Consider the following 72,089-nt stretch of genomic DNA (forward strand, 5'->3'; position numbering starts at 1 on the left):
CACCCCTTAGCAGTGGCACAGCTGCCCTATTTTCAGGGGTAATTGTGGAAACTAGTGGAGGTTAGCTGCTTCTCTGCATCGTATGGAGAAGGATGCACCTCAGATCCTTTCATTTCTTCCCTTGTCTCTGCATTGTGCTGCAGCATATGGGACATCGTATATATGGTACCAAAGTCAATTGCTTTGCCAAGCACATAGTTTTCCAACAGAATGCGCAAGTGGACAGATGCTGTTGCTGTTTATTCTTGCTTAAGTACTGCCACAAGTTTGACTTTTATAGTGAGCTTGACTAAAGACAGTGCTCACATGGATGTGACAGTGTTGGCAGTGTGTGTGTGCTTGTGGTGTTCTGCATCCCTTGTAATTATCTGATGAGCTTCCTGAGACACAGCAAGTATATGGTTTCTAAATGGGATTGTACACATGGGGGTTCAGCTCCCACTAATACTAGACCCTCTGCATCTGCGGTGTTATTCTCTCCATGCTCCTCAGAACTGCTGCCTTTTCAGAAGCAATGCTAATTGCCATATGGACTATAATATTTGTCTTATCATCCATCTCATCATCATCATTACTGCCTGGCCTATCAGTGATGGGGGCAGCAGAGATACTGAAGGTTCAATCTCCTACCACTGTTCAAGTGCATTCATGTGTTGCTCTCATGTGAATGTGAGTAGGAAGGATCTACACACCGTCCCCTCCTGACCTTTTGATAGTGGGCACAGCTTAAAGTGAACCCATATCTGTTGGTCTCGGTGGATATTTATCATTGTGCTAATGCCATTGCATTTTCCTGCACTTGCAGACGTACTTTAAAGTGACCTGTGATGGCAGGGCGGAGCCTGAATTGAATAATACTTTCAATTAAGCATGTGCAATCCTGGCCATCCAAGTGCAAACAGCAAGTGCTGCTGCAGGAATGAAAGGACTACATCCAGCATGTTTCTCCCTTCATCTGCTTCTTTTGGGTGCAACATGTGGCAAATGCGTCCAATATTGTGTAACCCACCTCCCAAAATATCTGCTCCTCCCTCCCATCCAAATCAGGTGAGCGTGACTATCTCACAAGCTGCCCTCGGGTATTCCTGGCTCCTCTCACTCCTCCTCCCTGGTGTAACCCGATGACACGTGTCTTGTAACAGACTACCATATTTCATTGTTTTTTTATTAAGTATGATTTTCACATGATTCCTCTATGCTTTTCTGTCTTTTGTTATATTTCATTTCAGTTTGGACACACTAGTATAAAGAACATGGGACAGATTTCCAATACTTTTTTCATCGTAATTGATTAGCTGTGCTTGAGCATATCATCACTTGCACCAAAATATATTGCAGCCTATTCTCAAAGAAAATCTGAATGTTTCCACACACTATGCAGAAGTATGCAAGTGAGAGGACATTTCTGCGCATTTTAATGTGCATCCTGAATTTAGAAAGTGATGCGCTGTGAAATGCATATACATTAAAGTCGATCCCCTGCAAATGTTGGGAAAAGGTGCATAGGGATGCACAATGCATGACAGGATCATTGCCAACACTGTCATGCATTTGCTTTTAAGTGGAACATTTGAGGTAGGAACCTCTGCTTTACCACTTACATTTCTATTCCTGAAATAGGGATAGAAATGTTTTTTTCTTTTTTATGGCATTTTGGAGTGATGGGCCCTTTATGGGCCAGTTACTGTTAAATGCACTCCCAGAATCGTTATGAGGCCTTGGTTGTTAGAACCAGTGGTACATGATATCAATCACCCCCATGACAAGTGCATGCAGGGTTTACCAGCTCAAGCCTAGGCAGAGCTCAGTGCTGTTACCAGCTTGATATGTCCCCCAACAATGGGGTGATGGCTATTCGCAATCCGGGGCTACATCTGGAGTTCTAATAGTTTTGTTTTCAAAAGAGATGGACTCTGCACGCATTAGGTGAGCCCAATCTCCCATGGAAAAAATAAGAAGTATGTGGACTGATAAGAGCACACAATTATTAAACTTCAACAAATTTGATATTGTACAATCATCAACCCTGTGAGCACCAGTCAGTGATGTCACGGCAATGTGTATTCATTTGTTGCCTGGCGCATCCACAGCAAGTGGTACAGGCACATCTTCTAAAAATGTTGAATAAAAATAAAATCCCCCTTCTCCTGATTACAGCTCTGGTGTTAGCAGGGGACAACATGGAAATAGGGCAAGTTACCTACTGCAGCCAATGCACCTCCAAACCTTGGGCTGGAACGCCATTAAAATATGGCAAAATCACGAGAGAAATGTGTAAACTCTGCCTGAGCATAAACTCCTCAGTAGAGCAAAGACAGTTGGAGAAGATTCTTGGAATCTTTGGCTGTGCATTTTCACGGTGGAGTAATGGATAACCCGGAACATTCAGATGTGGGTAACAACATCGTTCCTCGTAGCTGCCCAATGCAGGCACCTTTTATAACTAATGAAGTGGTACATACTGTTTACATAATTGCTGTTTGTGCAATCATTCCTAATACCCAACACTCCAAGAGTAAAACTGAGCAATGGAGCAGGCATTCCAGCACAATATTACCCTTGTGGGTGTGGTTTAGGCTATGGGTCTTAACAGCATGTTTTTAAAGTAATTAAACATGTTTGTTAACTTCATAGAGTTGGCTGTACTGTACAATACATAGGAACATTTTGAGATGTGTGGATATAGATATAGATGTCCTGCTGTCCTTTGAAGTACTTATTCACAGTGAAAGTCATATCTTGTGTTTAAAATATAATGAATGTAAAGATTACTTATAAACATCCCAGTTATGCATTGTGTGACCTACTTTGCAGTTGGTTCTCCTGGTAGTACTGAGTGTGCAGCAGAATGTCATCAAAGACACATGATGAACCCAGGAGGGATGCCACTGAGCAGCTTCTTTAAAGGTGGCAGAATTATATCTTTACAGGACTCCTGTTCAGCTGTGAAACAGTGTGTACCTTTGGTACACATTTTATGTTTAAACCTTTACTTTTCTGAAGGTAAAACCCTCGTTTTTGGAACAAATATGCATGTCATGTATTTGAATTTAAAGGTGATTGCTTAACACAGTGTATGTGTGTATTGATTAAAAATAACTCCAAAGATAATGTGAAGTGGCACCAATAAAACCAAGGAAGTTTGGGGTGTTTGCATATTAAAGAGCATTTTGGGAAGATAAGAATGACCAAAGAGCTTTATATCTGTCATATATGTCTGTGAAAGTTGAATGACTGAATCAATAAATACCTAAAACAAGCTGGGTTTGGAACGCATTTTCATTTTTCCCCTCACTATAACACTTTGTAAATATCATGCATATATATATATTCAGTAAAACAAACTTTGTTAAAGGGTCGTTATGGTTAAGTTGTGCTACTAAAAACCTGTGAAATTCACACAAAAAAACTTTATAAATGGGACGTTATGGTTCAAAGTAAAACCGAAAACCCCCTGAAATTCACCAGTTATGGTAGGCTAAGTAACCATAACTCACCCCACCACCGTGCACTGCTAACACTAACACCCAGGACATCACAGATGACCTCACAAATGTCATTGGCCCTCATTACGACCCTGGCGGAGTGGGTTTACGCCAGCGGTATTCGCGGCGGACACTTCCGCCCTACTACGAGTTCCCGTAGCGCCATGGAGCAGTTTCCGCCTGGTTTTTCCGGGCGGAGAAATCCATGGCGCTACGGGACCTTGTTGTTAATTACGCCACCGTATTTTACGGTGGCGTAATTAACGCCTTCCCCACTCCCATTATACCCTATGGGGCAAAAATGGGAATGGGGAAGGGTAAAATGGGGAATGGGGATTTACCGCCCCGCCAAGGTCGGAATGGGGCGGTAAATCCGCCAACCCCCATGGCGGTATCGGCAGCTTTCCGCCGTGCTCCATGGTGCATATTGCACCACGATCTCCGCCAGGGTCGTAATGAGGGCCATTGATAATTAGGAAATTAATGCAGCACAGAAATAATACTTTTATGTGTTCAGTCAAATGCAATGTAATCACTTTTTCCCCTGATACTACACAATTCCCCCCGAATATGCAATATAGAGATGGAAGGAGACAAGACAGGTTTCAGGAATAAACACTCTACAAATGCAGTTTCAATCCCAATTCCCCCAGCAAGCTTAGAGAGAAACAGGAATGATTTTAAAACTGGTCAAATGCTTTTGAATGTGGCTTTAAAAGAATGGGAAAAAAGCTAAAAATGACTTTAATTCTCTAAATTGGATTCAAAACTAGTGGTAGATGTTTTAGATAGGTTCAGGTAGACACTAGCAATGATGTTTCAATAACTGCCAGATAGGAAACTGAATTCAGAGGTTGAGTGCAAAGAAATAGATATTTTAGATGTGTTGAAATTCAGCCAATGGAGAATCGCGGCAAACCTTTCCGCGCGCGTTGAGCGCGATTGTGGCAAAACTATAAGGAATGGCTTTGTTGGAAAGCTCAGGATGTTAGCTTCAATTTGACACTTAAATTTGGTTCCTAGCATGTATGGTTCAGAAGTTATGAAGGTTTTAGTAAAGATTGATTTTTCTCAAAAAGAGTCAAGATTTCAAAGGAGAGATGCGCTTTTGAAGATTACAAACAAGGATTGGCTTTACACTAAGGGGAAATTAAGATGCGAGATACCAATGTTACAGCCACCAGTCCAGAGGTGCCTCTGATCTTTGCCCGCCGCGACACTTGCCTTTCTTCAGCAACTATATTAGCGCAAAGATGATTTATCACTACAATTAGCACAGGACTATATGGATGAGAGAAGGATTCAGGAGAGACAAAAGAGATTCTACAATGCAGTTCTGGATATGATAGAATCGGTGGGATAGGATTACTTAAAGATAAGAGATTGGCTATGGACAGTTCTATGCTAAATACTCACAACTATGGTTTTAGAATAGGCCCGATCTGGTCAAGGGTTTTGGACTGGAAACTGCTAGCCACCGGACAGGTTTCAGGCACTTGGTTCTGCACTCAGCAGGGCACTCTGGTCTCTGCACGGCCTCTTGGACTGGATCTGATGGGTTGGTTCTGGGTTACAGCTATGCTCTACTGGTTTGGATCTCTGGGTTCTAGCAAGAGTTCTTGGCAAGAAGCAGAAAAACAGCACAGCCCGGCTGTTGAATTGGTTGTGCCCCTTGGAAGTTTGGGGTTAAAATCAGGTTGCAAGATTTTAAAGGCCAACTGAGAAGGGGTCAGCTTTGGGATTTGGCCTTCTGCTTTCAGAGTTCTGCAGTCTTGATCTGGGTTGTTCCTGCAGAGCGCTTTCCAGTAAATCAGTTGATGGGTGAATGTGTGTGTCTCTAGGTCCTCAACAGTCCCTAGTTATATATTTCCCAAGGGGGTGGATAGGCTGATTATAATAAGCCCACCCTATAGGAAACTGATTGGTCAAAGTATTCCCTCTCTCCTGATTTCAGAAGGAAAGCAGAGTGTCATGATGTGTCATGATGACGCTGTGTTTATGGTACAGGGAAAAACCTCCCCTTGTTTCTACACAGAAAATATATTTTTCATATAAAGCATATTTACAATATCACCAACTTGCTAATAATACATATTTAAATTACAGATTAAATAAGGCACGTATCTGTCCAAGTCCCATCTTCCTAAGAGTTTCGGTTCACAAATGACAGTTTTTCGGGCTTTTTGTTGGTTACCCAGTGTCAGATCTGTACACATTTTTCCACATACATGCGCATAACATCTGGGCATGCTCCTGTACATTTTCATATTCCTAGCATTATCACAATTGCTACAATATCAACATTTTCGTGGTCCAGTGTCTGAATATCGCACAAATTCCAGAGTAGTTTCTACTTGTGAGCCACATTTTCATTTTAACAACCTATACATTTCAGATTTTTACAAGTTTAGCACATTTTTCTATGAGTCTTTTTCTCAAAACTATATTTTCTTCAGTTCCAGATACACATTTTCAGTCTAGCCCCGCCTCCAAGGTTTGGCTGAGCCAAGAGCAACCTGAGCCTCTTCCTGCCAGCAACTGCTTTCTGCTGACACCCAAATTTGCATTTCCTTTTAGTCAAGGGAGTCTTTTGTCTCCTGTCAGAGCAACAGGCCAAAGTTCTCCTCACACCTCCGTGCCAGTTCCTCCGCAGAGAGCAGGGGGGAAGATTCCTTTGTTTGGTAGAAGCTGTGGAATGTCTTTGAAGCCCAGTGTGGCTGGCTTTAACTCACTTTTAAAACAATGTTTAAAATAGTGTTTTTCCAGAATACAATTTACATGTTTAACAAATATCGCCACAAATCTCTTAATTCCAGCCTTTTCAAACATAGAGATTGAATTGTATCCCCTATATTGCTTTTGATGGAGAGTCTCTTCTTTTCTATACTTTCATTTTAATGTACAAGTTTAAATGACAGTATAAGTAAATGCCAACTTCTGACACAGGCGAGCGGCTGTACTGCGCCGATTTCTGACATATTTTCCCATGCAGCACCTTTGAATGTGGATTTTCTTATGATGAAATGTGTTTCTGCTGACATTGTGCTTAGGTAGATTCTTTAAATAAAGTGATTTTTAACACCCAACAAGGATGTAGGATCTTTTCTGCTGTTTGAAAATCATTATTTTGCAAATTTAGCAGCCAAGGAAAAACAGATTTTTAAAGCAGTTCTGGGTTTCCCTTGCAATACAGCACTGCTTTTTCAAGTGGTTTCATTTTACTCTGTGGGTAGCCAAATGATAGGTTTTGGCAGTGGTCTCCTGTGTTACCACTGACATAGGCAAAATGGATTGGCGGCCTATTTTTCAGGTTTCCCTGAGCATTTTCTCTTGATTTTTAGTGCACAGATCTTTTTGGCGGTCATCCTGTTGTTTTTGATGAAAACAGCACGCAATTATGTTGCAGGGCATAGACTACTTGGTTAGAACATACCACAAGCCCCCCTCTTGCGATTTGGCATTGAACGTCCATCAATGGAAAGTCGCAAGACTGGGATGGTCATTCTCTTTTCTTTTGGTTCCAAAATGGCAAAGTTCATCATCTTTTCTTCCATCAGGGGTGGATCGACCAGTTCTCCTCGCCCAGTGTAACGCTCACCTGATTCTCGCAGAGGCGCCGGTCTTGACTGGGCGACTACCGTATCTTCAAAGGTGATGTGTAGCACCCGGTTGGCTCTTTGGGCTGGACCTCTGTGCACTGTATGCCTGACGTGTAGAGTAAGATGTCTGCAGATAGAAAATATGGGGTTAATGAACTGGGGTTATTGGGGTGTCCCTATCTCTTTCCTCTTCTCCTCTCCTCTAGACCCCCAAAGGTTAACGCTCTCACCTTAGGTAAGTGAATGCCGAGCTCTCCATCTGCCTCGGGGCAGGGTGCTGTAACCAGTTTCTTCACTGGATAGGTAGCGCAGGCCTCTTGACTTCAGAGGACTGCTGTCCGTCGTTTACTGCACGAATGGTAAGTTTCGAGTCTTTCAAATGTCTTTAAAGTCTTTAGTAATGATGTCTCTTGTTTTGCAGGGTTCCGGCGATGGCGGATGACGGGCTGAAGTGAGTTGAAGATGGAGCCCGTGTGATGAATAGAAGCGCCTGGAAGCACGTAAGTAAGCGCTTGTTGCCTGCTTCACTATGCGCTCTAACTGTCTTTTTATTTTGCAGGTACGAGTTCGGAGCGGCTGCAGGGTGCCGGAATACCCACTGGATTAGATATGGAAAGGAGTAATGGCACGTGAGTATTAAAGTTCCCCAATGTCTTTAAACGCACCTTGTTTTGTCTTTCAGATGCGGGATGCAGCGCCGAAGGCCTCCGGAGCGTGCGAAGAGTTGGTAAACTTTTGTCTTTCAGATTCCGGAATGCAGTGTGAAGACCTCCGGAGCGCACGAAGAGTAGGTAAGCCTTTGCCTTTCAGATGCCGGAATGCTAACCTGTTCTTTCTTGTCTTTATAGGTGTTGCTGAAGACTGGATTCAGGATCGTAAGCCTTTGCCTTTCAGATGCCGGAATGCTAACCTGTTCTTTCTTGTCTTTATAGGTGTTGCTGAAGACTGGATTCAGGATCGTAAGCCTTTTTCCTTAGGCCCAGGACCGGATGCAGAAGACACGATGAGCGTTCTGCTGCAGAGGTTGCAGAATAACGCAAAGCAAGATTCATCTACCGGGTGTGGTTTAAATAGCCTCCTGTAGTGCTTAGGTGTCTCCTTCCACAGCCACGCCTAAGTAAGAAAAGAGTTCCTGGTAAGAAAAGAGTTCCTGCCTTCCAGAAGAGTTCCAGTGTTCTGAATCTAGGGAGTGGCTCCAGCCCCACCCAACAGGAAAAGTAGTTCCAAACAGAAGAGGATCAGAGGCTCAACTGGCAGGCAAGTAAGCAGCATGGTCTGCTGAAGGTAAGTCCACCCAAGCATTATGAGCCCGGCGCTTCCAGCGCTGGGACTGGGCATATTTATGAGCCTGGTGCCACTGGCGCCAGGACTGGGTCCAAAAGGTCCCAATTGGGACTGGTTGGCACTCGGAACCTGGGTTATGGATCTGCTTCCAAGGGAGTTGGGAAAACCCTGACCTTTTGGAAGCAGAGACCATGACAGTACCCCCCCTCAAGGCCCCTCCCAAACCGGGCTTCTCCGGGGGTTTTGGCTTGTCAGGAAATGTTCGGTGAAATCTTTTGATTAGGCGAGGAGCGTGGACATATTCAGCAGGTTCCCAGGATCTCTCTTGGGGGCCGTAGCCTTTCTAGTCAATTAGGTAGAATAGTTTAGATTTGGAGATCTTGGAGTCCAGAATGCTTTTGACTTCAAACTCGCGTTCTCCATCCACTAGGATAGGTTTTGGAGATTTGGTTAGTCGGGTTTGAGGTTGCACGGGTTTTAATAGAGAGACGTGGAAGACCGGATGTATCTTCATGTGCGGGGGCAAATCCAACTTGACCGCTACTGGGTTTACTATGGTAGTGATGGAATAGGGACCAAGGTATCTTGGGTTGAATGTGCGTGGCCCTTTTAGAGATAGATATTTGGTGGATAACCAGACTTGATCCCCTACTTGATAGTGAGGGACTTCCTTCCGATGTTGATCTGCTCCTTTCTTGTATTGTTCTTTAGCCCTTTGAAGGTGAGAAACAGCTTCCTTAAAGGCTTGGGTGATTGTAGAATGCAGGTAGTCTACTGCTGGTGTTTCAAGATCTTGGAGGGGATCCAACTCCGAGGTTCGAGGGTGACTGCCGTACAAAAGAAAAAACGGGGTTTTCCCAGTTCCCGAATGGACAGAGTTATTGTAGGCATACTCGGCTATCCAAAGCATATCTTTCCAAGTTTTTTCAGTTTGTTGCAGCATGCAGCGTAAATACTGTTCCAGAGTTTGATTGGTCCTCTCGGTTTGTCCGTCGGTCTAAGGGTGGTGACTGGTCGATAGTCTCACATCAATTTGAGCCGACCGACAGCAACTTCGCCAAAAATGAGAAATAAATTGACTACCTCGATCCGAAATTAGAACCGAAGGAAAACCGTGCAGTCGGACGATGTTTTCGAGAAATTCTCGGGCCAGAGTTGCTGCTGTTGGCAAGCCTTTGAGCGGAATGAAATGCGCCATCTTGGAGAATAAGTCCACGATTACTAGAATCGTATTGTATCCGGAGCATGGAGGTAGATCGGTGATGAAGTCCATAGAAAGCGTATGCCAAGGGCGAGGTGGGATGTCAATAGGGCGTAAGAGGCCTGCTGGTCTTTCCTTTTGACTCTTGTTTTGGGCGCATACTCCACAGGACATTATAAAGTCTCTGATATCTTTTTTCCAAGACGGCCACCAGAAGTAGCGCTTGATCTTTTCTGAGGTCTTGGCTATACCGGGATGACCTTCCATTAAAGAGTCGTGATAACAAGAGATTACTTTTTTCTGTAAATCTGTGCTGGGTAGGTATAATCGTTCTTGGAAATACAATAAGTTGTCCTTTACTGCAAAGTCCTTTCCCTGCAGATGCCAATTCTGTATGTCTGCTGGAGTTACAAGTTGCCTGGCTTTATCCTTAACTTCCTCTATGGATTCTGTGGCGATTACTCCCAGAATTCTTTGTTCGGGAATGATTGGTACAGGTTTAGGGTTGACCAAGTGTTCTTCCACTCCCATCCGAGAAAGGGCATCGGCTTTACCGTTCTTTGTACCAGGTCGATAGGTAATTATGAAGTCAAACTCGGCAAAGAATAATGCCCAACGGAGTTGTCTAGAGGATTGGGCTTTTGCGGTCTTCAAATATTGCAGGTTTCGGTGATCCGTAATCACAGTAACGGTGTGTCGGGCCCCCAGCAGATAATGCCGCCAAGCCTTAAAGGCAGACTTGATAGCCAGAAGTTCCTTGTCAGTAATCGTGTAATTGATTTCAGGAGGCGAGAATTTGCGGGACCAAAATGCCACGGGATGCAACTGATTGGTTACCGGGTCCTTTTGTGATAGAACTGCCCCCATGGCAAGACTTGAAGCATCAGTTTCCACGATGTAGGGGAGTTCGGGGCGAGGGTGTTTTAAGATTGGTGCAGAGATAAATTTAGTCTTCAAATCCTGGAAAGCTTGTTCCGCCGCGGTAGACCATTCAAAACGTTTGTTTTTCTTTAACAAGGCAGTGATGGGCTGGACTATTCGAGAGAATTCGGGGATAAACCTGCGGTAAAAGTTAGCGAAGCCTAACATGCTTTGCACACCTTTTACGGAGGATGGTGATGGCCATTTGAGAACTGCATCGACCTTCTTTGAATCCATACGCACTCCGCCAGGTGATAATATGAATCCCAAGAATTCAACTTCAGTCACGTTGAAAACACATTTTTCCAACTTAGCGAAAAGTTTGTGTTGACGCAATCTTTCGAGGACCATTTTCACGTGTTTCCGATGTTCAGATTCCGATGAAGAATAAACGAGGATGTCGTCAATGTAAACAACAACACATACATCTATGAGCTCTCTGAGGACATCGTTCATAAAATATTGAAAGGCGGCCGGGGCATTGCAAAGTCCGAAGGGCATGACCTGATATTCAAATAGCCCATACTTGGTGCGGAAGGCCGTCTTCCATTCATCGCCCTCTTTTACTCGTACCAAGTGGTAAGCTCCTCTAAGATCCAGCTTTGTATATATGCATGCTTTTCTGACTTGGTCCAGGAGTTCAGGGATCAAAGGTAACGGATATCTATTCTTAACGGTGATCTGGTTCAGGGAGTGATAATCGATACAAGTTCTAAGGTCTCCTTCCTTTTTTGGAACGAAGAACAAAGCTGAAGAAGCAGGGGACTTGGAAGGATGAATAAACCCATTTGCCAGGTATTGATCCAGGTATTGTCGAAGGTGAAGGTTCTCAGGCTCGGTGAGGGCATAAATTCTACTACAAGGAGGAGTAGATCCAGGTATCAGGTCTATCTGGCAGTCATAAGACCTATGAGGAGGTAGAGAGTTAGCCTGATCCTTCCGGAAAACATCTTGGTATTCTAGGTATTCGGGAGGTAACTGGGGAGTCTCTGAAGAAATTGCGGCCAGTGCAACACCAGGTGGAGGGTGACAAGTAGAGACACATTCTGGAAACTGGACCGTTCTTGCTCGCCAATCGATCAGAGGTTTGTGTTTCTCTAACCAAGGTATTCCTAGAATAATCTGAAACTGAGGGGCCTTGATCACATCGAACACGATCTTCTCATGGTGTCCATCTTGACTTACTTGCGTCACCTCTTGAGTGGTATGCGTTACTGGCCCGGAGGCTATCTCTGTACCATCCACCGTAGTAATGACGTCCTTTACAGCCTTGGGACAAAGAGTTAGATTCATCCTCAAAACCATTTCATGATCCACATAATTGCTGATGGCACCGCTGTCGACGTAAGCTTCAATTGCATGTAATCGATCCGGATTATCAGGGCTAATGAGGACCATAGGTATCACGAAATGCGAGGTCACGGAACTGGTTTTCACGCTCGGCAAGAGGACCTCTATTCTTGTCGGGCGAGGTCGTTTCCCTGCTCAGAGTTTGTAACTTTGGTAACTGCAGCTCCTACTGCCTTCTTGGCAGGTTTCACCGGACAGTCTCGAAGAAAGTGCCCTGAGTTTCCGCAATATAGGCATAATTGCAACTGTTTTCTCCTTTCCCGCTCCCTTTGTGTTAGAGGACCTTTCAGACCCCCTATTTGCATGGGTTCCCCGGAGTCTACTCCTTTGGAAGGAGTTGGCGGTTTGGAAAATACTCGAGCATCAAACTTGGAACGATCGGCCTTCCTGTTCTGCAGCCTGTGATCCATTTGAACGACCAAGTCTATATAATCCGAAGAGTCTTGTGGGGGATTCACTACTTGGGCTAAAACGTCTTTGAGCTCTCCACGTAGACCTCTATAAAACAGCGTAATCCTTTTGTCCTCAGGCCATTGAGTTTCCACTATTAGTCTATTGAAAGATGCAATATAAGCCAAAAGGTCTTGATTACCCTGTCGCAACGAAAGAAGCTCATTGTCCAAGGCCTGCCCCTGTGAATGTCTTGCGAACAGTTTTTCCATACTAAGCTGAAAGGCTTGAAAATCATGGAGAACCGGATCATCTTGATTAACTAGAGGGATCGAACAGTCTGCCGCATTGCCACTAAGGTACGAAAGTACAAAAGCTACTTTTGCTTGATCAGTTGGAAAGGCTGCTGGCCGGCATAAGAAGTGCAACCGGCACTGATTGATAAATACTGCAAACCTCTTTGGGTCACCAGAAAATCGTTCGGGCGGAGCCAGAGGTACATTCCCAGGTAGGTTGATCTGCACTGGATTCATAGAGGATGTTGAAGGAAGATTTGCCCCTGATGCGGGTAACGGGGTCTGTCCGGCTTGTGACTGTAGCACTTGTCTAGCAAGATTGTCTGTTCTCTCCTTGGAAATAATTAGTTCCCTTCTTAGAGCATTCGTTTCCTGACGAGCTGCATGCACTTCTGCCCTTAGTTCCCCAAGTAACCGGGCTAGGGGGTCAGTATCCGAGGTTTCCATAGCGCCTGGGCGAGAGTTTTGCGGTAGGCTTTGCGTTCTGTAACGCTCACCTGATTCTCGCAGAGGCGCCGGTCTTGACTGGGCGACTACCGTATCTTCAAAGGTGATGTGTAGCACCCGGTTGGCTCTTTGGGCTGGACCTCTGTGCACTGTATGCCTGACGTGTAGAGTAAGATGTCTGCAGATAGAAAATATGGGGTTAATGAACTGGGGTTATTGGGGTGTCCCTATCTCTTTCCTCTTCTCCTCTCCTGTAGACCCCCAAAGGTTAACGCTCTCACCTTAGGTAAGTGAATGCCGAGCTCTCCATCTGCCTCGGGGCAGGGTGCTGTAACCAGTTTCTTCACTGGATAGGTAGCGCAGGCCTCTTGACTTCAGAGGACTGCTGTCCGTCGTTTACTGCACGAACGGTAAGTTTCGAGTCATTCAAATGTCTTTAAAGTCTTTAGTAATGATGTCTCTTGTTTTGCAGGGTTCCGGCGATGGCGGATGACGGGCTGAAGTGAGTTGAAGATGGAGCCCGTGTGATGAATAGAAGCGCCTGGAAGCACGTAAGTAAGCGCTTGTTGCCTGCTTCACTATGCGCTCTAACTGTCTTTTTATTTTGCAGGTACGAGTTCGGAGCGGCTGCAGGGTGCCGGAATACCCACTGGATTAGATGTGGAAAGGAGTAATGGCACGTGAGTATTAAAGTTCCCCAATGTCTTTAAACGCACCTTGTTTTGTCTTTCAGATGCGGGATGCAGCGCCGAAGGCCTCCGGAGCGTGCGAAGAGTTGGTAAACTTTTGTCTTTCAGATTCCGGAATGCAGTGTGAAGACCTCCGGAGCGCACGAAGAGTAGGTAAGCCTTTGCCTTTCAGATGCCGGAATGCTAACCTGTTCTTTCTTGTCTTTATAGGTGTTGCTGAAGACTGGATTCAGGATGGTAAGCCTTTGCCTTTCAGATGCCGGAATGCTAACCTGTTCTTTCTTGTCTTTATAGGTGTTGCTGAAGACTGGATTCAGGATCGTAAGCCTTTTTCCTTAGGCCCAGGACCGGATGCAGAAGACACGATGAGCGTTCTGCTGCAGAGGTTGCAGAATAACGCAAAGCAAGATTCATCTACCGGGTGTGGTTTAAATAGCCTCCTGTAGTGCTTAGGTGTCTCCTTCCACAGCCACGCCTAAGTAAGAAAAGAGTTCCTGGTAAGAAAAGAGTTCCTGCCTTCCAGAAGAGTTCCAGTGTTCTGAATCTAGGGAGTGGCTCCAGCCCCACCCAACAGGAAAAGTAGTTCCAAACAGAAGAGGATCAGAGGCTCAACTGGCAGGCAAGTAAGCAGCATGGTCTGCTGAAGGTAAGTCCACCCAAGCATTATGAGCCCGGCGCTTCCAGCGCTGGGACTGGGCATATTTATGAGCCTGGTGCCACTGGCGCCAGGACTGGGTCCAAAAGGTCCCAATTGGGACTGGTTGGCACTCGGAACCTGGGTTATGGATCTGCTTCCAAGGGAGTTGGGAAAACCCTGACCTTTTGGAAGCAGAGACCATGACACCCAGTCCTGATGTGAGTATTGAGCGATACTTTGGGCCCCTTGGATCTTTCTCCCGGTCCCTGGCTAATCCTCCTTGGTCTTAGTCTCCATGGTTTCCAATCAACTATGATGACAAAGCAAAAGCATATTTGTAGACATTTCCCCACCACTATTAATGTAGTGGGGCGGACACATACATTTTTATAAATCAGGACACATTTTTCTATTGTAAGTTATGGACTATATATGGAATATTTTATAGTTGGAATTCTAGGGAGCTGGAGTGACCCCCTCTGGGGTTCCAGAACACTCCTCAAGTTGCTGGAGAGTGTGCCTAGGATGGCCACACTTCAGTTGGTTAATATGAACCCACTTACCTTCCCCCTCTGCCAAACTGCCTTTGAGGATGCAGATTTTGTAGATGACTGGTGAGATTTTGTCTACAATTTCAAAAGCACCCCTCCAACTAGGCAAACATTTGCGCTGTTTGGCCTGGTTCCTTTGGAAATTGTATAAGTAGACCCGGTCTCCTACATTGTTTTCTTTTCTGGTAGTCTTTAAGTCACAGTGGGTCTTCATGCTGTCTGCAGATCTCTCTAGATTTCGCTGAGCATAGGCAAAAGCAAGTTGAAGGTGTTTTCTGAGATTTTCAACATACTCATGAGTTGTGGAGGCATTGATCAATGTCTGCTCTTGGGTTCTGTAAAGCAGATGCTGGGGAAGCACCATCCTGCGTCCAGTCATCAGCTCAAACTGTGACATTTTAGTTGCAGATGAAGGGGCAGATCCTGTGGCCATTAGGACAAGAGGTAATCGAATATCCCAACTTGGCCCAGAATCTGCCACAAACTTTTTTAATATGCTCACAATTGTTTTGTTGTATCTCTCAACTGCACCACTAGCGGCTATCCGTTAAGCAATGTGTAGCTTCTTTTGACCCCAAGTATCTCCGACATCTTTCTCATTACTTCGCTGGTGAAGTGGCTACCTCGGTCTGACTCGATCCTTTGGGGTAGTCCAAAACGTGAAAAGATGTGATTGATCATCAGGGCAGCTGCTTTTTCTGCCTTGCAATTTGGGGCCGGGAGACATTCCACCCATTTCGTAAACAAGCATGTCACGGTCAACTTGTACTTGTTTCCCCTAGAGGAGAGAATCATGGGCCCGATATAGTCGACTTGTAAATCTGACCAAGGCAGTGTCATCCCCCTCTTTTGCAGAGGCGCAAGTTGTGTGAGGGATGTTGGCTGAAATTGTGCACACATAAGACACCCCTTCAAGTATTGGTCAAGGTCCTGCCCCATGTGTGGACAGTATGCAACCTCTCTTAAGACTTGAAGTGTGGTATGAAACCCCCTATGACCGGCTGTGGCCGCATCATGGGCGTGACTTAACATCAGGCTTTGGAATGAGGTAGGGACCACCCACTGATCATGGCCAGCTAGGGATCTCTTCACCAACGAACCATCTTGGATTCTGAACATTTTTGGACATTTAACCAAACACTCTGAGGTCCTCTTTCCCTATGTAATCGGTATCTGTCAGGGGAAAGTTCTCAGGGTCCTCAATGTGTTGATAAAACTTATCAATTATTGGATCCCCTTTTTGAGCCGTAATCAAATCAGCATCTGGGGTCTTCTTACTCCATTGTGCAGTTGAGAGTTCATTGTGAGCATTTTTCTGGGACCTAGTGATAGCAGTGACCTGATCTCCCCCAACAAGGACTCAATCTCTAGTAGATCCCCTTGGATGGCTCCGGTTTTGGCCAGCTGATCAGCTAAGTCATTTCCAGTTTTGTCTGTTCCCTCTACTTTGGAACGACCCTTGATCTTTCTCCAGTAGATGGTCATCCCATTCAAGGTGACCAGATCATCAATATTTTGAATTAATTTCCCATTTTCAAGGGTTTATTATTAGCACATAGCATGCCTCTGGTTTTCCAGTTAACCAGGTGCTCCACGAACCCGTTCCGTACATAATCTGAATCTGTGATTATGACCAGTTCGTGGAGTTGATGTTGGACAGCAGTGAGGATAGCTTGATGCACAGCCATCAGCTCTGCCACTTGACTACTTCGGGGACCAATCTTGTACCCAGCGGAGGGTTCTGGGGTCTCATTCACCCATGCATTCCCTACGCCGGCCACCAGTTCTTTTTCCCTGTTGTTGTCAACATGGTAAGAGCATCCATCCACATAGACAGTGGGCATTCCCTCACACTTGTCTTCTTCAAAGACTTTGTGTGGGGAATTGAGGTATGCCTCCATGTTGTCCTTGATTTTTAGACTCTCGTCCTCGAGACAGTTTTCTCTGGCAGAATCATGCAAGTCAGACCTTGCATAAGGGGACTCTTCTTGTGTTGGCAATATCTGACCTCCACAGGAAAGCCTTGCATTGACAGAATCCAGGAAGTAATTCTGGAATTACTCACATTTCCGGCCCAGATTCGGGCACTTTGGAGATATTGCAGAGGCTGGTGTGCAGTCTCCTCTATGATGTGTTCCCCCTGGATAAACAGGCGGTAATTCGTTAATGCCCACACCGTTGCCAGGAGTGCCTTCTCACAATCGTTGAATTTTTCCACCACGGAGGATAAAGTTTTGCTTGCATAGGAGATTACTTTATTGACCTTGTCATGCTTTTGATATAATAATGCAGTCAAGCATGTATTAGAGAACCCTGTCTCCAAGAAGAACTCCTTGTTTCTGACAGGGTAAGCTAGGCAAGGCGCTTGTGAGAGGCTTCTTTTGAGTTGTCTTACTGCCTCGGCTTGTTCTGGACCCCACTCCCACTTGACCCCCCCTTCAAAAGATGAATCAGGGGTCTTCTTATCTCTGCGTAGCCCTCAATGAACTTTCTGATATAATTAGTCAGTCCAAGGAGGCTCCTTAGTTCCCACAGAGTTGTGGGGTCTTTCAATTTCTGGAGTGCTACCACTTTCTTTTCCTGGGGACAGAGACCCTAAGGAGTAATCTCATGCCCCAAGAAATTGACACGGGTTCTACACCACTGTGCCTTTTGAAAGGAAAGTTTTGCTCCGGCTGCCCTCAACTGGGTCAGAACATAACGGATCTCCAATATGTGTTCCTCCACCGTCGAGCTTTTGATGAGAACATCATCAACATAAGCCAGGTTACCCCTTTCACCCAGTTCGGGCATGGCCTTATGTAGAAAAATGTTGAATTCATTGCCGGAGTTGATGTATCCAAAAGGAGTCCGGGTCCAAGTGTACTGCTGCCCCCCGAAGGTAAAGGCCAGCTTGTATTGGTCCTCCCTACTGACAGGTACAGTGCAGTACCGCTTGGTCAGGTCGATTGCAGTGAATACCCGTGACCCCTGGATCTGGGCCAGCCCTTGGTCAATGTAGGGAAGAGGCCATCGGGAAGTACGGACCCATTTGATGAGCTCCCTAAGGTCGGCGCAGAGTCTCCACTGGCCGTTTGGCTTCAATATCCCCAGCACCGGAATATTGAAGGTGCTATGGACTGGGCGGATTATCCCACGGGACTCAAGGTTCTTAATTATTTCAGTAAGGGACTCCATTGATGCGAGAGGCAAGCGAAATTGCTTCACAAACACTGAAGTCATGCCAGAGTCCGTGGGAATTGTTGTTGTGTGGAAGTCGGTGCGACCACAGTCATATGAGTCAACCGCAAACAGATCTTGAAAATCCAAGAAAACTTGTTTCAATTTTTGCCTTTGCTGCAGAGTCTCACAGCCATCAGTTCGGTTGACTCTCTCTTCAACCATCTGCCTGAAGCCTGGAAAGACTTCTGGTTTTGCTATCTCTGCGGCCTCCTCCAGCTGGGTGAAGTCCCTGGTCAAAGTGCTGATTTGGACTGGTGGCTTCAGGTGGGGAAGGCAGCCCTCATGGACCTGGAAAATCACCTCATCCCTCCTGAAGTCACAGGTCACATCTTCCTTAACATAAGGGCAGGAAGTGTACACCAGGAAGTTGCCCCCATTCTGTGTAAAGATCCTGTCTGGTGTTGTGTTGTCATCACTGTCACTGTCAAAACAGTCCTTGGGGATTGGTCCTAACAGTTTGTTGACTAAATCTATGGAAAAATGTCGGTCATCAACCGCCATTCCAATAATGGTGCCTGCAGCTAGAGTGATACTCTTTAAGTCGCTGTTATCCACCTCTATTGGAATGGTGTCATGTTCTATGTTGACTAGTGGTGTTGGGTTTACCCTCAAACCTTGCTGTTGGAGAGAAGCATTTAGATGGATATAGGCATCAGGGATTTTCAATATCTGTCCTCTTTTAACTTTCACTTCCAGGGAGAATTGTCGGGTCCTTTCTTGGATGGTGACTTCCTCTCCAATCTGAATTTCAACTGCATAAGGCAGCAATTGAGCTGACCTAAATGCTTTCGCTGGATCATCAAAGCCCATGGGATTATTCGCTAATCGGGACCAAGCTTTTAAGTTTATCAGGTCCAAACTAATGGCAAAGCGATTGAAAATGTCACTGCCTAAGTAAAAGGTGGCAGTGACGTCTTGCACGACCCAACAATTATGGACTATGCTCTTGTTGCCTATGGAGATTTTGAGCATACACCTGCTTGGCAGGAGATGTTTGGAATTAGGTGTTTCCAGATCCATTTCCCATTTGTCTATTAGTTTAAATGTGGGAATGGCTGGATCTTTTGGGAATTGGCGGAACATGGCTTCGCTGATGAAGCTCTTACTGTTGTTCACACACACTCGGGCGAGAACAGAGTTCTTCCCCTCATTTAACTGAACAGGGATGAACAACTGCTCTCCAATTTGCTGAATATCAGCCAGGCTTTGAGCTGATTTTTCATCTTTCTGGACTATAGGAGTGGGAATGTCTGATTGTGGATTGGTCAAGAATTTCAGAGTGTTTCCTTCCAGTGTGGAAAGCCACCTTAGACTGGAAGGAAGGTTGATTTTCAGAAATGGAGAGGACCCCCCATCACCAGTTTGTTGTCCTACTACTATTACTGTCATGTCTGGGATTTGGTTGTTCTGGAAGTGAAATTCTACTTGGTCAGGTTTTTATTCAACCATGTGGCAGGTGCCGTTTAAACTAACATGGTTGACACTCTGTTTTAATTTCATGGGTCGGATAGATGGGTCCAGAGGACCTTGTTTACGCAATCTATTAGGGGTGACAACCTTCGCAGGAGGTCATTCCCTAGTAAACAAGGGGTGCCATCTGGAGTCACAACTATGACCGGATGCTTCACCTTGTTTCTTCCAATTTTAATGTCCAAATCTGCAGTCCCCTCGACAGGTATTTCCTTCCCGTCAAAATTCTGAAGTTGCCCAGGAAGAGGGGTGAGAGGAATTTGATAATTCTCCCCCCTTCCTGAATTCAGTTTATCAAAGACCTTTTTGGACAGAAGGGTAGCTTGGGATCCAGTGTCCACCAGTGCCAGAATTGTACCCTGCCCCTGCATTTGGACCGGGGCATAGAATCTTCCCTCCTTCTCCGCAAGGAGGCACAGATAATGTACATTTTGGGACAACTGGTGGGTTAGTTTTCTAGTTTTGGACACTGATAGAGAAGAGATTTGGGCAGAATTCTGTTTGGAGTCTAGGGAATCTGAAAAGAAAAGGTGGCAACTAGATATGGGTGAAGTTTTGGGTTCCCCTGGTTCCAGTTCTGGGCCGCCCCCCCCTTTTTGGAGGCAGTCACCAGCATGGGTTTGAACCAGGGGATTTTCATGTTGTTGGTTCTGGGAGTGGATGATGGGCGGCGCAAGCTCAGTACCCACATCTACCCAGTCTGGATCCGGATCCTTTGGGACCCATTTTTCTTTGGGAGGAGTTCCCCCATCTCTGAAGGAGCAGATCATTTTCCCAGGAGCCTCTGGGGATCCCTCTCCTTCAAATTGTAAGTTTTGTACCTCCTCCTCAAAATGGGTCTGTTTGGGTTCTTTGTTTCTCCTATCCCCTCTCTGCTCCATGGGTGGAAGACTTTCAGGGGCAGGAGATTCTGGTTCTGGTTCCTGGGTTTCCAGGGGCTTTTTGCAAGTGGGGACGGAAGCTTCCTCCAAGGCTTTACACCCCCCTTCCCCTTGAGCCTCCTCCCTGGGAACCGGTGGGTTGTCGGGGTTCTGCCCCGTCATTGTTCTGGAGCACCAGGTCCGGAGTTTGGGGCATTCTGCACCGGCATGCTCATCTGAGGGTTCTGTTGAGCCCTCAGCATTTGACTCAGATCCTGTGCCATGTTTTGGACCTGGCACTCTAGCTGTGACACCCGCTCAGGCTGATAAGGTGTTCTCATTTCTCCCCTGGGCTGATCCCGGGAAGGGTAGATATCCCTTCTCTGAAAATACACTGGGTTTGGATAATTTGGGTACCCTTCACCCTTGGCCTCCCCTCTCCCGGATTGGGTTGTCTGGGCTCAGGAAAGTGAGGAAAGAAGGATGAATTGTTCTGGGGTTGAAAGTTTTGTGGGTATCTGGGGAAAATTTTCTGTCCAGGATTTGGGGAATTCCTGCCCTCCTGGGGGAAGTGAGGATGGAAGTTCCCTGGGTTAGCTGGTGCTTGGTTGGATCCCCCCCTTGGGCTGGAGGAGTCCACACATAACCCAGGATGGATATGTTCCCCTTGTAGCGGGGACTTATGTAGTCAGGGGAGTGAGGGATCCCATTTGTGGGACTAACTCCTTGGCTCCCTGTCTGTGACTGGCCCGAGGGCCTTCTGGGCTTGGGATTGCTCTGATTTTGTGCAGGTGGGTTTTTAGGCCCCCCATCTCTAAATCTAAAATGGGGGCAATCTTCACCTCTGCCACCTTAGCAGCAGCATGGGTGTTGGTTGTTTTGGGGCTTTTAGGATTATTCTTGTTTTCTATGGGCTTTTGCACCTCATAAATTCGGGAGGCCTGTTCAATTACCCAGTCTAGTGATCTTTTCTCATGAAAATCTCTCACTAGCTGGGTCATGATATACTTTAGTAGAGCGTGGAAAAAGGTATTGACAAAGTCTTTGCTGTCCGTGTGCACACTCTGGTGGTCTGCGCAAAGGCACGCTTTAATTCCTGCACAAATTCTTGTGGGGCCTGATCCTCCCCACATTGCAAGTTGTAGGCTGCCTTGCGAGCCTCCTGAGGATTTCTATGTACAGAAAAATGTTTCAAGATGGCCGCCCTATAGGTGGACCATCTAGAATGATTTGGTCCTCCAGCCCCGCAAAGAAGCTGGAGTATTCTGGTGAGAAGGTCCATTTCACATACTAAATACAGTTCTGGCTGTTCTTCAAATGGAAAGTTTCCATCATCTGCTCAAAGAGCTCTACGTGTTCCCAAACAGAATACTTAGCGTTCTTATGAAAAGGCGTGATGACGCTCCTTATCGCCTTGATTTGCTTTGAGGGGTCCTTAAGCAAGGCCCTTTTTCCCTTATTGGCCTTCTTTGTTCAGGTAACCCTTGTCCATTCCTCCTCTGACTCAGAGGCACTGCTCCCAGAGGTGCCCGTCTCGTCTTCTAGGTTTTCCCGGATGCTGCGAGCCTGGGAATGGCTGGCAGAATGTGGGGACCTAGTCTCCTGTGTCCTGGGGTGCTCAGAGGAGTCTTCTGATTCCTCCTTGCTCCCAGGATTTGATGGGTACCCCCCCCCACACTGTCCCAGCTGGGCAGAGGTTTTCAGGATGCCCTTAGTGGGCCTACTCTCATGGAGTTCCACACTAAATTTCACAGTACTTGGGTACCCATACCCAGATGCCTGCCCATCCATTCCTGGGAGGTGCTGGTCTATGAGCCCCATATTTCTGATTGGATTGAAATCTAACTTCCCTGTGGCCTTGGGCTCATGTGCACCAGTGGACATGGGGGTGGCAGAGTCCAGGGATTGGGAGAGATGAAGGCCTCTGGTACTAGGGTTCCTGAGGTTCTGCTCAGGTGTTTCCCTTTCCCAGCGAACCTCATCTCTATGATATCTGCTCCCTGTTGCCATGCAAGAACCTGAGCTTTCTGGTCCTCAATCAAGGCCTTACTAGTCTCTATCAATCTCTCGTGCATGGCTACCTGTCTGTGGAGCCTGCCATTGTTCTCACAGAGAGCCTTATCTTCTCTCTGTGCTTCCTGTGTTGTTTTTGAGTACTGGGCCAGTCTTTGCTGCAGGAGGGTTACCTCCTGAGTCCTGTCCATACTGGCCTGGTCTTTCCTTGCTAAAGCATCTTCCACCCTCCGGTGTGCTCTAACAATCTTTCATGCTCTTTTTGGAGGTCACCCAGTCCCTGAAGGGCCAGGTGATTTTCTTCTACTTTCTCCTTTAAATGACAGACTTCCTGGCCTAAGGTGTCCCTTTCTTGCGCATGAGCCTGCCTCTGTGCTGCCAGGTCGCCCCTCTGTCTCTGAAACACACCAGCTTTCTGGCGCCCTTCATCAAATTCTGCCCTGGTGTCCAGGTCTTTCAGAATTAATTTGTTGCTCTCCTCTTTCTCTCTGTGTAGTTGGCTTTGCAGGGTGGCTACCTGCTCTGTGCATGCCCTGTTGAAATGTATCTGTTGCTCCAGCTTTTTCTTGCTCTGCAGTAGAGAGTCCAAACTTTCTTTTTACTCCTTCTCCAAGGCCAGAATTCTCGTATCCTGTTCTTCCTTTTCCTGCTGCAGGATACCCACGTCCTCTTTTGTTTTGACTATATACTGCCTACTTTCCTTTTCTGACTCCTGGCTCCTCTGCAGCCTCTGCTCAGAAGAGTCCAGGTCAGTTTGGGCCTTTTCTAATGCCTGCAGTTGCCTGTTTGCCAGATCCTGGCCCTCGGCATATTTATCCTGTATGGCTCCAATAGATAGATATAGATATGCTGCTATTTTGGCAATCTTGTGTTGCACATCCTTTGCCTTAGGGGCCATATATAGTTCATTCAAGGCCATGTGTAACGGACCCTGATCTTGCCATTTATTTAACCGTGTTGCAGTGATCTGCTGTGTGATTGCCTGCAACCACACATTCTGATCCTGCTCTGTACATTCACCTCTCAAAAATAACTTATGCAATAGATGTTCTCTAGCCATATTGATCTCTACCAATGTCGCCATTCTGGAAATATTGATTTCCTTCCTGACTTACAGAAGTTTATTTTATTTTTGCAAAACAGATCGTTTCCTTAGCGCGTTCCCTTTTGAGGGGTGCTTTTCACAGTGTAACACAGCATGGTATCCCAACATGATTTATGTACCCTGTCAGTTAGAACACTGTATTAAGCTGTCACAAGTGGTATACCTAATTCAGAAATCCCGGATTCAAGCCCCCAATCTGTAAATGGTTTCAACCCAGCACTCCACCTAAGTCAATGCCTGGCATGGGATGCCCAGCTGGAACCCTTAATTATATATTTTTATGTCTAAAGTTCTTTTATTTCTGAATGATGTACCCTTATATCACGGCCCTCTCTTTGAATCCCCCCCCCGGTCTCACTGAACCAAGAAGTAGGTTGTTTTGCAAAGTTAAAAGATTAAAAGATTTATTTGATGAATTGAACAATATATATATATCACACTTTTATGAATAGGAACAATATCTAAATATCACACTATTCATATTTATACAATGATCAGCAATGGGTGATATTACAATAATCAACCATCTCTTTAATCAATAGGAGTATGGGTGAGAAGAATAATGTAGCATAGAATAAACATTTGTGTGGGTTCAATGAAATGCAATGATAGGAAATTAATGCAGCACAGAAATAATACTTTTATGTGTTCAGTCAAATGCAATGTAATCACTTTTTCCCCCAGATACTACTCAACCCCCGTAATATGCAATATAGAGATGGAAGGAGACAAGACAGGTTTCAGGAATAAACACTCTACAAATGCAGTTTCAATCCCAATTCCCCCAGCAAGCTTAGAGAGAAACAGGAATGATTTTAAAACAGGTCAAATGCTTTTGAATGTGGCTTTAAACGAATGGAAAGAATGCTAAAAATGACTTTAATTGGATTCAAAACTAGTGGTAGCTGCTTTAGATAGTTTAAGGTAGACACTAGCAATGATGTTTGAATGACTGGCAGATAGGATACTGAATTCAGAGGTTGAGTGCAAAGAAATAGCTATTTTACATGTGTTGAAATTGAGCCAATGCAGAATCGCGGCAAACTTTTCCACGCACGTTGAGCGCGATTGCGGCAAAACTATAAGGAATGCGGCAGCTGAGGATGTTAGCTTCAATTTGACACTTAAATTTCGTTCTTACCATGTACGGTTCAGAAGTTATGAAGGTTTTAGTAAAGGTCGATTTTTCTCAAAAAGAGTCAAGATTTCAAATAAGAGATGCGCATTTGACGATTCCAAACAAAGATTGGCTTTACACTAAAGGGCTATGAAGATGCGAGATACCAACGGTACAGCTACCAGTCCAGAGGCGCCTCTGTCTGATCTTTGCCCGCCGCGACACTTGCCTTTCTTCAGCAACTATATTAACGCAAAGATGATTCATCACTACAATTAGCACAGGACTATATGGATGAGAAAAGGATTCAGGACAGATAAAAGAGATTCTACAATGCAGTTCTGGATATGATAGAATGGGTGGGATAGGATTACTTAAAGATAAGAGATTGGCTATGGACAGTTCTATGCTAAATACTCACAACTATGGTTTTGGAATAGGCCTGTCAGTATCTGGTCAAGGGTTTTGGAATGGAATCTTCTAGCCACCGGACAGGTTTCAGGCGCTTGGTCCTGCACTCAGCAAGCACTCTGGTCTCTGCACGGCCTCTTGGACTGGATCTGATGGGTTGGTTCTGGGTTACAGCTCTGCTCTACTGGTTTGGATCTCTGGGTTCTAGCAAGAGTTCTTGGCAAGAAGCAGATAAACAGCACAGCCGGCTGTTGAATTGGTTGTGCCCCTTGGAAGTTGGGGGTTAAAATCAGGTTGCAAGATTTTAAAGGCCAGTTGAGAAGGGTTCAGCTTTGGGATTGGGCCTTCTGCTTTCAGAGTTCTGGAGTCTTGATCTGGGTTCTTCCTGGAGAACGCTTCGCCAGTAAATCAGTTAATGGGTGAATGTGTGTGTCTCTAGGTTCTCAACAGTCCTTATTTATGTATTTCCCAAGGGGGTGGTTAGGCTGATTATAATAAGCCCACCCTCTAGGAAACTGATTGGTCAAATTATTCCCTCTCTCCTGATTTGAGAAGGAAACCAGAGTGTCATGATGTGTCATGAGGAGGCTGTGTTTATGGTCCAGGGAAAAACCTCCCCTTTGTTTCTACACAGAAAATACATTTTTCATATAAAGCATATTTACAATATCACCAACTTGCTAATAATACATATTTGCATTACAGATTAAATAAGGCACGTATCTGTCCAAGTTCCATCTTCCTAAGAGTTTCGGTTCAAAAATAACAGTTTTTGCACTTTTGGTTGGTTACCCAGTGTTAGATATGTACAAATGTTTCCACATACATGCGCATAACATCTGGGCATGCTCCTGTACATTTTCATATTCCTAGCATTATCACAATTGCTACAATATCAACATTTTCGTGGTCCAGTCTCTGAATATCGCACACATTCCAGAGTAGTTTCTACTTGTGAGCCACATTTTCATTTTAACAACCTATATATTTCAGATTTTTACAAGTTTAGCACAGTTTTCTATGAGTCTTTTTCTCAAAACTATATTTTCTTCAGTTCCAGATACACATTTTCAGTCTAGCCCCGCCTCCAAGGTTTGGCTGAGCCAAGAGCAACCTGAGCCTCTTCCTGCCAGCAGCTGGTTTCTGTTGACGCCCAAATTTGCATTTCCTTTCAGTCAAGGGAGTCTTTTGTCTCCTGTCAGAGCAACAGGCCCAAGTCCTCCTCCCACCTCCTTTCACACCTCCCTGCCAGTTCCTCCGCAGAGAGCAGGGGGGAGGATTCATTTGTTTGGTAGAAGCTGTGGAATGTCTTTGAAGCCCAGTGTGGCTGGCTTTAACTCACTTTTAAAACAATGTTTAAAATAGTCTTTTTCTAGAATACAATTTACATTTTTAACAAATATAGCCACAAATCTCTTAATTCCAGCCTTTTTAAAACATAGAGATTGAATTGTATCTCCTATATTGCTTTTGATGGGAAGGCTTTTCTTTTCCATACTTTGATTTTAATGTACAAGTTTAAATGACAGTATCAGTAAATGCCAACTTCTGACACAGGCGAGCGGCGGCACTGCGCCCATTTCTGACATATTTTTCCCATGCAGCACCTGCGAATGTGGATTTTCTTATGATGAAATGTGTTTCTGCTGACATTGTGCTTAGGTATATTCTTTAATAAAGTGATGTTTAACACCCAACAAGGATGTAGGATCTTTTCCTCTGTTTGAAAATCATTATTTTGCTAATTTAACAGCCAAGGAAAAACAGATTTTTAAAGCAGTTCTGGGTTTCCCTTGCAATGCAGCACTGCTTTTTCAAGTGGTTTCATTTTACTCTGTGGGTAGCCGAATGATAGGTTTTGGCAGTGGTCTCCTGTGTTACCACTGACATAGGCAAAATGGATTGGCGGCCTATTTTTCAGGTTTCTCTGAGCATTTTTCAGAGATTTTTAGCGCATAGATCTTTTTGGCGGTCATCCTGTTGCTTTTGATGAAAACAGCACACAATGATGTTGCAGGGCATAGACTAGTGGGTTAGAACATCCCACAGTATGTACTGCGATGCAGTACTCTGCAAGGGGGAGAGTCTTCGAAGTACTTTTGAGACTACGGTCACGGAGCACCAGAAGAACTGCTACCTACCTAAATAAGGCCCACCCTACATCTTTCTCTCTCCACCTACCTTTCTTTATCCCCGTGCTTGGTGTCCCTTCCTTACCCTCCTTTCCCCTCCTCTCCTAGTGTGTCATGTGTAAAAAATCCCCAAAAATATAAAACAACAACATTTTTTAAAAAAAGGCTCTTTTCAGCACCTTTCTCAGTTTAAAAATGGAACTATCAAGTAAACGGTGTACGCCCTGCACATTTTTCAAAAAGTCTGCAGACAGTCCTAGGACACACAACATTTTAGGGTGCAACCGTAGCAAAACCAATGCACTTTTCTCTGGGAGTAAGTGGTGGCTCTGAAAAGCCTTTTGGTGATGTTTTGTGTGTTTGAAAAACTTGGATTCATCAAAATGTAATGCAAAATAGATGACTAGAAATCCAAAAAAGCTTGCAATGATTTTTGTACATTTCAAAGAAATGTCTGATTGCCAGCATATGTAAGATGGACTCCATCTCTGCAAAAAATGAATGTGCTACGAAACATAATATTTTCATTGTGGAAAGAGGATATGCCAACATCTCTTCGAAAGGCACAAACAGCCTTATTGACATTGCGCCTCGCTTTCTCCATTTGTGGACCAAATAAAGTAGAACGCAGCCACATTTGTCTTTGTGCAATACGAGAAAAAATTTCTTGGCAATTTGGAAACATGTCCATGACCTTCTCAAGTCCTTCCTTCATTGCAAATTGCAAAGAAATTCCAGAGACATGCCCTAAACTGTTTCCTCCACAATGAATGATAATTATATCAGGATGACGCTCTGTCTGTAAAGTAGCACAGAGAGGTACCAAGTCCAGCCACTTCATTCCATGCACTGCATGCCAGTGCACTTCCATATGAGGGAATCCAAGATCCGCAGATATACCGCAACGTTCTGCATGCACCGTCAACCAATGTATCCATGAGTCTCCCAAAATCCAGATAATCTGTTTTCGTGCACACACAGCCATAACTGTTTTTTTTCAGATGCCTGACAGACACCTGTTATTTTGTATTTTTTTTCTTCTTAGTTTACTCCTACAATCATCACATCACCTTCTCCAAAGCAAGCCTGACATTCAAAAAGAACATGGCATTTCCCAAAAAAGATAAAGAAACACCATCTGCTTCAAAATAAGTCGCATTACTGGAAACAATGTTCTTGTGGCTGCAGAAAACATTCCAGCTCTTAACATGAAAGCACGCATGCCACGATTGATGGCACACCTACCAATACTTTGATCAGGACAAAAAACAGAACTGTTGTCCCATTTTGCTCTAGGGAGTAAGCCAGAAAAAAATACTTTCGCAGTTGGAAAGATGTTAATGACTGCTTGAACCAACTGTTCCAAATCTCCCAACAAAGTAGGTGAACTCACATAGCCCAAATGGCAAGCACCATAGTGCAAAACTACCACATGGGGACTGGTCATCCTACGCATATCTGTGCAAACTTGCAGAATTGCCTCTACATTGCAATCAGTCGCAGCACTACACACCACCTCCACTCCACTTACATCAAAATTGGTTGCCACATGCCTACATTCTGAATAGTGCTGTAAACCATGGACAAAAATATTTCTGAGCACCAACACCCTGACTGTCTCCACCTTTGCCATCTTCACTACACACACTGTCTTTCTACACAAATCAACAATGTCAACATCTGATTGGCTGATGCCTACAGTCCCCTTTCCATGCTCGACTTGCTGTAAAACCCTGTATGTGGCACGCCCTACCCGTGGAAAAGCACGTTGTCCATGCGGCACATAACTCTTAGCCAGCCCTTCTACCCTTTCCACATCACTCGCGAATCCATTCCCTCATTGGACACAGTCAAGCAGTTACACAACCATCCACCAATCACATCCATTACCTCTACATCTAACTCCGTCATCAGAGTACCGCACTTCAAATGTACTGTTGATCACTCTGAATACAAGTCTCATATCATTGCAAAGCACCTACAACAAAAACTACTGTGCAAGTGTCGAGGATTTCTACTTACAGCTCCATGCATACCCACATGCATGATTACAAAGTACAGTTATGCATATTTTATTCAGAGTACATGTGCAACTCTTATGATTCCATTTAAACAAATTAATGGCACTAAATCTGCATAGCCAATACATACATACCAACGCTCCCGCTTTAAGTGCAAGACTTCTGATTTTTCATTGAAAAATCGCACTACTTCTTACTATCTCCCACATAACCTATACATACGTACCAACCCTCCCGATTTACGCGCGAAACTCGATTTTCCATTAGAAAATGTCACAATTTTTTAATGTCTTCCGCCTAAATTAATGCTACTTCCAATGCGATCGTATGAGAAAAATAAAAGTTCCCGATTGCTGTGGTGACATCTCCCTCTCAGGTGCTCCCGATTTTTCACATTCCTACTTAGAATATGAAAGTATTCACATTTTTCCCATCTGCTATAATGACCTATCACTTCCAAACCTCTCTGCTATGTACAATACAGCTGAAAAAAACAAGGGAATTTCATGAACTTAAAATTGTACTCATTTGCGAAGCAGGTTCAACTAACATACTGCAAATAACATATAAAGGCTGCACATAGTCAAATGAAATGCACGCATACACTGTGTTGAGATATCAAACGAGAATACTGCCACGAAAGCTGAAAAATGAACGTGTACATTAACATCACTGCTTTAAACACACAAAATTACTAACTTCTTCCTTTTACAATTGCAGTGAAGACCACTCTCCTGAAAATCAACAGCATCTACACTACAAACAACATATCCGAAGAAACCTGGTCATTCCACAAAAAAAAGTAAGTACAGTACTACCTTTATATTCTTACTGTTCCTCAAAGAGACTGTGTGCGTTATTTATGTAATTTCAGCACCAAAAAAAACATCGTTTTCTGAATCATTCTGCCCACAAATCCCCATTTATTAAACAAAGATTGACAGACAGAATGGCACACAAATCCCCGTGTTTTTGGAACACAAATAACATACACAAGCCTTAGAATGTTAGTACTACAAAACAAATAGCTGTTTTAATTTTATACCATTACGTTTACTATTAATGCTTCTCCTCACCACTAGCTCACTTTCTACTCTCATCTGAAGCACAGGGTAGTAACATAGAAACAGAAAAATAGCCTTCCCAACTCATTGTAACTGCCCAATGCACATTCACACACCACCACAAACATCTTCCCCATCAAACTCATACACGCATGCACACAGCACACATACATTGTAAAACAGACCAACCCATACCTTCTTTTTTTCAACAGACCCCAAAGAATGCCTACTAAAAAGCAAGTCTGTAGAAAGGAACGCAGAAATAGAGCAAATGAAAATAAAAGTGTCCAAAGTAAGCATCCATCTTTACCAGAGTTTGTACAAAACGTTGAAACAAAACAGCTAATGCAGTCATTTAGCGAAACAAAGGGAGCTTCAAATACAGAAACTTTGCCTCCTCTATCAAAATGTGGCATGAAACAGAAAATGAAGAATTCGGCTACCACTACTGCTAACACTGCTCCTATAAATCCTGATATACTAGCAAGAAACCATAGTAAAAAAAGTATTTTATCAAAAACGTTCCGCCACAGAGTCCTTCAGAATCTAATAAGAAGATGAGCGAAATCATCCTTTCGTAGACAGTGCAATCCTTCTGAAAAGGAAGTTATTTATTTTAGTGTTAAACAGGATGAAACCACTAACAAAACTAAGTACTAAACTACAAAAGAAACTTCTCAATAAACGGAATGTCAACTAAAATACCTTCTTAAATATTTGTGGAGGTGAATGAGAAAATAAAAGTTCCCGATTGCTGTGAATGGAGCCAAAATATATGGTTTTGGCTATCTATGGACTCGCCCCACCTTACCTATCTGCTCATCTCACTCCCTACTCTCCTCCTTACTCGTTATGATCATCCTCGGCTAATCTCCTTGCCACCACTCGAGCCTCCTGTGCTCTCCCTCGTTTCTTCTTTTTCTCTCTCTCTCTCTCTCTCTCTCTCTCTCTCTCTCTCTCTCTCTCTCTCTCTCCTAATATGGAATGCTCTTTCTTCCCCTGCCTGTACTACTCCAACTCTACCACTATTTAACTCCAACCTCAAAGCTCTCTTTCTTACTAAAGAACCTGTATCCTAGCACTCTACACTACTGCATCACCCTGTTTTATTATCTTCCTATTCTTCATGGACAACCACACAGTGCTTTTCCATCACCCCTCCATCCTTAACTCAGCATTTCCTCCACCATCCTGTTCCAATATCATTCTGTCATGTCCTTATCCCTGGTTTATGTTTCTAACTTCCCCTGCAACGTCTGGTCTTCAAATCTCATCCTGTCACCCCATTCTAAAGGACCAATGTCCTCGGCCCTGTTATCAATGACAATATTTGTATGCATTTTTATGCCAAAAATGCATTGCTTTCCCTGTGATTTTTGTAAATAAATACATTGTGAAAACTCTACTAGAAAGGACATATGGTCCACCAGCTGCCACATAAAGGCCACCCTGAACTAATGGATGGCAATCAGCGTGTCCAAGAATTATAATGTAAGTGTCGTCTCATTATCAATAGCAATGTTGATTTCTTAAGCAGTTTGGGGTGTATAACCTGCAATTTCCCCACCTGGGACACATCCTTGTTGGTTATTACTGAGCACCACGGGGATTAATTCTTGTCACCTAGATGCTATCACTACTAACTGACTTGAGTAAGTTCAAGGGAGCAGCTGTTCATGTTTATGCTACCAAAAACTGTGAAATATTTTTATGTCATGTGTCACATGTGGGACTTGTATGTCTGACAATGGGTGTGGTATATGGCTGTGCCAATCATTTGAGGTTTTTGTGAATAAGCCTCATGACCTGCTTCTTGGGTTGTTTTAGCATTGCATTGATCTGCAGTGCCATGGTAACCTCCACTGAGGACACCAAGGTAACTCTACCTTCCTTTTAGTCTTGGAATCTGCTATTGAATTTCTAACTTTACTTCCGGAAGCCCTTGATGTAGCTCTTATGTTCAAGAGTATAGGGCCCGATGCGATCTTGGCCTGTGGCTTTATGGGACTTGTGTCTTCTTTCCTCATCTTGTTGCAGCCTTCATTGTCCCCTCTGCTGAGAGTTTGCTGTCTTGACTCTCCACGTAGGTTAAGCTCAGCACAGTCTTTCCATACGCTCTCACATCTCTCCCCTCAGCTTTCTGTAGTTGATAACACAACCCATTGCTTGATTTGAAGCTTGTTGCTTTTAATCTCATACAGGAAAAGAAATTGGAGATATATGGTGGAGCTAAGCTTCAGTAGTTCCTGAGTACTGCTTATTGTGTAACATTCAACTCTCTGAAGAAACATAAATGCCGCTTTCTTAGCAGGTTGGTGTTGCATTTTCTCCTTCATGTAACACCCATCAGCACCCGCCAGTAACCAGTGTCGGTGCGAAGGGTGGAATTGGAGTAGGGGAGCACCATGGCAACCCAGGACCTCAAAGAGAAGTCGCCTTCGCCATTCTTGACTGACTACAAAGGTTGATTTCTTTAAGTACTGATCTCGAGTGGTATATGTGTTTAGAAAAGAAAAATAAGAAATGCCGTTTTTAATGGCCCCTATTGCCCAGAAATCTTTGTATCGTTGTAAAATATGTGGCTTGTGTTTGCAATACACAGAATATCTTCATGCCTTACGAAAAATGGCATGTGCTTGGAGATGCTATAGTGCAGAGGTCTGTAAACTTTCACTCTCCAGGTGTTGTGGACCACACCTTCCATCAGCGCTGACCAGCATAGTCAATCGTGATGGATTATGGGAGTTGTAGTCCAAAACATCTGAGGAGTCACGCATTTCAGACGCCTACTATAGTATAGTATCCCCATTATGGTTGAAGAACCACAGGACATATTAAAACAAAAAATTGCTTCAGTGCAAGTGCAATTATAACTAAAACAAACATGTTCCTAGTGCAACAATCGTGTTCTTTCAGTGCATTTTTGCATTAGGATGAATTCCGATCTACGGTTTGGACTGCAGCAAACATTGCTCTGCTTCAAAAAGCATTTGAGGAATTTGCTTCTGGCATTAGGGCTTTTGTTTCCCCTATTGCTAATTGCACTTCCAGCGATGAGAACGTTCCCTATCACGGCCCATATAGGCCTCCCCTGTCTACTTGGTGCAAAAGAACCATTGGCAATGCGGGAAAGGGGATGGGGCAGGGAGGTGCAAAAGACTCAATCGCAGAGGATGCAGACCTGTGCCTGCCTGCTGTATGGTTCCTACCGTCCACAGAACCTTGGGATTCAGTTCCCATCTGTATATGGCTTTTGCCCTAACAGAGTTTGGTAACAGGTAAGAGTGCAGGCTTCAGAGGAATGCCCATGGGACCCAGCATTACCTCCACTATTTCATTCATACTGGGCCTCATTACAAGTTTGGGGTAGCCTTGCCGGTAAAACCGGCAGGCTGCCGCCAAACTTGCAATTTTTTCCAGCGCCCGCGAATGGGCAATTACTGGGTCATTACGGCCCTGCAGGACCTGGTAATTGCCCATTCCCAGGCGCCGGAATGGAATGCTCCCCATTCCCATTTGAGCCCCATAGGGATCAATGGGAATGGGGAGGTCGGTTGCACCGGCACAATTCAGAATGCATCTGCTTGCTGGTGCCAGTACGGCCGCCAGGTCAGGCCGCAATGGCACCCACGAGAAGAACTCCCGTAGTTCCCGGACCGGCACACTTGTAATGACCCCCAATGCAAACAGTGCAATGTCCAGGTAAGGCTTCTTTCAGCAAAAGACTTCCTCTCTGGTAGGAGCTATTTTTTTTTTTTTTTTTTGCTGCAACATCCTATTTAACACAACCAAGACAAACCTAACACATGGGCACATTATTTCACTTTCTCATAGAGGAATCCTTTAGTTTTACATGACACCTAATGCATGCTCCTGTTACATCCTTTCCAGTATGACTAAGCTTGCAATTTAAGCCTTTGAAGGCAACCTTATTTGAAGACTATAAAGTAAAAACGCATCTGATGTACTAACTCAGTTTGTCTATTTTCTGTACTCACTATTAAAGTAACGTTTTTACTTCTCCACAAAAACTCCAAACTGTATATTGGTATTATCACTATATGCTAATAGTCTTATAGACCGCGGCAGTGGTCCTTTTCGCTTGGAGAAATGACCTCTCCCTCGATTTATAAGGATATATTACAGCTGCGGGAGGGTACGTGAATGTGATTCAATCGTCCATACGAAATTACATTTAGCACCAATGGTGGCTGAAAATGAGTGACTCCCTATCTAGTCGCCCACTCAAACAACACTCACACATTTGTATTCTTGCCCAAAAACACAGTCAAATGAGGTTGTAGTCCTTAATATTTTAGTATTTTGCAGCGTTTGAACAAGATGGAAATGTGTTGTGTTGAAGACTGGGGCACCTTTTAAGAGGTTTTGATAGCTCTGCATTCAAGTACCACATGTTATTTTGAAATTCTCTCCCCAAATTGGGTTTAATCAGTTGTCTGCCTTGAGGATGCTACATATATGAATCAGCTCCTTAGCACAGCGGCTGATTTTGGGACACCATGTGTTCAACAGGTAACCACTCAAATATGATTTAAAAATTCGAACTTTGTTTATTTATCATCAATCCGATTAAACCAAAAAATACATGCTTAAAAACTCATATTCATGAACATCAGTTAACAACATTATAAACGGCAAAATAACTTAACAGTATTCCAATGATCACATCCTTTTTAGCTCATGATCAATAAATGTAGCGGTAATTGATCTTGTCCAAGATCGTGTCAATTTCCTTCATCTTTGTACTTTCTTTCACCTCTTTCTCATGCCATGTACCATTCATCAGTTCTTGGGGCCCTATTACAAGTTGTCTGGTAATGGTAAAACGGATGGTATTTGGAAATACCTATTTTACCGCTCCACATATTTATGGGTTTCAGCCCCAGCACCAGGCTGACGATGGAGGTTTTCCCTCCACCCACACGGGGCGGAGGGTAATGTCCCACTTAGAACTTCTGCATACAGTAATTCAGCCTATCACCAAAAAAGATTCCAATGGGACTCAAAAATGGGGAATAATCATTATCTATCACAATTACTGCATGTGCTAATGGTATTTTAGTTTGACTGTATTGGAAGAGCTGATACTGCCAAACGTATTATGGGTCACCAAATGTATTTCCTCATACTTGTAATGCTCTGAGGGCCCGATTTTGATACAGCATTCATGAAGTCCTCTGTCATTTTTATGCAATTAGGGTCTTTGATGTTTTGCTTAATGCAGAATAAGGTACACACTATCTGCTTTCAAAATGAAACAATTCATTCATATTTGGCTTCCATTATTGGTATCTCCACTGATGAATGCAAATCATGGTTCAGAAAAATAATAATAACTGTTTTATATAGCGCTATAAATCCATATGGGTTTCAGCGCTACAAACCCGCATCTGTCTAAGCACATCTCTAAAATAGAATGAGATTTTGTCGGGCAGCATTTCATTGTAATTGTGAACGCTTCTTGTCATGCGAGCATGGCAAGTGGAACTCACAATTAAAAATAAACGCTGCCTGGCATACAAGGAGGGCAGTCACTGTTTACTCACTTTTCATGGTAGAGTGCAAAAGTGCAGGGCTAATGCCAGCCCGTTTGCCTTGAACTTTTGCACTCTGCCGTGCAAATGATGAAAATTTAGCGGCGGGGAGCCGCCTACGTGTATGTCAACACGTAACGGCTCCCCACCGCCAAATTATTCTTTTGATGAAAATGAGCTGCACAATGTATTTCTACTTTGGATGCATGAAACTGAGTACAAAGATAACTAAGTGGGTGGCAAGGAAGGCCGAGATAATGACCTTCAGGAAGTACAATTTTTGCTGGAAAAAAAGGGAGAGTAAAAATCCTATTTTTGGTAAACTGCGGGTAGGTAGAAAATGTTCTTTCTGTTTATTCCTTTGCTTATTCTTGTTTTTAAAAAAAATGTTCCCTCGGTCGGACAGATGTACGTGCGGACTCAAGCAGAGAACACTGGTTTTTAACACTACACAGCTGCTTCACGACAACGACCCCTGTAAAGGGACATGAAGCATCCTTCCCTGAGAACCTTCTTGCGCAGCACACGGGGTGCGTGGGAATGTGTGGTGTTTGTGGGATCTTGTGAAAGTGCTTTGGGGAAAAAACGGTTTCCCAATAGCAGTAATGAGACACGTAGCACCGGAAGTACATGCTTTTTGTCCAACCGTCAGCGTAGCACGATTCGCTGAAGGGCCCGTATTGTACACAAGGCTGTTTGTTTGACCCTGAAAGTTGTAGATATTAGGTGCATGTGCTTTTTATCTAGGTCTGACTCACAAGGTCACAAGCAAGGGAAGCCATGTGAGGCAGGAAGCGGCCAGAAGAAAATGCATTCTATAATAATAGTCCCCATGTGTATGATGACTCATGTTGCAGGTCCCAGCAAAGACATATGCTTTAGTCCATTTAAGTAAGCTGGATGTTTGTATCTGTTCCTAGAGTGAAACAAAACGTTAACAAAACGTTAATCAAAAAGACAATGATGTAATAAATACAGAAACAAGGTGAACGTTTTTAAAACGTTGTGAAAATGTGTTTGTTAACAAAATAAATTAATCATATTCGTGCATATCTTCAAAAGCATACAACAGAATAAAAACTCTCTACTCAATGCCTTAAAAATGACCAAGAAGAAGAGGAACAAACATTACAATACAACGTGGGATCTATTGGAAGGATTAAGAAGAGCATGTGACCTAACCTTTGAGGTCATGCAGTGACTCATAGGTCTCACATTTCTATTGGCAATGGATGCACTAGTCACTGGCTGCATTCCCCCTTTCTTTCCTCTACACAGGCCTTTGCATGTGCCGCTCCACTGCAATGTATGGGCAGGAAGATGTGCCTTCTCCATTCTGGTTTCTCACCTTTGGAACTCTTGGATTCATGACACAAGGGAAATTAAGAGCTACTTCAACCTCCACAAGAGCATTAACAACTGGTTTTCTCTGTATGGCCCTTATTCTCCCTCTCCGCTACATCCATTCCTCCTACTCCTCTCACCCCACCCTTGTGCTCAGCGCCAAGAGGCCACCTTGGTGTTGTACAGTGAAAACAACGCATTTTTCTAATAAATCAAAAAATGATGGGCTGTGTGAGTTTTGGGATTGTATGCAGAGAGTTGTATGTGTTGGTGACTCAGGGTGCCTTTATAAAAATGCCTAGAGAATTGCAAACCTGCCGTATTTGTAAAAGTAAGGATAAACCTGAAAGCTCCTGACATGTTCTGACCCAATGTGCAAAGTTAGGTCCAAATTATATGTGCAAATTGGGAGAAGGAGAATTTGTTGGAGAGTATGATGCCATTAAGTCTGATGACTTTTGGTATTACTGTTTAAAAACAGATTCAGCCTCAGTCCATATTGCATTATTTAACCCATGGCTACAAATAATTGGCTTACTTACTGTAAGACAATTTGGACTAATTAACCGACCCGATTATCTGGTAACCAAACATGGGGATTGCTGAGGACTGTTTCAGAGAAAGAATGATGTCTGTGCATGTTTATGAATGATTAGTATTAATGGTAGAGAATAAGAGTGATAAGAATGTTTGAGAAGCCTGCACACCTCTATTTAGTCATCCAACTACTCTGATTTATTGTCCACACATTTGATGTAATTTGATGCAAATACCAATGCAATTAATGATGTATTTGGATATGTGTGTTTTAGTATTCGTTGTATTCTTCTTTAATTCTTCTTCTATTCTTTAAAGTGATTGATTGGTCATTGATCTATATATCTATTAATGTATTTATATCATATTATGAAAATACATTAGTAAAAGTTCATTTGAACTGAAACAAATAAAGGCTATTATTATTATTATTATTATTATTATTATTATTATTATTATTATTATTATTATTATAATTTATGGCTGCCTTTGAAGTTTTGATTGCAGTCAAGGGAGAGGAAATCTGCTCATAAGGGGTACCTGCACACTAAACAAGGCAGGCAGTGACACACAGATGCTTGCGTAAAAAATGCCTGCGGATAATAGGTTCTGAGAAAGGTGAACTCATTAGAACATGCAAGGTAAAAGGAGTACAGGGACCAACAAAACCATGAGAAGCCTCAACAAAAATAATATTTTTCTTCTTCATGGATTTGCCCCTGAAACATGAGAACAACAATGCTATCAGGGCCACATACTGGTCACAGTATCCCAGTGAACTTTGTGATGCTAGCTCTTTGTGGAGGACCAAGAAAACTGGCCACATAAGAAGTGGATTTTAAAGTGTTTTTTTTTTAAATCATAAGGTGGTAAGGGTAAACCACAGGGACTAAAGGCATCTTTACAACAGTGTGTTCCTATCTCGCAAAGATCTAAGCAAAATGTGTCAGGAGAGGAGTTAAAGTTTAGTTTAGTTTAGAATTTAGAGAGTAATCCCCCTTGCCACCACAAATCTCCGGGTGCGTATCCTTTGGGGACTACAGCAGAAGAAGAATGAGGCAAATGGATCATTTAGTATACACAAAGGATTTGTTTTTTAGTGCTCGATGGAGGGAAGATGGTATGACAGAGTATGAATAGAGAGTGGGAGGTTGTTCTGGAGCTGTGCTGCTCTGACGCTAAGTCAATACCTATCTTATCTAAAATTGCATCATGAGGATAATTGATCTAGTTGTAGAGAAGTTTTGTATTTTAGGAGTTGAGATCCCAACCATGTTGAGGATGGTGTTTAGTATACATTTCATGGATAAGAAAGGTGTCTGCCTTGTAAATGGCCCGGTCTGACATAAACATAGCTTTAAACTGGATCCGGTAAATCACAGGCAGACACTGTACCTGGCATAGGACACGGACTTAATGCTCATTCTGTACTATTTACATGTAAAAGCCAACAAGCAAGCAGGGCAGCCAAGAACGAAGGAATTTAAATAGTCCCGTCTATTTGCCACCGTGGGTGAAATAACCAATTTCCGGTTTGCAAGAGGAAGAAGAGCCAAAATGTCCTTTGGACCTATAAATGGAAGAACATTAATCTGACTACTACGTTAACCTGCAGGATCAGGCAAACGGAGTTGTCAAACCTGAACCCTGAGTGTTTTACTGAGCCCAAGCAGAAGGGCTGGGACACTAAAACAGCAGGCCAAAAAGATGGAACTCCATATGTCATCAGGACCGCTCACTGCCACAATATATGTCATTTCATGGTATTGACTTTGCCTGTTGAAATCTGTCAAACTATAAACAGTTGATAAATACTTTTCAATGCACTTTGAGCAGAATTGGAAGCCGAAGGAATGGATCAGGTCATCCAGAGGCTAAGCATTTATATTAAAGAGGACAAATGGAAGGGAGGAGCATTGGGAGAACATGCAGGTGATGGCCACAATGGCAGAGGAAAAGGAGGTAATGACCAATTATTGAGAATAATCAGATAGGAATGGTTCAAACCAAGAGGCCACAGTACCCCAAATCAAAGCTCCTATCATACGACTGAGCAACAGGTGGTGGACAACGGTGCCGGAGTTGGCCAATCAATCAACCAAGATGTTGGATGCCACTCCTCCACAGCTTCATCACGATGCAGATATCAGCTGCTAGACAGATTTCCCCGAGAAGTGTGAAACCATATTTGTTGCAAGGAGAGAAAATAACTAGCCTTGATGAAGTCACAGATATGGTTTGTGGCCACCTTCCCTGTGACCTTTGAAATAAGACTAAGATTGGAGGGATCATCAGCTCTAGTGTACATCTTTTTAGGAAAGGAATTATTTTTGATGCATTTGGGATGGGTACCATGGCTCTACCCAATAGTAAAAGAATGACCATGCTCGTAATTATAGGAAGAAGGATAGGATAATTTCCCTTAAGTAATCCAACCAGGAATGGATCAGATGGAGATTAACTTTTACTGTCTGTTTTCAGCAAGGACACGCATCTGACATAAGAGAATAGGAGGATTCTAATGTAACCATGACAGAGTAGACAGTAGGAGTTTCCAACATGCAAAATGAGTCAGAGCAGAGATGATCATTATTAGTAGAGGATCAAGCCAATGAATTTTAATGCTAAAAAAGAGCTCTGACAAGCGAGTAATTGTAAGAATGAGAGTTTGAGGTGATGGGAGTTATTTTTCAAATGTAAAAGCATCCTTGCTTAGGTTGGGAGCTAAGGTAATTCTAATCTTATAGACAGTTATTTTCCTCTGCCTAAGGAGTTGTAGGTAATTCTACAATTCCAGTTTCAGAGAGGGATCGCCATAGGTAGTCTAGTAATTTGTTGAATTTCTTTATTTTTTATGATCAGGTGTGAACCTATTACTCGCAATAGGATTTGCATGGTTTTTCCTAATTTTTACCGTATTAGCTTGTCTAAAATAAAGGTGATCCATGAAAAAAATGTATCACACTGACCACTTAAATGGGCAGTACTGGTAGTGAAGATGTGTCTCCTAAGAAGAACTGTGACCGGAATGCTTATTCAAGTTCTTTAAGGCACCTGAGGGCTTGGGTGGTTTTAGACTTGGTAATGAGGGCCATATAATGAAAATTGTACTAGTGGATGTGAGAATCCTGAAGGTGTCTCCCTGACTAGTTGCTGGGGATCTGTCATCCAGGTGGCCAGGACACGGCCATCGCTATTGGATCCAGTTTCTGGGGTGGACCAGTGAGGGAGGATCACCTGGATGGGGGGTCCCGGGAGAGTGGAAGTGGGACACCGACGGGTGAGATGCGTATCCCCCTTCTTATAGCACCGTTTCCCCATCTTACCCTGTAGGATATTCAAACACTCTACGCCCCCTTTTCTGACACGCACACTTTCGCATACCACAAAAGACGACAAACAAACACCAGAGCCGTTTATCTGACGTGTCCCAACTCAAGGGTCAGGCAAAGTCTGGCATTTGACCAGAATCACACACACCTATTGGCCCTTTCCCTTCCCCACAGGGATAGAAAGAGGTGCACGCGAGCACCATAGCAGCAAGGCAGAGAGCACGACGAGGCAGCTATCCAGGCACGGCAGTTCAAGAGGAGGAGAAAGACGGCACCAACCAAGAGGGTGACAAGGAGAGAAGCAACCTTGCCCTTTCCGATCAATGCCCGTGAAAATAGCCCAAGTAGCAGCAGCAGATGACTCGCAGCCTTGACTCCTGATACAAAGAAAGCCAATCGGTTCATCACAGCCGGTGAGTCGAGGGGCGAACCGATAAAGAAACCAAACTATGTTGAACAAAAGTAGCAGAAAGTACAGAGAACTGTTAATGTGAAAGGGCAAAGCCAGCTGCAGATGAGACAGTCACCACTTGGGTGCTCACTCGAGAAACTCTGGGTGATTACCCGATTGTTCAAACTACTATTACCAGAAGGCCTTGGGAAAGGCGAGAAGAGGGTCAAAGTGCTCATACGGGGGTCTACTAAACATCCTCTGTACAGTCGAAAGCCATTGACTGGCAGATGATCGTGAAGCTAAGGGAAGTGAATCCCACATTGCAAGAAAGTAGAAGCAACTGTGTGGATGGCATGCCACCGAAGAGGTTGTGTTGAAAGCCGCAGTGAACCCGACCAAGGGAGGCTAACATTCAAGAAGAGTCTGACCCCAGAAGAAGGGGATCCAGGGGTGAAAAGGTATCACCCAACGTACAAGCAGAAATGAACTTTTGTTGTTATTTTGAATAGATCAGGTCCTCGAAGGCAAGAGACTTTTTACAGAGCAAGAGACTTGGCCATCAACGGTCCTGATAGCTGAGAACTGAATTTCCCGACCAGGGAAAACTTGAGCGTGTGCTGTGCTCCAGAGTCCCGCCTTGTCCCGGGCTCAAAACGTGTGGAAGGGAGACCATGACAAGCGCATCCTGACTTATTATTTGTGAACACTTCTTTATTTCTTGTGAGCCCTATCCCACACTCTTTTGTATTTAGCGTAAGGATTGGCAGTAGGTTTTTCTTAGTATAGGCCCTTGTTGACAAGACACCACTTGGACAGCCTTATTTTGATTTGATGGTCTTAGCTTGCTGCCATCTTAGATTTAGGTGTAGATTAGCCATTTTTCCAACCCACCTATACAGTTTATTAAACAACATTGAACTGTGATCACTTTGCTCTGTCTTTTCTTGATACCATGCGTTCCTTACATGAACAATCTGTTATTTATATTGGGAATACAGCTAGGATAATAGTGATGTTTGGTGAAGCAAAGACAAGATCCAGAACGTGGCCAGAATTATGCCTATGGCTGGGCACTAGTTGATCAAGGTCAAACAGTTTAGGTTCAAATAAGTTTCTTGAAACATGAAGTGACATATGATTGACTACAATATTAAAATCAGCTAGCATGTGTACATTGATCTGGATTACTATTAGTTGGGAAAACAATGAAGAAAGTAGTTGAATAGACTGGAGACGTATGTATTTTAATAGCCAAGCATTCTACCCCTGTCGGGATGTAGGAGTAATTTTTAAAAGAGAAAAGGAGTCTGTTAGTTTAACAACAACTACCCCACCGGTAGTAGTTGGCCTGTTAGCACAAATTATTTTATAGCTGGGAGGAATTACCAAAGCAATATGAGGACCATTGGTATCAGAAGACCAGCTTTCAGTTATAGAACAAATGCTAATGGCTGAACCAGAAATAAGGTCAAACATTTCAGTTGTATGTTTGAACAGGGAGTGGCCATTAGAAAGGCAACAGCATAGGGAGGCCTAGTGAGTGGTTCTCAAGGTTATGTCCATATCAAAGGGGCGGGATGAGCAGATGATGGGCCGGGCAAGATGTTGAAATAGCCACCGTCTCTATTTGGGCAAGAACATGTGGAGGATTCAGATTGGGGGCGTATAAAGGCAATAATACTTGAGTTGTGACTTACATTTAGGCAGTATAGCACAGCACTGCACTTTCACCTGGCCCAGTCACAGAGGGATTAAGGCAGTCTTGCTTCTAATGCTGAAGCAGTGTGACTGCTGTGCTTGACTGCTGCACAGCCGTACATCAGGTCTGCGCTTGATGCTAACAATAGAGATCAGGGGATGCACATGCCCGTCACAGCATGCCGATGTGCTGGATGGCTAAATTCCACCTTAGAATGTTGGAAATACAACCTAAATTACTTCAGGAGTCCAGACAACCTCCGGGAACCTGGGAAACTCAAGGACATATCAGAAAATCATCAGAAGAAAGGATTAAAGTAACAATATTAAAACAATCATTAACAATTGAGAAGAGCCTGAATCACCCATGCTCTTGGCATTACAAGGACGTTAATAGCCAATGGGCCTCATTATAAGTTTGCTGGTCTGGAAAAAAAAGTGCTGTTACTAACATTTACCGGCAATTTTACAGACTGGCAAACTACAGGTTTGCCGGTGAGGGTTACATGTTTTGGCTGGAGGTAACTCAGGCCCCCACCAGCATTAAACAGACAGTATTTCTGGCACCGGTATTACCGGTGCCAGTACAACCAGCAATTCCCCCATGGAGTTCAAACTTGGAATGACCCCATGTGTACAAAAAGCGGCTGGCACCCTAAGAGCTGTTAGTAGCCTATGTGAAATGTAACTTAAAAGGTGAGGGCCGCAGTTGCAACTGATTACATCAGTGACAACACATTATTCCAAAAGGATCCGGGTGAAAAAGATATATTTATAAAATATGTCCTCTGCCCAGGCAGAAAAAATGCCTCTGAAATCTTGTCCTGCAATGACCACTAGAATGTGGAAGGAAACTTAAAAATGGTTCCAAGTTATCACGTTTTGATGCCCTGTTAAAGAAAAAAATGAACTGTAAATGTCTTTGTGGTCCAGATGCTGTCCCTACAACATGGAGCCTACAAGCCAGCAGCAACACCTAAACCAACCAACACACCCTTCTTCCCCCACCGCCCTCCAGATGTCATTTTTAGGTTAGTTCCAATTAAGAGTAAAACCCTCATCCACCCCAACTTTGCAGGAATGCCAAGCAATGATACAATGCACGTTGTAAGTAGGGTTTTCCTGGTTTTGATTAGGTTAAAGTAGTTGGATAAATACTTGAAGGAATTCAGGAAATGTTCTATAAACAATGAACGATTCTTCTGTGAAACAGTGTCAAGGATGAGGCAACCCAAAGCAGGGGTTTTGAGTGATTCTGGCACCTCAGCGTGCTGAGGACTTGCCACCAAGAATGGTAACCCTAAACTTACAAGTCTATGGGACTCATTACAAATTTGCCAGTGTCGTAGAAAAGTGGCAGTTATTCCATTAAGGAGAGGTACAAATTGTAGTAATGGAATAATCAGCATTTGTATCACTCTCCTATTTACAGTTCGAAGATGAATCAGAGGAAATACAGCACTGCAGGTAATTCCTTCACTCCCAAATGGGGAATAGCCATACCTTTTTATTTTGTGGATTTTATGCATTTACAAGTGGTGGTAATGGTAAACAAATCTGACACAATTGCCACAGGTAATGTTTTCAAATGTACATTGAAGGCCGTACTGTTTCTCGATCATTTCTGACGATTCGTATGGAGTATGCTATGCCTAGTTTATCGTCAAGAATTAGCTGTATTCTGCCACAAGGGATGCTTGGGCAACATCCACTGCTCCACACGCCTGAGCATACACGCTCTCAGATGTTCAGGACCGGTCCTCGGGCAGTACAAAGGATTATAGACTGAGCGGAAAACAAGAAGAGCTGAATTAGCATTGTCTTGATGCGGGTGATGATTGGTTCAAAGTGCTGCCTCTTCCATTTCCTGGTCAGTTCTTTGATCACTCAGGTACAATGATTCAAGGAGCATTTTGGGGTCTTACTAACAATGACTCTTGGGCAAAGTGGGTGGCATGGGGGAAACCTTGTTTACTTGTAAGATGGCGAGTTGCAGCATCCCACCTTGGCTATGACCGCTATATCCCTCAACTCTACACGCAGGAAGGGGACTTGTCACAGAGCCTATATATAGATCGTAACACTATGAACCTACATATAGCTCAAAGGCTTGTGTGAATACACAACTTGGAACTACCTGCCCCACTGTAGCTCCTGTTCTTCCTTTTCAAAGTTATGGAATATTCAAAATGTCAAAGAGATCCTGGGGAGTTGAACTTATCAGCAAGAAGATGGCTGTACATTCCATGACACTGATATCTGTTGCAGCTGAGAGTGTTCCAGAAATGGGTACAGAAGAGCCTTATTCTTTTTGCAACCAGGTTCCATTAGATGAGGCAACCAGGTTTCCACAGTCTTCTCTCGGCTCGTGTCTTCCTGGCAACTAACCTCTCTTTCATTGTGGACCAGGCCGTCACATAGCCATGCCCTATTACTACGTATTGAGATCTAGCAGTAGGGAAGCATGCAGATCACCTTCTGGACGTCTGCCGTTAGCGGGCTGCGCTGCCTCTGATGTCGGTATTGGTATATTTTCGATCAAGCGCGTGCAATCACCTTACCTCTGTGATTTAATGTTGGTTTTAGACCCATTCTTTGTCGGTGAATTTAAAAATGAGAAGGGGAATCAGAGAAGAATCAGGGGCACACGACCATATTGGTCGCTGCCGGGCAAGAAGTTCCAAAATCAAAAACAATGGTTTTTCAAAGTAACATTTTAATCAGTAGAAACATTTGACTATAATAAAAATAGCGAAACAAAAAAACAAAGTCAAATTAAAATGGGTCAATGCAGATTTCAGTCCAAGTGAGATAGCCCAGAGTATCTTCTGGAGAGATATGCGTGTGTCCTGCAGTTGAGAATCTCCCCCTCCACCAAACAAGAGAAGAGCTGTGATGTTACTCTCAATATTCCAGCCTATAAAGGCCTAAACATGGCTGGGGTTGCTTGTGTTTCCATGCAGAGGGGATCTGGCCTAGACGTTAGTGCTGGGCTGCTCCCATTGGTGGTAGCACCTGAATAATTTGCATATGGTGGAACCCCTTTTGTAACAGTGCAGAAGCACTTAAAAACAGTGATGTGAAGGGGGGGCGCTGTTGAGCAGCCTAGAAAATGGCTGCCTAATCTGAGGGCTCAGTGCATCAACGAAGCGAATCCGACATCAGAGGCGGTTTCACTCATCCTCCTCCAGTTGCGATTGCCACTGTGTGCAGCAGATGTACCTCCGCATCTCTGTTCCTGTTTTTGGGGAGAACTGGGACCCTGGAGCCAAGATACAACTGACTGCCATTCGACTACGTGTGCGGCCCTGCTGATTGCCTACCCGGCCTGCGCTGCGTAGGACTCCTGATCTCCTAATTGAGGACCCCGACCGAGGCTCGGCGAGGGTCTGCGGTCCCCGGCACTAGATGGGTCTATGGTCTACGAGCGGCTGATACACTTCCCTCCCGACTCACCATTGTGCCGCTGTGATTGCCATCGGCGGTCCCCCTGTTGGGTGATGCCGCGGGGACTGGCCCCATGCCGCGGCGCGGCAGCTGTTGGGTGGCATCATTAACTTGCAGCGCCTGGTGCCCTCGCCTGCTCATGTCCTCCAGCAGTCGCACCTCACTAACTGTGGGTTATGCTGCTGTGGGCCCCACTGCATCTTCATCTCCACAAACTAAACAGTACTTGCCAACCGTGGCGGACCGCCTGTGAGGCTTCACTTGATTTTTTTGACTTTTCCGGCTGCTCTGCTGCCCGCGAGCAACTCCTGGAGGGGGAGTCCTGGCGACTCCGGGACTACTGCTGATTGATCACTGTTGGGCCCCCGCCTGATCTGGACACGCGACCGGCGAGCTACACGGACCTCATACTGAAGCAGACCCCCTACATACACAGGTGAGGAGCTGGTTGGCGGTTGCTCCTGGTGTGCCCTGTCATGCAGGGCTCGCACCGCTCCATGCTCTGCTCCTTGTGCTGGCGGCTCTGCTTTCCCCAGCCCCTCCTCCACGAGATACGCAGATCTTGTTGTTGGTGCCCTAGCTGCCTCGCAATCAGCTGATTGCCAACCGGTAAGAGGCCACCATGGGTGGTGCCGCGACTGCCTCCATCGTTGCCAGCAACTGGGTTGCTGCCTGGCCCAGCTCCTGGGGCCCCCGTTACCTCATACATACAACAACTTTGATACTCCATTGGACAGGGCCATTAGCAGTTAATCTATTGAGCGCACATAGAACATTGACCACTGGGCCCCTACTGCAGGTGCTGGGGGCTGGCTGAAGTAAACAGAGTGCATAAGTACATTATCCTTGCCATGGCCACTCACTTCGCCCATACCACTGCAATCTCTCTTCCTCATGCCACTACATAACAGATGACTGGCTGTGGATCGGACTATACCACCTCATCAACGCCCATGCTTGAGTGTTAACTGGCCGATCCTGGAGACTGGGTGCCCCTGGGCCTGTGGCGATTCTGCTACAGGCTCCCGTTACCCCCTGCTGTGGACCCCAAATATCAAATTGTTCTGCCTTGCTGTTCTGATGGTTACTTCAACTGGACATTACTTATTTGAGCGCAGCCACATCCTCAGCCATATAGAGATGCCGAACCGTTCTCGAGGCACCAACAAAGTGGGAGCCATGGATAATTTCTCCAAAGTAGCTGCTAGGCCAGAGTCAGATCTCATACCCGCCAATCAAGGAGAACCTGACCCACACCCCAGTACTCTGTCTCCGGATCTTGCTGCAATGATGGAATCCATGGCAAAAAATGTTGCCTCATTCCACGAAAAGCTGAACGACATAAATGCCAATGTTGCATCACTCAAATCTCAGATTGACCATGCTGGCAGCAGGATTACCAAAGCGGAATCCAGAATTGGGGTTGATGAAGAGACACTGCACACTCTTCAAGACACTGTTAAATCCCTTACCTCGACATGAAGACGGTGAAGGCAAGGTGTGATGATTTGGAATACAGATCACGTAGGAACAACATACGGATCATTGAGGTTCCAGAGAATGCTCTTAAAGGTCGCATGGAGTTGGCGGTTGAAAACGTACTTAAAGTACTGCTGGACAATACAGATCTGTCCCCCTACTTCACTGTCGAACGTGCCCATTGTGCCCTATCACCTCGACCCAAGCCTGGTGACTTCCCCCGACCTATCATTGCTAGAATTCTCAACTATAGGGACAGGGATCTCATTCTCCGTCTGCACCTCGACTCCCAGATGATTAGGATCTTCCCCGATTTCTCTGTGGGGGTACAACGGAACAGGCGGCAATTTCTTGGTGTGAAAAGATTACTGAGGGAGTGAAATATTCCCTATGCAATTTTGTTCCCGGCGCGTCTCAAGTTTGCATTCAGAGGAAAACTATACTTTTTCACTGTACCCAAGGATGCAGTGAAGTTTATTGAGGCACAGATACCACTTCACAATCTGGCTGAGGACCTTATGGATAATGATTAAGCCATGTTTACTTATCTTGGGTTGCCTGAGTTTCAAAAATTGGTATCCGTCAGCTTTTGGGTCGATGGCAGTATTTTGTCTACTTGCTTTCTGTAATATGTGTGCATAATTTGTTGGGTTGAGATGGGGACTCGTCCCTCCTGTTCTTCTCAATAGCCTTTGCAAATTGCAGTATTTAGTTTGGATGGTATGCTTGCTGTAACGTTTGAATGCAACTGGCCCACTTGTTTACCTGACAACCTTCATCTAATGGATCAGGGTGCCAAATACGTTATTGTTGCTCCTCTGTACTGCACGCTTTGGCAAGATGTTTCTATGTACTAGCATTTTACTGACGCACGGTGTACCAGTCCTGGTGCTTCATTGCTCATGTTCAGTTGACTGCACGGCAACAGCGCACCCCAGTGCAGTTGCAATGGTCATGTTAGAGGGACTTCTGGGTGCTGGTGTCATGACCCTCGCCCAAAACCCCCTCTGGCAAACCCATTGGCCAGGTGGAGTCAGGACTCAGGCCTCTAGAGCCTAGCATCCTCTTCAAAAGCCCTCAGGGGGCAAGTCCTGGCGCTTGTGGCGCCAGGCTCATACACCATGAAAAACAACGTGCTTGGGAACAACTTCATTGTATTGTCAGCCAACATGGAGGCATCCACATAGCTTGGTTCCCAAGAACCAAGCTATGCGGTCAAGTGTTTTGGGTGTGGTAGCCTAGGGACTACTTTACCTGGACTATTTTGTTGGGGCTATTTAAACCACACCCGAGCAAGACAACATGCTTCGTGTTACGTTGCAGCTTGCAACGTGACGCTCACTGTGTCCAGCTATTCCCTCGAACCTCGGAGAAGCAGAACCTGCAAGGAGACAAAAGGAACATCATTAGCAGCAGCATCTTACCTGCAGTCTTCATCTTTAAACACTCGCAGCTACTGAGAACAGCTTCCTCGAATCTGCACGCCTCCCGGACAGAACGACCTGAAAGAGGAAGATAGAGGCAACATTAAAGAAAGCCTTCGAGACATTTACAAATTACGAACTGCTCAAAAGGCTTACCTGGCCGGTCACCTCTCGGCTGGCACCACTCCGGACATTCCACTCGCGCTGTAGAACACCGCAACCTACAAGGAATGAAAACACAGGTTAGCAAAGGCAAGACTTTGCATTGTGCGCATAGCACTCACTTACTGCGTCATAGCGCTCTTAATGCGACATCATTTACCAGCGGGGCTCAACCAAGCCAGTTCGCCGTGCTGAAGCTCTGCATACCTAAGGGAGAAAAAAGAGACATTTTAAACAAAGAAAGGCATGCAGGATACCAACAAAACTAAAGAACAGCAATAAGACCTACCTAAACAATATCAAACGGGCCGGCATCAGTAAAGTAAGTGGACCGCACTCGCCCATGAAAGACAACGCGCCCCTGAAAAGAAGGCAGGACGGAGAGCACGCCTAATTCTACCACAAGGCAGAACCTTCCCCGCAGACCACATCAGGGCAAAGCTGAGAAGCATACCAGCGAGTAACCCTGCTAGGTGGCGTCCCTGTGGATACCAGGTGAGCGTAACAGACCGCAAAGCCCACCATAACAAATCCACCTGGGCACCATGGAGACATCAGAAATGGACCAATTGGCCCAATTACTAGGAGAGCTTCGTGCTGAGGCTAATTCTGCCCGACAAGAGACTAATGCCCTCCGGAGAGACCTTATAGTGACCAAATAACGCACTGGAGAGATTAGCAGGCAATACTTGCAATCACAGGCAGGACAGACGCCTCTACCTGGAAGCAATCCAACGATGCAAAACCCTGCCAATCCACCACCTCTGGTACAGATCACGTTACCTGGAACAGTGCCCCTGGCACCACCAGAAAGGTTCTCAGGCTACCCACGGAAGTATGCGGCATTCATCAATCAGTGCCGCCTTCATTTTCTTTGTAGGCCTGGAGCTTTTCCAAACGACCAAGCTCGGGTAGCTTTTTTCTTATCATACCTGAGTGGTAGTGCAGCAGATTGGTCGGTGCCGTTGGTAACCCATGACGATCCTCTTTTACATGACTTTGGGGGGTTCCAGAGAAAAATGGAAAAACTTTTTGCTCACCATACCCAGGAACAAGCAGTAGACAATGAACTCTTGTCCCTCCGACAGGGGAATCGGGACTTGTTAATGTACATTGCTACCTTCAACAGACTGGTTGCCGAAGCTAGGTTGCCAGAAAACAAAAGAACCTCGTTATTCCATCGAGGCTTAAGAGGCGAATTAAAGAACGTCTTAGCCCAGGTGGTTGATCCACCCAGAGACTGTGCAAAATTACTAAATCTGGTCGTGCAGCTAGACCACCGGTTGCAGGACCGAAAGGAAGACCGGTCTAAGACGGACCCTCTGGCCATGTTTGTTCGACCAAGGGAAAACACACCCTGTGTACCTGAAAATGCTGTAGAACCCATGCAGATTGGAGGGATACGGCCTCATTAACAAAAAAACCGCGGGACAAAAGAAGACAACAACAGCTTTGTTTGTATTGTGGGAAACCAGCTGACCACAAAAGTGAGGTGTCCAGTCAACTGGTCGACTGCAATTTGGTCGACACCATTTGGTCGAATGCCAAATGGTCGAATTTTTTTTTTTTTTATATATATATGTGTTTTGTGGGTTTTCGTGTGGGGAAAAAAAATAAAAAAGAAAAAAAAGGGGGTTGGGGGGGGGACCCCCCCAAAAAAAACCAAAAAATGGGTAAAAAAAAAAAAAAAAAAAATTCGACCATTTGGCATTCGACCAAATGGTGTCAACCAAATTGTCTGTCGACCAAATGTTTTCGACCATTTGACTGGTAACCCAAAAGTGATGGGTGGAAGGTTTCGAATTCATCTAAACCACTGGCAATTGCTCTGGGCAACCTTCCACACCACCGTTTTTTAGCCCGTCTGCGCCATTGCAAAAGGGGACCAGCCATGTGCAAATCAGTCAGCAGCTGCCGCCACCGAAGGTAGCAGCCCAGCCCGAACTGCAAGGCCAGGTCCCCTCTGCACAGAAAACCAAGCAACCCCAGACATGTTTCGGCCTTGTTGGACCTCCTCAGTGAGGTGCAGCCTGGTTCCCTGTGGCGCAGCGAGCAAGGGACCCACATCTGGGCATACTCTCTCTCACAAGGAGAAACAAACTGACCACAAAAGTGATGGGTGGAAGGTTTCGAATGAATCTAAACCACTGGCAATTGCTCTGGGCAACCTTCCACACCACCGTTTTTTAGCCCGTCTGCGCCATTGCAAAAGGGGACCAGCCATGTGCAAATCAGTCAGCAGCTGCCGCCAACGAAGGTAGCAGCCCAGCCCGAACTGCTAGGCCAGGTCCCCTCTGCACATAAAACCAAGCAACCCCAGACACGTTTCGGCCTTGTTGGACCTCCTCAGTGAGGTGCAATCTGGTTAAATGTGGCGCACAAGCAAGGGACCCACGTCTGGGCATACCCTCTCTCACAAGGAGAAACAAACCCCGAGTGGGACGGGTATGCCCAGACGTGGGTCCCGAGTCTGCCGAGCCTAGAGACCCAAGCTACTCCTCACTGATGACGCCCAAAAAGGCTGAAACATGTCTGGGGATGCTTGTGGTCTCGTGTAGAAGAAATGTGACCTAGCAGTTCGGGCTGGACTGCCCCTTTTGGGGTAGGACCAAGCCTGATTTGCATATGGTTTTTACCCTTCTGTAATGGCTTGGCAGGCTGAAAAACGATGGTCTGGGGTGTTGCCCAGAGCTTTGCCCGTGGTTATGATTAATTCAAAACCTTTCAGCCATCACCTTTCTATTTTGCTAAAGTCACCCCGAGTGGGACGGGTATGCCCAGATGTGGGTCCTGAGTCTGCCGGGCCTAGAGACCCAAGCTACTCCTCACTGATGACGCCCAAAAAGGCTGAAACATGTCTGGGGATGCTTGTGGTCTTGTGCAGAAGAGATGTGACCTAGCAGTTCGGGCTGGACTGCCCCTTTTGGGGTAGGACCAAGCCTGATTTGCATATGGTTTTTACCCTTCTGTAATGGCTTGGCAGGCTGAAAAACGATGGTCTGGAGGGTTGCCCAGAGCTTTGCCCGTGGTTATGATTAATTCAAAACCTTCCAGCCATCACCTTTCTGTTTTGTGGGAAACCAGGACATTTCCTTAAGGACTGTACAGTAAAACCCCCAAGAAGAACAGTCAGGGCCACAGAGAAGGATGAACCTAAGGAATTGGAAAACTGCCAAGCTTGACAAACATAGAGGTCGGTTTGTCGAGTGAGAAGAAAGAGTTGCTGACCTCGCACTTTGCAATACCAGTGATCTTAATTAACCAATAACAGTCGTCAAGAATGCATGCCGTTGAAGCATACATCGATAGCGGAGCAGTTGGAAATTATATTTATCAAGAACTGGCAGCAGAGATGGGGCTTCCTTTATGTTCTAAGCCAACTATGAACAAGGTAACCACCGTGGATGGGACAGAAATCGCTTCCGTGCCAGTAACCCAGTGCACAGCCAGGGTGATCTTGCTGTGCCAGGACGGACATTGGCAGTCTATTTCATTCGATCTCATCAAGGCATCTCAGTTCAGGCTAATAATAGGGATGCCATGGTTGGTTGCTCACAACCCTTTGATAGACCGGTGGGCACGAAAATTAACCTTCCCTAGTGACTGCTCCCCTGCCTGCTATTACCAAGATGGAAAACCCGACATCTGTATCCCCATGACTCCCGGAGCGACAGTATCAACCCTGGAAGCAACTAATACCTTGCCAAGTGAATACCAAGTTTTCCAGGATGTTTTCCAAAAGGACCAAGCCAATACATTGCTGCCGCACAGGCCCTATGACTGTCAGATCGACCTTGTTCCTGGTGCAGAAATCCCTTGCGGCAGGATCTACGCTCTCACAGAACCAGAAAACCTTTATTTGAAATCCTATTTAGACCAGTACCTTGCAAACGGATTTATCCATCCTTCGAAGTCCCCCGCAGAGCCAGTCCTTTGTTCTTGGTACCAAAACAGGAAGGAGACTTGAGAACCTGTATTGACTACCGCGCATTGAACCAGATCACCGTGAAGAACCGCTACCCGAAGCCACTTATCCCTGAGATGCCAGACCAAGTTAAAGATACCCAGATTTATACCAAATTGGACCTTCGAGGAGTGTACCACCTGGTCTGAGTCAGAAAAGGAGATGAATGGAAAACCGCCTTCCGTAATAAGTATGGCTTGTTTGAATATCAAGGCATGCCCTTCAGGTTATGCAACGCTCCTGTGGCATTCCAATATTTCATGAATGACGTCTTAAGGGAGTTAATTGATGTGTGCGCCTTAGTGTACATAAACAACATCTTAGTATACTCAGCATCGGAACAAGATCATGTCAGGCACGTTCGTTCAGTCCTCACAAAGCTCCGTCAACATCGCTTGTTTGCAAAGCTTGAAAAATGTTTTTTCACATCACCGAAGTAGAATTTCCTTTTATCCTTACTCCGGGAGGCATCAGAATGGACGTGCACAAGGTAGATGCCATTATGAAATGGCCTTCACCGACGTCTCTGAAAGGGGTACAAAGCATGCTGGGCTTTGCGAACTTCTACCGCTGGTTCATCCCAGACTTCTCTCAGGTTGTGCACCCAATCACAGTACTATTACGAAAAAACAATAAAATGTTTGCTTGGACCGAAGAAGCAGAAGAAGCCTTTCAGGAACTTAAACAAAGGTTTACCTCCGCTCCAATCCTAAGACATCCTCGTCCAGACCTCCCTTATGTCGTTGAAACTGATGCATCCAGTCTCGCAATGGGGGTTGTCCTTTCACAGAGAAACCCGGAAACCGGCCAGCTACATCTTGTGGCCTTCTGGTCGAAAAAGTTCTCACCTCCAGAGATTAATTATGCCATCACGAACAAGGAACTCCTGGCTATCAAATCCGCCTTTAAAGCCTGGAGGCACTACCTTCTGGGGTCCAGACTAACCATTACAGTCATCACAGACCACCGAAACCTGCAATATCTCAAAACAGCCAAGGCCCAGTCCTCGCGCCAATTACGGTGGGCCCTTTTCTTCGCTGAAATGATTATGTAATCACATTTCGACCAGGAGTCGGAAACGGAAAGGCGGATGCCTTATCTCGCATGGGCATAGATGAAATAGTATATACAACTCCAGCCCCAGTACCTTTTATACCTGAAGACAAAATCTTGGGTATCATGACAGCCTTAACACAAGCAGAACTACGAAACGAAATCCAACGGACAATGAATCCTGATGCCTACCTCGCATGGCAAACTCAAGGAGAACAATATACCATCAAGGACCATCTACCTTTTTTTAGGGATTGCCTATATGTACTCAAGAAGGAATTACAACAGCATATTATTTCAAACTATCACGATTCACTGATCGAAGGGCATCCTGGGATTGCCAAAACCTTAGCTAAGGTGAAAGAGAACTTTTGGTGGCCTACCTGGCGTAAGGACATCATTCAGTATCTTCAGTTCTACGGTATCTGCGCACAAAATAAATCACAGAAACAAAAACCATCTGGTCTCCTACAACCATTGGACATTCCTCCAGTTACATGGCACACTCTTTCCCTTGACTTTATCACTGATCTACCTCCAAGCCAAGGGTCCAACACCATCCTTGTAGTTGTGGACTTATTCTCAAAGATGGCCCATTTTATTCCACTCAAAGGCCTCCCAGACGCAGCCACTTTAGCAAAAGCGTTCCTGGAGGGCGTTGTTAAGCTACATGGCTTCCCGTCTGTTCTGGTCTCTGATCGCGGCAGCCAGTTTGTTTCAAACTTCTGGAAAAACTGTTGTGCAATGGCGCAGATCGACGTTCGGCTATCTACCCGTCACCATCCCCAAACGGACGGCCAAACCGAGAGAACCAATCAGACACTCGAGCAATATTTGCGGTGCATGCTGCATCACGAACAAAGGAATTGGAAAGACCTACTATGGATAGCCGAATATGCATATAACAATTCTTTGCACTCAAGCACGGGACAATTGCCCTTCTATACCCTTTATGGCAGACAGCCACGTACCTCTGAATTAGACCTTCCAGCCAGCTTGGAAATGCCAGCGGTAAAGACTCTACGCACAACCATTACTCAGGCTTTCAAAAAGGCAAAGGAACACCTTATTCATGCCAAAGAAAAACAAAAGAGATTCGCCGACCAACACTGAAAAAAGGCCCCTGATTATCAAGTAGAAGACAAAGTTTGGTTAGCCGCTAAATTCATACCCATCAAGGGAACCCGGACCTTTCATCCCAGATTCTTAGGACCCTATACCATTAAGGCAATTATCAACCCAGCAGCCGTGAAATTGGATTTAACACCTAATCTACACATCCACCCGGTATTCCATGTGTGCCTCCTGAAACCAATGCAACCCGGCACACGGATTGGGACACCACCTAAGCCCATACTTGTTGACGGAGAACCAGAATTCGAAGTCAAAGACATCTTGGATTCTAAATACTCTAGGACCAAGCTATATTATCTCATCGATTGGAAAGGATTTGGACCACAAGATAGATCCTGGGAGCCCAGTGAGAATATCCACGCACCACGTCTAATCAGGAAATTCCATAGGAACTTCCCAACCAAACCTGGGCCAGACAGAAGGAACACCATGGGAGGGGCCTTAGCGGGGAGTGCTGTCACGACCCTCACCCAAAGCCCCCTCTGGCATTGACCAGGTGGAGTCAGGACTCAAACCTCTAGAGCCTGGCATTCTCTTCAAAAGCCTTCATGGGGCCAGTCCTGGCACCTATGGTGCCAGGCTCATACACCATGAAAAACAATGTGCTTGGGAACTACTTTATTGTATTGTCAGCCAACATGGAGGCATCCACATAGCTTGGTTCCTAAGAACCAAGCTATGCGGTCTAGTGTTTTGGGTGTGGTAGCCTAGGGACTACTTTACCTGGACTATTTTGTTGGGGCTATTTAAACCACACCCAAGCAAGACAACATGCTTTGCGTTACTTTGCAGCTTGCAACGTGACGCTCACCGTGTCCAGCTATTCCCTCGAACCTCGGAGAAGCAGAACCTGCAAGGAGACAAAAGGAACATCATTAGCAGCAGCATCTTACCTGCAGTCTTCATCTTTAAACACTCGCAGCTACTGAGAACAGCTTCCTCGAATCTGCACGCCTCCCGGACAGAACGACCTGAAAGAGGAAGATAGAGGCAACATTAAAGAAAGCAGTAGAGACATTTACAAATTACGAACTGCTCAAAAGGCTTGCCTGGCTGGTCGCCTCTCGGCTGGCACCACTCCGGACATTCCACTCGTGCTGAAGAACAGCACGACCTACAAGGAAGGAATACAGAGGTTAGCAAAGGCAAGACTTCGCAGCGCTGCGCATAGTGCTTACTTACCACGTCATAGCGCTCTTAATGCGCCATCATTTACCAGCGGGTCCCAACCAAGCCAGTTCGCCGCGCTGAAGCTCTGCATACCTAATGGAGAAAAAAGAGACATTTTAAACAAAGAAAAGCATGCAGGATAGCAACAAAACTAAAGAACAGCAATAAGACCTACCTGAACAATATCAAACGGGCCGGCGTCAGTGAAGTAACTGGACCGCACTCGCCCATGAAAGACAACGTGCCCCTGCAAAGAAGGCAGGACGGAGAGCATGCCTAATTCTACCACAAGTCAGAACCTTCCCCACAGACAACATCAAGGCAAAGCTGAGAAGCATACCAGTGAGTAACCCGCCTGGGTGGAGTCCCTGTGGATACCAGGTGAGCGTAACAGCTGGCCCCTGTTGGGCCTACAGTTCCGTTGGGCCATGTTGGGGTATGCTCGCTGACACCTGGGTAAGGGGAATTGCTGGTATGTATGGGTGAAGGGTGGGATGGGACACTGCCAACAGTTGTTGGGTGGTGAGGGAGGGGGGATGGTGTGTTGGGGTTGTTTATACCAAAAATGGCAGAGTTGGGCCAGTACTGCACGACAGGGAAGAGTGCCATAGTGGCAATGATTCTATCTGGAGTCGCACTTGCTGGGATGTACACTAGATCCATGTAATGCCCACCAAGATAATGTTGTGGAATGTCCAGGGCTTGAGCAACTATACATAGGCTCACATGATCACTGCTTACAACCATAGACATGGAGCAAAAATACTCATGCTGCAGAAGACGCACGCTCGCAATTGCCTAGTGGAGATCTAACAGGTTTTACACGTCTTATTCTACACAGGCCAGGGGTGTTCTAACATTGATTCATAAGTCTATTAACTTAACATTTTTAAAAAGGTACGTGGACCCCGAGGGAAGATATGTCATATTACACTGCATGTTGATAAGCAGGGAATACCTTCTAGTGAACACTTATGGTTCCAATGTGGACTCTCCCGATTTCTTTGATGCTATTTCCTCAATTCTGCTGAGCTATGTGGGTGTCCAAATTATTTGAGGTGGAGATATGAATCTAATACTCAACACTGATCTGGATAGAACTGGGTTGGCCCCTAGAGTATTGTCACGAGTGGCACACAGACTACATGTGCATAGTGCAACACTAGGTATCCGCGATGTATGAAGAGCTCTCCATCCCCAGCTACGTGAATATACTTATTATTCGACAATTCATGACAGCTCATCCAGAATCGACCTATTTTTGGTATCTGAGGCCTTGATAGGGAAGATACGCGGGTCTCAGATACTATCCCGTACATTCTCTGACCATGCCCCGATTACTCTATCAGTCGAACTCGAGCCACCTGTGCCTACATGCAGCACATGGCGCTTCAAATCTGCAGCCCTTTCTGATATAGTATTTAAAGCTGACATACTGGCAGATATTGTGATACATTCAAGGTGCACATTAGAGGGATGTCCATCTCAAGGGAGGCGGGAGTACTGAAGACTATAAGACGCAACCTCAGCCGCTCTGAAGCTAGATTGCGGGAGTTGGAGCTAGAATGCACATCAGCAGCCGACCCCACCAAGCTTGCACACATTAGCGAAGAACTTGAGATCTATGAGTTACCTGTCATTAGGGAAGTCCACTATTTCAGTCGCCCACTAGCTGCCAGGAGATACGGGGAGGGGGATAGACCTGCTAGGACACTAGCTATGTTAACGAGAGGGGAAAAGAGCCAGGCCCAAATTATATCTGTCAAGAACTCACATGGCGTTCCACAGTAGTCAGACCAGCAAATAATGGAGGTCTTCACTGAGTTTTATACTAATCTCTACGCATCACTGCCTGAACATGGCATGCAACACATGAGAGATCTCCTTGCCCAGATCCCTATGTCATATACCTGCAATGCGACTAGAGACCAACTGGACTCCCCGGTGTTGTTGGAAGAGATCGTCAAGGCCATTTTGGACCTCCCGAAAGGCAGGGCGCCTGGCCCCGATGGGTTTACTCCTGAATTTTATCAGGAGCATTTTGCCATTCTAGCCCCCAAGTTGTTGGAGGTATGGGATGAATCCCTCAGCTTAACTGTCCTCCCTCTCTGCGCGAAGCAGTCATTACAGTGCTACTTAAGCCCAGGAAGCCAAGCGAGTAATGCAGTTCATACAGGCCTCTCTCGCTTATGAACATCGACACAAAATTATTTGCAAAAGTTATAGCTAATCGAGTCCTCCCGATAATGACATACCTAGTACACGAAGACCAGGGGGGGTTTGTGCCTGGGAGGTCCACTTCCCACAATATCCGGCGGCTCTTCAACATCCTGGCCAGAATTGACCAAGATTCAAATGCCATTGCTGTTACGCTCAATGCTCAAAAGTCATTCGACATGGTTTCATGGAAATATATGTAGCTGGTATTGGAAACAATGGGGATGGGTCCCAACATGATTAGCTATATTAAACTGCTGTATACCGCCCCAGTGGCTAGGGTACGAGTTAATTCCCTGACATCCATGTTATTTACACTCTTTATCTACACGCGCCAGGGATGCCCATTCTCCCCGATCCTCTTCGCATTACTAATAGAACCAATGGCGGACCATGTCTGAGCAGGGCATGCCCACAGAGGTGTGAGAAATCATATCTCTGTACGCCGACGATGTGCTGTTATACGTCAGAGACCCCGCCAGTCATCTTGACCCCATCCTGCGGGATATTACACAAATTGGTACTTATTCGGGCTTCACAATGAATTATACCAAGTTGGAAATTCTCCCTTTCACTGGTAGCACCCAACAGCCTGTCTCGGAGTATCCGCTTCGTTGGTCCCCCGGAGGTATCAGGTATTTGGGAGTCCAGGTACCCCTGTCCATATCTGCTCTGCTAGAGGATAATTATGCGGCCGTGGCACAGGTAGCTGAATCTAAAATGGCTAGATGGCGCTCTATCCCGCTGTCACTTGCTTGGAAACTCTCCCTTATCAAAATGATCCTGGTCCCCAAACTGCTATATGTTTTTAGTAATGTGCCGATTTGGCCTGGAATAAAATACTCCTCGAAATTAAAAACGGCATGTGCACAGTTCCTGTGCCATTCGGGCGTAGTCCATAAGAAATGGGCGCACATGGTGCTCCCGTACGAGAGGTTTCACGGCGCCCGATCTGACACTGTATTGGACAGCTGCACAAGCCCAATATGCCACACACTGGTACCCTAGACCTCTGGTTCGGCCGCACGTCAAGTTGGAGGACCTGGCTGCAGACAAGATCAATATTATGACCTTAATATTTCATCGGGAGTATGTACCCGACTCCCCGCTGGATCCAGTAGCAACTACCCTACTCTCCTGGGGCCGACTCCTAAACGTAACGTCTGCATCATACCCCTACTACAAATGGCTCCCTGTTTGGGAGTTCCCCGGGTTGGAGCCCACGCACAATGTAGCCTTGGCTTGACATTGGGAGGCCCTTTGCTATCAAGCTCTTACCAACTTTTTCCCCAATGGAAGTTTATTGATCCACAGTCGTGGAAGCAGGGTCATACCGGGTCAGCACTTGAGATGTTACAGTACTATAGGCTTCGCGCAGCCTTCCGCTCCAGTTGGCCCTCCTTCCCCAATGAACCTCTCGATAGCCCCGGTATTGTCGACATGGCTAACTCAAGTGGCGGCCGAGGCGCTGCCTCCTCTTTGTATGAAATTCTGCTAGCTGAGACCCCAACCTAACCCTTCAAGTCGCGCACTGAATGGGCAGACGAACTGGGCCTTGAGGTCTCCGACCACCTATGGAAAAAGATGTGCCTATACACGAAAAGGGTATCCCTTAATTTCAACTACCGTGTTATATAATTTAAACTGCTTAAAAGGTTGTGTTATACCCCTCAGGGGATCTGTAGATTCACTCGCAATGATACACAAATCTGCCCCCGCTGCAAGGTGGAAGGGGCAGACCACCTACACATGTTTTGGTCGTGTCGCGCAATGCAGGAGTTTTAGGATAGTATTTTGAATGCCCTCACTGACATTGTTGGGTATAGTATACGGAGTGTGGGGAATTGACGTTACCAGGCAGGTGGACACATTTCTAAACATTAGTTGCACGGTTGCTAAGAAATGTGTTCTCCAGAGCTAGAAGAGCCCTTCCCCCCAACTTTCCAGAAATGGCTCAATGCACTCACCCGGGCCCGCTCTTGTGAGGAAGAATTCTTGTCCATGCTCCTGGCGCATACTCATCCCAAGAACATATGGTCAGCCTTCAACAGCTACCTTATTAACCAAACAGAGAGCGCGTCCGACAAAGACTCACAAGAGCCCCTGTAATTACGTGTGGGAATGTTGTACTATTTTTGTAAATTACTGGGTTTTTTTTCACCTAATGATGTGTTGCCTCTGCCTCATGTGAATTGTGCACCAGTAATGTATCCAGTATATGCTACGCTCTGACATGAGTGATTGCTGTAACCTCTGCCAATAAATAAAACGGTGGTGTGAAAGGATGCCCAGAGCAGTGTCAGTGAGATTCAAAACCTTCCACCCATCACTTTTTTAGTTAAAACTTCAATATGTACACTCGATTGTGTTACCCATAAAATAAAAAAGTGAAAGGTCTAAGAAAGCTGCAAGGCGCATTTTTAGCAAATCAAAGGTTGTTTTTGTTTGTTTCCTAACCGGCATCTGAAGTAATATGTATTGCGTTGGCCTCTTGTGTGTTGCTGTGCTCTCTGGCATTGAAGGTGCAGCATTGCAATGGGAGAGGCAAGACGTCACAGGAGGAGAATTAAATATGCCTGTGGTTGGGGGAATGGGCCCGAACCAGTCTTTAGGCCCACTTCAAATGACCGTCTGTGACCAGTTCCCACGTGACCCCACCCCAATTAAAGTCCGAGGGGCGGGGGGGGGGGGGGGTTGCTTCGGTTTCCTGGGTCAGGCTCGAACATTTTCAGGCAACTCCCGCATGCCAGCTGTGGAGTGCCACTGCACTCTAGGGGAAGGTTACGAAAGATGAATACACATTTTAATCATTTCAATACGTCTCAAATGAACTTTTAAAGTTCACAAGCTCACATCCTCTGGCAGAGATCGTGAGAAAACATTGCTGGTCAATTTGTACTGGTGAGAGAATGAGTTTTTCTCCACATCTGTGAGCGCGTTTGGGTAGCCCCATGGGTTTTCACTTGACATAAATCTTACATAATATCGCAAGATATAATAAAAGGAAACTGGTAAGACACCAGTATTTCAAGTTGAAGGCGGTTAACGAATTACACAGAGAATGGAAAATTCAACTGACTGAATTACACACTGAAGAATTACATTTCTTAGCAAAAGTGAAAAGAATTAAGAGGGTCTAAGTAAAATATGCAATATTAGCGCTCCCTTTCTGAAGAAATACCCTCATCACACTCGGTATTGAATATTTCAGCCAAAATAGGCGACTTGCGACACAGAAGTCAAACATGAGTTTCTGTTAAAAACGTTTTACACAGAAAACATCCTTTTTAATTTTGAAGTACACATATCACAGTACATTTAATGCAGTGGTCTTCAAACTTTTTTGGCCTCGGCTCAGGGACGTCAATTCACCAAAATGCGAGGGGTTGCGGAAGTGAAATCCCATGACCTTTGACCTCCGATGACATCACAGGAAGTGATGTCATTTGACGCCCACCTGGAAGTGACATCACGGGAAGCGATGGAACACAACATTTCACCCCTTGACAAAACAGGAAGGGACATCACATATTGTTCCTAAGTACACTACGAAAAATACGATTGCAATATCACTGTAATGTTATATACATTTCATACAAGAATGGATCACCATATGTATCGTTAATATCAGTGTGTATAGGACCATATTACCAAATTACTGTGAATGCAAGCAGACGTCCAAGGCCAACTGATAATGATATGTTATTATATAGCACTTAATTTATATACAATATCATCCAACCTGTGTTGGTACTCATGTATCAACCTCAGAAGGGTGAAAGGCTGAGTTGAGGAGTTTAAGAACAGGCTAAATCAGAGACTCATCCCCTGAAGTGTGCCTGGAAATAAACCTTTATGAGTCTAGCAATTTTTGGATAGCATTCCAGAAAGACAAATTATGTGTTATTCCTATTCTTTCTTATTTAAGGTCACTGCTCAAAGTGATACACTTGTGGAACCCCATTTTTTTAAGAGGCCTGAACAAGAAAGTCAGACACTCCAAAAATAAAAAAGCCACATGACACTGGCCACAGCCCAAGAGCATACATTTAAAAAGAAAAAAGTTTAAAAAAAAGTTTTAAAAAATATATTTTTTTCTAGGGGTAGCAAGACAGACCACAGGGGTAGCAAAGAAGACCTCAAGGGTCGCAACTGCGACCCCTCGTTACCCCCAAATGATGTCCCTGCCTGGGCCCCCCTTGAGCAAAATGTAGGCAGGCCAGGCCCCCCCAAAAATGCCAAATGGACAGTAAGTTCAAATGGTTATGACGCCGTCACCGTACCCTACTCCCAGTATAATTCCTGGGCTCGCCCATCTGCTCCCATTACAGTCTCTGGGCTCCCACATCCCACTCCTAACCCAGTTCCTGGTGCTCTCCCCACCCCTCCAAAAACCCTTGGCTCTCCCCACCCTGCCCCAACCAATGTCCCTGGGCTACAAGCACCCAGCTCAAACCACTATGCCATGACACCCCTCATCCTGCTCCCACCACAGTCCCTGGGCTCGACGCACCCCGCTCCCAGCACAGTTCCAGGGTCAGTAGCTGCTGGTGAATTTTTTAAGTGGAGGGGCATAATTATTTCTGCAGATATGCCACAGCAACCAAGCTTAGCAAGGGAGTCCGAGCCAATCAAGAGGGGTTCCTGCCCCCCCACCCCCTGGGAATTTTGTTTAAATAATGAATACAAATGTTGCATATTAGAACATACTTTTAAAAACATTGGGTCAAAAGCCGAAAAGTTTGCAATTGGTGCCAGGGGGCCAACGGGACAGGGATGGTATCCAGTAAAAAGTACCATCCCTGTTCCCTGGGCTCCACAGTGCCTCAGAAGGAGAGCTGATTTTGGCAGGTAATTAGGGGGATTGAGCAACAAAGGCATTTTTAAAATGCCTTTGTTGTACAACCCTCCCCCTCCACTCACCAAAATCAGCTCAGTGGACCAACACAAACACACACACACATTCACACAGAATTTACACAGCAATCACTCTATCATTCACACAAGCACTCGTCATCATACACATAAATAAATAAAACAATAAATGAGCATAAACTTACCTTCTGCCCCGGTCCTGAAGTTCCCTCCCCAGTGCTCCAGCTCTTGCTTCATGAACAGGAATCGTGAAGCAAAAGCTTTCTGGTTCCTGCAAATACATGCAGGGGCCTGAGTGTGTGTGCTGAAATGCCCTGCTCCAGCCTGCCCTGACTGTATGTGCGAGGAGGCACAGGAGCTCCCCCCCACACATACCGACATGCTGTTTCCCAGTCAGCATTTCCAATGAGCTATGCAAGTCTAGCGAAGAAAAGCGCCGGAGCCTTGCATGACTCATTTGCATGTGCAGCTGGGGAACTGAACTGTCGAAGGGAAACAGTGTTTCCCTTTGACAGTTCAGCCAGCCCAGGAGCACTCATTCAGCTCGAAAAAGAAGCTGAGGGAGCACTAAGTGTTTCACTGGGCTGGCTCCTCGACTCCTCCATAATGGGTGAGGGGACCACTGGGTCGATGTCCCCTTGCCCATTATGGACAACCTTCACCTGCCCAGGGTCCCCCCAGCCCTGCTTTTTTTTTCCTCCCTTAAGTAAAAAAAATACATATTTTTTTTTACTTTTCATGCTGGAGTCTCACGCCCTCGCCCCCTGGAATGCAACTGTGCCCTTTGAATACCCCTGATTTAATGAAAAATAAAATGTGCAATAATTGTCACAGAATCCGAGGCCCTCATTTGGACAAAGCCATCTCATTATGACTGTGTGCTGCTAACTAAGCACCTATTTTTGCCCAAAACCTGTATTTTGAATAGCTGATTCACAACATAGAGAAGTTGGGCTTTTGTTTGGGACTGTGATGAATTCACCTACTTAGTCCTCATGGTGTGTGTGTGTGTGGGGGGTGGGGGGGTTGGCTAAAGGCACCAGGCCACACCACCCAATACATGAGGTGGGTCCTGGATGTGGTATGGGGAGGACCATTCGTGCCTCGCACAACGAGGGCCTACAGCAGGGGACCATCACATGGAATTGTGGGGTGAAATATAGCCCCTAAATGCCAGAAATAAAGAGTCCAGGGTGATTTGGGAAGTCCCATGGAAGTATAAGGCCAGCACAGAAATGGTGATGTTAGACATGAGGCTTATTGAACCAAAAACAGGCTTAAATCTCAAAGGAAAGAAAGTGGGCATAAACTTCAAAAGTGCGAAGATATGCACAATGCATTTCAGCAAGGAAAAGAAAGACATGTGACTGAAAATGCTGTTTTAATGAATCCATGGAGAGCTGCACTTTTACTTAAAGAGACAGATAGCAGTGTGTACATTATCTTCAATGTAATACCAGATTGTGCTCCAGTCATCTCAAGTGAAACCAGGCTTATTGCAAATATAAGAATTAAAAGGACTTTGTTTTACCCTCATCCAAATGGCAGTATGCAGAGAGAAGTGCCTATTAGACTTTCAGAGTTTGAACATGGTTTTCTCATATAACTGCCCTATAAATATGGACAATCCAGAAGTAATATTCATGTATTTTGCAACTGTGAGATTAAATAAGTACATAACACATGGAAATTATAAAATGGCATGTTAAATGCATTGTGTGTGGGTGTAAAAGCCATTTCTTGCAGAATTTTACATGCAGTCGGTCATTTCTCCTAAAGATGAGCCTTAACCCTCAAGACCTTTCTTTTGCTGGTACTAAAGAGGGAGGTCTGGTTGTCAACCATCAATCAGGGCCATTACTTAAAAATATAGAAAGAAATATACTGCCTAGATTTAAACCACAATGCAAACATATAAGGGCATGCCTGTTCTTTCAGCAGAAGTGACCTTGAGGTCACAATTCCCATAAAATGTCCATTATAGTTCCAGCCAGGGGCATTACAGGCCATGAAGGGAGAGGCGAAGATAAACATGAGCCAGCCTCTGGCTGATCACATGCTTAAGGGGAAATGAAGCTTAAAGCGAATAAAGAAAAGACTGGAGTTTAGTTAATGAAAAAATACATATTATTGTATAAAAAGGGGAGTGTGTATGCCACAACGGTCATTGCAGACTTTTATTAAAGGTGACAGTAACCCCCTTTGAACAATGCCAAAACAATATTTGTTTGACAAACATAACTAAATTTATTAATGCAAATTTGATTTGGGCATTTCCTTGATTCCGAGAGATTTGAAAGTTGATGCGAGGGTGAAGGATAAAATTAACATGGCAAATATGAAGTGGCATATTTTTCACTGATATGGCTCCTGAGTAAACAAAGGAAGGGTATGCTGACTTCAGATTAGCATCATCTTTTTTGCCTGAAAATGTAGTTCCTAAAAATATACCCATACATGTAAAGATTTGAAAAATTAGGGTACTTGCCATGTTGATAGATTTTCAGAGTTTTGAACATGCCAAGCCCACATGTCAGTTTGGGATGACAGAGCTTTCTCCTCCCAAAGCTTTCCTAACTCACACCCCTCATCTGCTTGTCCTATTAGCACACAGGTGGGAGGTGGGTAGAGAAAACCAACCAGTCCCTTTCACAGGAATCATGACAAGTGTGTCGGGTCGTTTGCCCTATAAGTAAACCAGTTTGCATCAGAACTGGGCTTTTTTTCACTTATTCGGGCAGTTAATCTGCTATTGATCTCTTGCGAGAAACTCCCAAGCAGAGAGGCCCCAAATCTTGCATTGGAGACAAGGACCAGGAGACATAGAAGCTGACTGGGACCCCTCGGAGGTGCCAGAGGGGACTATCCTGGAGTGACAACCGTGCTGTCCCAAAGGTGCCCGCTGTTCCCTGATGCCCATGACAAGGCCTCTCCTGTAAGTAAAACTATCCCCAAAGCCATAGATTCTGTAGGCCCTACATTTTCAAGCATTGTTTTAGTTATTTACCCATAGCAAAATATCCTGTTTGTCTTTGCAGATATTTAATTAAAGTAAATCAATTAATTCCCCTATAGAGATCACAGGATGTGTTTTGTTAGCATTCGAAAATAACAAGCGCTTCCCAGTGTGTTTTGAGCTGTTATATACATGAAGATTTGCCAAAATAATTAATCCCAAAACCCAGTTTCCACATGAGTGTGCGGGATGCAAATCAAAATTCCCATTGATCCTCTTCATTTTAAATCAAAAGTGTGAAGCCTTGTATTTCCTTTGCATATTTGTTTTAAAAAAATAAAGTGCCCTCTGTTCCCACTGTGCTCTGTCCCAAACCACAAAGCTCTGCCTGTTCTTTTTAGGTGTGGAAAAACACATTTTTGCATTGCTTTCATTTCCCTCACATTGCATCCGTGGTAATAAGTAAAAAAAATGGTTTTGCCCCTTGAATCTCTTTTTCTTTTCCAAAGTTCCAAAGAGTGCATTTTATCAGAATCCCAAAACGATTTTCCCATTGTGTTCGCACTCTCTGCCACTGGCCTTCCATTCAGAGGGGTCAAGTCTAATTGATGTTTGGAGGGTTGGGGTTGCTGGGAGAAAAGTATTATAACCAAATCAGCAATCACTATGTGTCTTGAATTGTTCTTTTCCTGTATTGGTGGGTGATTTGAAAAGAAAGCTGTGGGAAATTGTGTCTCAGTATTATGTCTGTGTTGGTGCCATTATGGAAGTCATTTTTGTTCTTCCGTTTCCACAATATTGGTGGCTGATGTTAGTATGTGTGTCAAGTTTGGTTTGAATAAATTAATACATCTATATTCTTACTAAACACCGGCCTGGTCCCTAGTCCATTGTGGCCATGGGTATTTGTTGGGGTTGGGTGTGAGATGAGTTGGAGGCCTTACCAAAGTGAACCAGGATCAAAACAATTGTGATTTATTGTGTGCCCACTTGATTGGGGGGCGGGGGGGAAGAACTCCTTGAGTTAAGGGTGACCACGTAATAAACCACAACAAAACTGGGGGCTCATGCTGGGATTGGTAGAGAGTTTCCACTCATGACAGTGCAGTAGCAGTAGACTATTCATTGGAGTGTAAATGCATTGCAGTGGATGGAAAGTTGTGTTGAATTGTGAAGGTGCCATTCAGACCTGTATCCTGGGTTTCAGAGCGGTGTGTAGATAAAACAGTGTTGATTTGAGCTGTCATTGTGAGTTTGTCTAAGCAGGAACAGGGTTGAGATGTTTCCCTTGCATAAAGAGCATATTAGATGCAGAACAGATTTCAGAATGAGTATCATAGAAATCAATATGGCCAGGAAGCACCTTCTATCCAAATTGTATATTAAAGGTGAATGGGTAGAACAGTAGCATGAAATGTGGCAAGCTAGAATGGTGCAGGAAGGTACCTCTGCAAATGTTGATACATGGCAGGATAATGGGCTGTACATCAGGCTCTGACAGACTTTTATATTACATAGACCAGCAAAGATGAGCAAATTAAAATGGCACAGCACTATCAGGATAGTGTAGCATCTGTGCAAAACCAGTCTGTGCTTTTGGATCAAACACAGAGAGAGTTGAAACAATTAGAGGAAAAAGTGCAACAGAGGCAAAATTCAGAGTTGAAAGTAGAAGACATTATTCAGCAGCTAAAAGATGAGTTAGTGACCCAACAGCAAGCAAATTTAGAGCGTGAAGCTCAATTTTCTGCACTGAAAGAGGAGTATCAAGAAGATGTTGAAAACCTGGGAGCGAGTCAACACAAATTATGCGAGCAGGTTGTTCACAATAGAGCCTGCTTAGAGGACATTTTCGCATTTTAAACCCAGATAAAACAACTGAAAGATGAAAATAGCCAGTTGATCAGTAGGGATGTCAATTCTCATGTGGAATCTGATCAGATGCCCCAATATTTGAACACTCTGAAACACCAGAGAGAGCATTTCAGGAAAGGTAATTGCAAATTGAGCAAAGATAATAGTGCCCTGTGTCAGGAAGTGCGTCAGTTAAGGGCGGACATTAAGAAAAGTGAGTTATGTTCTCAGGAACTGACTGACATGAGTATGGGAAATGAAAAGTTAATGGAACATTCGAGGCAAGCAGAGTTTGACATAGAGCAGGCAACACAGGCCAAAAGTGCACTCAGGGAGGAGATTAGTCTCCTGCAAAAGAAAAGGTCTGAATATGCCCAGACAATACAAGCCTCACAGAAGGAAAATGAGTCCCTTTGTGAGGAGAGCAAGGGACTCAGTGACCAGGTATTGGTACAAAATAAAGTGCTAGAAGCTACTCAAGAGCTGTTATCAGAGTTGAAAACACAGGCCTCTATATATCACCAAGAGATAGGGGCCGAGAAAAACAAATCTGAGCGTTTGGAAAAGGAAATAGCCAAATACAAAAAGATTTTGAGGCACCGCAACCAGTTAGAGTATGAAAAGGCACACTCCTATCACAGAGTGATGACCTCTTTACCAGGGACCTCAAGCCAACTCACCACCTTATATGCACAGGGTGCTGCTAACTTCTTGCCTGCAGTTTTCAAGAACAGGGAAACATGAGGCAGCTGGACTCAAGCAGGCCTAGTACAACTGAGCCAGAAGGTTAGTCCTTATCAAATATTGATGGGTATTCATCTTTACCGAGATTTAAATACCCTGGCATGTACTTCTTACCAGGAGGGCTCCTATGATGAAAAGATCAGGGAGTTAGACTGACAGAAACTAAAGTTACAAAGGGACCACGTGGTCCGCTTTGCAGACAGAAAAGAACCAGATTCCAGGCCACAATCGAGTATTTTAAAAACCTTCACACATTCTGGGAGGTGGGGAGAATTCTCCACCATAAAAGGAAGAAGGGATGCGGAAGATGAGCACTCCTCTGTGCGAAAAGGGGAGTACAAGGGAAGTGACTCTGAGAGCCCACAGCACCACAGGGAAGAGGAGATCAGACCCTGTCATCCTGGGAAGAATTCCCAGTCTCATAGAGGTAGGGAGCACCTAGAGGACAGGGAGTGGACCACCAATAGTAGCAGCTCTGAGTCAGAGGGTGAGTGGACTCAAGTGCAACGGAAAAGAAAGTCTGCCTAACAGAAGAGAGGTCTTGTTAAATAACCAATTTGGCAAATAAAGGCCAAAAGGAGCTTTATGACTCCCCACCACAAGAATGCCAAATACTCAGAATGGGAGCATTGAGAACTTTATGACCAAATGATGATGTCATTTGGTATCAAGAATGATAAAAATTCCATGGAGTTCATCAAATGGACATTCTGCCCGGAATACTCCAGCTCCAGCTTCTTTGCAGGGCTGAAGGATGAAGATTACCAAAGATGGTCCACCTATAAGGCGGCTATCTTAAAGCATTTCTCCATTCACAGGAACTCACAGGAGGCCTGCAAGGCGGCCTACAACCTGCGGTGTGGGGAAGAGCGAGCACTTAGAGAGTTTGTGTAAGAGCTGAAACAGGCATTTGCCCAGACCTCCAGGCGAGTGAACACACATAGGTGGGAGTTCATTAACACTTAGTTCCATCCGCTCCCGAAATACATTATGACCCAATGGGTAAGGGACTTCCATCAGCGTAGGACCCTGGCTTGGGTGATAAAACAGGCCACCCGTATTTATGAGGTACAAAATTCCTCTGAAAACAAAAATAATCCTAAAACCCCAACCGTCAAACGCAACCGCTGCTGCAAAGGAAGCAGAGGTGTAAAATACCCCCATATTGAACCTGGAAATGGGTTGTCCTAAAAATACTCCTCCTGCTAACACTAATAAGCAGAATGAGAGGCAGAGGGGTCCTTCTGGGTGGTAGACAGGCAGGGTATCCAACCAACGCTCCATTTGACCCTGCCACCTACATCAGCCCTAGATACAAGGGTAACAGAGACATGTTGGGGTATGTATTGACTCCCCCAGAACAAGGGTGGGTCCAACCAGGTAAGTACTGCCCCAGGAAACCTGCCTCAGAGCTTCCCTCAGAGCTTCCCTCAGGAGGGAAGAAATCTCCAACTCCCAACCTAAGTTTTTTTCCCAGATACCCTTCAAATCCCAATTTCCTGAACAATCCTCCTCTCTCTCCCTGCTTTCAGGACAATAGATTCTCAAATCAGGGAGAAGGGAGACCAAGGATACCAAGGACGGAGGGTTATCAAGGAAACTCTTAAAAACCAAGCTACTCTGGGAGAAGGGACAGCTACCCTTTCCGAGAGCAGCAAAGATATGAATCCAGAACCCCCCAACCAACCAGAAACGATGTCTCAACTGGAGCACCATGTCCAACATTTAACGCAAGACCTGGGTCCCATGTTGAGGGCTCAGCAGAGCTCTCAAATGGAAATTGCTGCCCAGAACTGCGGGTGCCCCGGAGCAATGACGGGAAGAAACCTCCGACAACAGGTTCCAGAGGAGGAGGCCGGGGGGTGAGGGAGATGCAAATTCCTAGAGGAAGCTTCCTTCTCACCAGAACAAAACCCTTGGAAACCTCTGAACCTGAGCACAAATCATCTACCCCTGAAAAGCTGGAACCTAGGGAACAGAAAGTGAGTAGGAGAAATCAAGAGCAACAGAAAACCCACTTTGTGGAGCAAGTCTGCATCATCCCGTTTGAAGGGGAAGAATCTCTGGAGGATTCAGGGAAGAAAATCTTCTCTTTCAGGGAGGGAAGGATCCTCCCAAGGAGAAATAGGACCCGAAAGAACCTGATTTAAACTGGGTCAGTATGGAGACTGACCCAGAGGAGCCAATTCTTAAACCCCAACAATGACACCCTGATGACCCTGAAAGTAATGAGGGATCCTCCCGACAAACAGGTTTGGTTAACTGTCTCCAGGAAAAGGGGGAAGCAAAGAATATGGGTACAAAGGGGTCTTTCCAATCCCACAGATATCTGTGTACAAAATCTTCTTTACAGATTCCCGGACTACTCCACATAAAGCTGTCCAAGATCACACAGTGTTGGAGTTCAATATAAATAAATTAACTGCCAAGCTGGCAGAAAATGTACATTTTCTTTGTCCCCTTGAAGAGAGAGAAGGAAGATATT

Source organism: Ambystoma mexicanum, chromosome 12 (assembly GCF_040938575.1).
Source record: "Ambystoma mexicanum isolate Mex_15411 chromosome 12, UKY_AmexF1_1, whole genome shotgun sequence".
NCBI classification, from domain to species: Eukaryota; Metazoa; Chordata; class Amphibia; order Caudata; family Ambystomatidae; genus Ambystoma; species Ambystoma mexicanum.